Raw genomic sequence first — 67,817 nt, 5'->3', positions numbered from 1 at the left:
TTACTTGGCACAAACTCTAGTATATACACATGTACATACAAACATACTAAAGAAAAAAGATCTAATGCGAAAACGAACGTAACGCAATTAATATTGCTTAGCAGCAAAACCACTTGTTATATCGGAAAGATTGTGAAGAATATGAATGAAAAAGTTAATATGGAGGACCGCACGCGCGTGCGGCCGAGAAAAAAAAGATGGATGTCCGTGAATAATGTTCGGTCGCGAACTGTAGTAATGGACAGCACTAAATATTGCACCAAGGGAAAATAAATTACACCACTTTTTCAGGGGCACAAAAAGAACTCTTCGTTTTCTCTTTGAGAGCGGTGAGTAGAAAAAAGTTTAATATGTTAGGAACGGACACTGATTATGTAGGCTGAGTGGATGTGGGCGTGTGTCTCTGATGGCTTGTTTAGTTTTATGTACGTATTTACTATCTGTTTTTATGTCCTTTGAGGATAAATTTAGATCAAAATGCCATTAACACAATGCTTTGTTTATGTAGTTCGAGAAATGGGAAACGAAAGATTTTATCATTAATTTGGCCTTAAGTAAGAACTAACAGATTGAGGATATTTGTTTTTCGTTATCTATTTTTATACAACAAAGCAATAGTAGCCATGTGTCTGAACATCATGAATTCGATATATCAATAAAATTTATTTCTCGTTTAATTTATAGCACACTGAATGCGGAAATCAAGCTATACTTACTGAATAGAAGCTTCGTCAAATCTAACTAAGCACTCAAAGAAAAACGAACGAGCAACAAATTCACGGATTGTGTAGTCAAACTAATTTCGTGTTAATGAGGTTACGGACAGCAGCATGCGAGTGAGAAGTTTAAATTGGCGCACGACCATTGCCGCTTTGGTTTTTGTCGGAGGAATCAGCGGCCCCTTCAGCGTTAAATGGATTTATTACCGTGCACCGTTTCAGGTGTTCGTAATTACTCTTATTGTACAAGCAGATTGTTTATTGTTTGCTGTTGGAAAATTGCAACATGTATTTTGCTAGTCGAAGTGTGAAATATTACGGCTGCAATTCGTTTATCGTAGTTCTCTTGGTTCTTGCTGTGATTCAAGTTGTAATTCTAACAATAAACGCAAGATATCCGTAGTTCTGTAAGATAATAAAGTTTGGTTAATCCGTACTTACGGCTTACAATGCTGGAGTCTATGTTGCCCTATTTGCTCGTTTCTATGTTGAATGCTAGTACTGATTTGAATCAATCTATCAAAGAAAACCTTTTTCCTCGAAAATAAAAACTATATTTTTGCAACCTTAAAGGAAATAGACATAAATATGTAGGTATAACCAAGACTTTGTCTCTATATTTTTTGCTCTAGCATCTTTGGAAACAACAAGTAACTTTTACTTATACCAATTTTCACTTAAAAAACCCGAACAACTCGACCCTAAAGGATAAACCTAAACTCAAAATTGTAGCGCTCCAAGGAAATACTTGGTGCCTCTAAGTCGATATTTTATATCAGTGAAAGCACTTCTGGGACGCACCAGGAAGTACTTTTCCTTCAAAGTCCCCGCCTTTTAATTAACAACAAACTCGATTCCATAAAATATTCACACAGCCGCGATGAACCAATCTCGTTCCTTTTACGAGGAGATTTAATTGAACAAAGACGTTGATGTGTGCGTTCACATGTATCTATCCCGAGAGGTCGAACACATAAGGTCGGTTCATATGATGACGAACCGGCTATTTTCCCGGAAACCGATGTCGGATTTGTACTACAACAAGCATTTTTCCGAAGAATGTCCCATTCTATAACCGAAACAGATTTTATGGTATGTTTTGATGGACGTTCTGAAGTTGCAATGTATTTCGAACACTCTTGTTTTTGCCGGAAAGTTAGACTGTTCTAGTGGACAATTCGTCAGAAAATTCTGGGAATGTGTAATGAATCTATTTATTGTGAGACTGCAGAATAGAGCAAAGTATCAGATCAGCCGACCGGTAAGGTAAAAAGCCGTCGTCAGTGTAAACTCACCGCACCAGAGGAAAATCCTCTTGTACCGGTTGTTCCAATTTAAATATCCTAATCCGCGTTGTAGTGGCGTTGCGGGCAGTAATCAGTCGGCAGTAAGCGGCGTCCGGAGGGATTTAGTTTCAATCACGCCGTTGGCCGAGAGCTTGTGATTAATGCATACTAAACAGGACACACACAGACGATTTCCAGATAATTTACTTTCCAATATAATCGTCTCGTACGGTTTCGATTTAAAGTTTTTCAATTTCGCGCGAGAGATGTGGTATGTATTTTCAATCATACCTAAACTTTGAGCTTGATATCTTATAACTAAGTTTTACTAACATAACTGATATTAAATATTTACCAGTAGTATATTAAAGTATAGTATAGACTGCAGACTTTAATGTTAGTATCTAGGATACAATATAGACCTACTTCTTACTATAGCAAAGAGGGTTAACGAGTCGAAGTGTTCGGAGTACTATTCCCTGAGGCCTCTTTTGTAATTATTAACTGTATTCAGGTGCTGAAAACTGTTCAAGGTACCTCAGCCATTCGTCCACGGAATACTTTAATCCTACAAGGCGGCAAATTGCTAGGTACCTTGGCTACCTAATGATATAAAATAACTGGTTACATGGATGGTGTTATAAGGAACTAATTACATAATTATACACCTCGATGGCATACTTTTTTAAGTACATAATTAACCCTTTGAACCTTTTATAAAAGGATTCACTCAGAGGTGATAAGCATTCATAAAGTTTCACATCATGCCGTCAGATCAGTCGACAACGTTATTCAATATCCATTACAAAGTGTGGAATGTTTTCGGTATATGGGGAGGAAGAAAACCTTCAAAATGTTACAAGTTTTACTCCGTATTATATCTCTTAGTTACATTTTTCTTTTACAACGCGCTGTTGACTCTAAACTTAATTTACACGCCGCGAAAAATTGAATTAATCCTCCGAGAAGTGATATTTTATTTTACAGAAATAACGGTTGCAGCAAAAGTTTTTACTATTCTTTTGTTGCGTAGTAAGATTATTGAAGCGTTGAATTTGATTGACTGTGATGAGTTTGTCGGTGACTTTGGAAACAAAGACGGTATACTTAACAAAGTTCACAAAAATTATACATTCGGCTGGAGATTTTACGCTTTATCGTCGAACATTGCATATTCAAGTCAAGTATTTGTTCCAATACTTTTGGATCTGATACGTAAGACTGAGTCGGAGCTCCCGATATGCAAATATTATTTCTTAAGCGATGAAGATCGACGATCCTATTACATTTATTGGTTCATTTACCAATCTTTCGGCATGTATGGCCACATGATGTATAACGTGACTATTGACTCATTTATTGCTGGTTTGTTGTTAATATCCATAGCTCAAATGAGACTCCTCAATACTAAGTTGAGTAATTTCAAATTGTCGGTGGAAGAAACTAAACTCTCAAAGGACCTGCAGGATAAAATTTCTATAACAAGGCTTAATAACTTTCTAAAGCACTACGACGTTATTTTAAAGTAAGTATTTTACAAGTGTTTGTACGCGTAAATTATTTGGTCTTACTTTTTATTTTGTTCTAGGTACAATAAAGTTATACAAGAAATCTTGAGTGTTACAACATTTTTTCAATTTAGTGTGGCATCTATTATAATATGCGTGGTGATGTGTGGACTTCTCTTGGTAAGTATACACAAATAGTAATGTCCTCAAATCTATTATATAATTTTACGTATTTTGCGGGCGTACTTTATGTTCTGATTTTAGCCGTAATTTTAATACACAGGATAATGTTTCCTTCACCTTTACACCCAAGAACTGTACTTTCTAACATTACTTTATTGTCGAGTGATCTAAATCTCTTTTTTAAGCCATCATCCACAGAAACGTTTATATTCTTGGTGATGTATCTGTTCACTATGACGATGCAGATCTTTGTGCCTGGGCTTTTAGGAACTCATTTGACTTATGAGGTAAAATTGAATATCTAATAAATTGTGGTTTTATTTCCTTCTACAATAAAAATAATATAAAAATGTTATCGTTTTCCATTTGCAGAGTCAAGAATTGGTCTTTGCAGCTTACAATAGTGAATGGATCCCAAGATCTGAATCATTCAAGAGGAGTTTGAGACTTTTCATGGAACGAGCTAAGACTCCCATCATGATAACTGGACTCAACATGTTCCCTCTTTCGCTTCTCACATTTACATCGGTAAAAACAACCTCTTAAAAATGCGTTAACTTATAGCGATATTCACTATAATGCTATTTTTCTTTGTGTAGATTATGAAGACCGCATACTCATTTTTCACGTTGATAAGGAACTTTCAAGAGCAATGAAGCGGAGAAAAACTATCGCACAAATTAAGTCAATGAAATTATTTAGTAGTGTTTAAGGTTTTATCTATATAAATACATATATACAAGGCAGTTTGTAGTAGGTATAGTCTTTTCGCAAAAATATATTGTTGTAACGGAGTGTAATTAGTTTTATTTCTAAGTGCTGTCTGCACTTTAACAGTTTGTTTATGTCTTGATGACTTAATTAAAAGCAAATTACAGTTAAAAAGGGTCTTTTATTGTGAAATTGTTTACGTTATGAAATCGCATGCTGACGAATGCATTTCAAAAAACTGCTGGAGTTTAAAGTCAAATAGCAACTAAACTTGTTTTTCAACCCGTAGTTTTCAAACATCCAGTTAAAACAATGCCGCGTAAATATTTGAAATCTGAACACAATGTCATACAATTAAACCGAACCAAATGTTTTTGTTTTACTTTACAAACACAAGTGGGCAAATAAAGCGTTGTTGATGACAAGTGACTGACTGGCGGGCAATTAGCGAGGTTGGGCTGGCCAAGAAAACAAAAGGGCCTCTTAGTTTCACTTAATTAAAAAAGAGGAAGCCGGTGTGCGGCAGAGAAAAATTGCTGCAAAATAACGTAGTCCCCGAGTCTTGCGTTTGTGTTTACGCCAGAACGTGTGCAGACATTTTTTGTCTGAGAAAAAATACAATTAGGTAGGTGAGTTTATTTTGTCACAGAAGAATACTGTCACTAAGGTATAAAGAGAATTAGGTACGGTACTTTGAATAACGAGTATTACTTACGTAAGGTGGATAAAACTTATTTCGGATTAAAAGTAGGTGTTTTTGGGCTGCAGTGGTGCGAGGCTACATTGTTAGTTATTTTGTTCACAAAAATAACTCCCAGAAACCTAAATTAATAACTGGATAAATAAAAAATAGCTTCATTACGAGATCACCAATTAAAAAGTTACCTACTGTGTGTCATAACGAGTTACACTAAAGTTTTAAATCATTGTCATATCCGCCAATTTAAAATAACGAACTAATTAAATCATTACAAATATATAAACTTTTAACTAGTAAAAACATACGCCGTCTACACGACTGCATTATAAACACCAGTTTTAATATTAAAATTTTAGCGACATCACAGAACAATATTCCTGGCGCGAGCTGCGGAAATTTAGTTTATAACAAGCAATGTAAACAAGTATTACGAGCGTTTGAGTAGGGGGAATCGTTAAAATAATTTTATTTTTTTTCCTTAAAAAAAATTCTCGTCGGCTCGAAGTTTTGCGCGGCGTGTGAAAAACTAAATTGCTCGTTGGCAGTCGACGAGGCAACGCGCATGAATTTCTACCAAGTTTAGTTACTATAATTTTCCGGAGTCCATGAGCGAGGCTCGGCACAATGAGCCGACGCCCGCAGCCATCATTAAGGTGTGTGTACCGTTCGCACCACGTCTTTCATCCCTATTTCCACTTGGCAAACTTTTCCGTGTGAGTGTTGGCGCCTGAATTCTGATACTGCTCATGGTATACGACAATTGCGTTTTGCTTCAGAAAATGCTATAAAATATAACAAGATTCTGCATTGTTTTCCATGCAAAAAGAATCACAAAGCACGTATTAGAATAGTTGATAAAAAAACAATTTGAACTGAAACAAAACCTCCGACACCTAAACCTTACATATTTAGTTGGTGACAAAGGCAACTATCGTCCAACTTGACAATATGTAACTTAAACTTGTAGTTTCTAGTAGCCTAGTGGAGGTATACACCGAAAAGCTTGTTATTTAACTTACTAATTGTATTGATTCAGTCGATGTTCTCAAGAGTTTGTCCTAAAGTTCCGAGTAAAAAGTTCCTAACAGGCATCGGCGTGTTGATTACATAATAAATGATTTATGGGCGGACTATTTATTTGTTGCTTGATGTGTTACTTATAATTTTGATTTAATGATTTTGTTATTTACTCTTATTTTGTATTGAAAGCAATACATCACTAAAGCAAAATATTTCCGAAGTAAGTTGAAAATGTTTAGAATTTTGCTAAACGAACGTTGTTGTGTATTCATAAGAGAACTTTAAAAAACGTTGTTGAATCATTTTAAAACTTACAATGACCGAATTATTACCATGTCCGGGTTGTTTCAAACTGCACTCTTAAAATAATTAAAGACAGAATCCGTAAACTAGCTAAAGTAAAAGATAAGTAGATTTGCTGTCACTGAAATGAAAAGATTTATCAGTTCTTTAGCTAGACGAGACAAAACAATAACAAAGCGGATATCAATGAAGAGTATCTTACCCTGTTTGTTCTGGGTAAGCTAATTTTTGAGGGTAAATTTACTGTTGTGTAATTAAAGAGAGGCCGCGAAGGATCTGCCTTCGAGTATATTTGCAGAAAGACCGCGTTGTTCCCTTTTATTGTTATTGCACAACGAGCAAATGAATCTTTGGAGCGATGCGAAACGAAGAAATGAAACTTAGCCTCATTTGCTTGAAAGCCAATGGACCTTTTATATTGACCATTTAGGTGTAGGTAGTCATTATCATGATGTTCGTTTTTTATAACATTATGAACTACTTTATAGGAAACTTGCTATATCCAATTCCCGATGATATTAAAATTTAGGTATGACTTAAGTGTAAGTATGTAAGGAAACCATAAAGATATAAAGTGTTTGTATATTTTTTAAAGCGTGAATAATCTTCTTTTGACACGAGTAACTCGTTTTATAGATAGTAAAATGAATTGTGCTACAGTGCCGGTCTGACTATCCCATAAAACGCGATTAATTCAAATGAACGTCGCCGGTGGCGGAATTGATACTCATCAAGCCGGGGAGCCTATCAAAAGTTATAATATCAGTATGCATTAAATGAGCCGTGTGCGGTATCCGAGCCTTCCAAGAATTAAACGCTGAAGATTTTCGTGCCAACGGCGTCCCCCGCCGAACAACCCCTGCAATTAAAACGCACCCGAAGGGTTGCACCGCTTTCCAAATTGCAAACACGTCCATTGTTTTAATCTACTCCTCTCCCAGAATCCTGGATATAATACTGAAATAAGGACTTCTAGTTTACTATGACCCCCCTCTGCTTCGACACTTACGTACAATTAGCTCTCACCAGAGAGATCTCTGTCAGCTGGTTGGTTTCACTGGTGCGGAATTCACCGACGTATACTTGATTGAAATATTAATTTCAAGCTCTCCCACTGACAATAACTGTAGAATAAAGTATTGCCTACGGTCTTAGCAACGATCTCGAGCAAGTATTACTAGTAAAACATTATTTAAGTGTACACGAACCTTAACAACGTAATATTACTAATAATGTTACGAACATTTTCCGTTGAATAAAGGTGTGTAATTACTTCATACATGATAGAATAGAAAAGGTTTTTATGAAACGGGTAATAAGCGTTAAATACATAATGATAGGTCTTTGCAATATCTAAGTATTTTTCATTTAGGAAAAGTTAACTTTTTGCATCGACTTCAAAGGAATTCGCATTGTAATCTATATTTTCTGTAAAATCATGCCGTCTGATCAGTCAAAAAGTCTTTTCGAGTACAATATGAAAGTTTGGAAAATTTTCGGAATATGGAGTGGCGACACCCCATGGAAGCGCTATAAATATTATTCTATGTCGTATCTTTTTGTAACATTTATCATTTACAACCTGCTATTGACGTTAAATTTGATATATACGCCTCGAACAATCGAATTAATCCTGCGCGAAGTAATATTTTCTTTTACGGAGATAACTGTTGCAACCAAAATTTTGACGATTTTGTTACTGCGTGGGAAAATTTTCGAAGCATTTGATATTATTGATAGCGACGAATTTGTAGGTGACTATTACAGCAAAGATGGTTTTTTGAGCAAAGTCCACAAGAACTTTAAGTTAGGATGGAAATCGTACGCTGTTATGTCAAACGTCGCATATTCCAGTCAAGTATTCGTTCCGATATTCTTGAATCTGATAAGAGGCACTGAGTCGGAGCTCCCTGTATGCAAATATTACTTTTTGAGCGATGAAAACCGCCGGTCCTATTACTTTTTCTGGTTTATATACCAGTCTTTCGGCATGTATGGCCACATGATGTATAACGTCTTCATAGATTCGTTCATAGCGGGACTGTTAATTGTGTCGATAGCTCAGATGAGAATCCTTAACGTCAATCTGAAAACGTTTTCTATGTCTGAACAAGAAAAAGAACTTCCGAAAGAGTTGCAAGATCAAATTGCAATTGCAAAGCTTAATAGTTATTTGAGACACTACGACAGCATATTGAAGTAAGTATAGTTAAGAAGTTAGTATATTTAAATATTTTCCTACAATATAAAAAAACTACAGTCGATAATAATTAAATACGGCTTTTTGTTTTAGATATAACAAAATAATTCAAGAAATTTTAAGTGTTACCATATTTTTTCAATTCAGCGTAACAACTATTATAATATGTGTAGTTATGTGTGGACTACTTATGGTAAGACATATTTATAATTTGATAAAACATAAATAATATGAATATTTTTTTATTTATGATTTTAATTCTAATAATTAGGTTTAAGATTGATGTACGTTTTATTAATAAATGAATGACATTTCAGCCGTCATCAACAGAAACGCTAGTGTTTATGGTGATGTATTTTTTCGCAATGACTATGCAAATATTTATGCCAGGATTTTTAGGAACACATTTGACTTATGAGGTATCTACATAACTATTTGATATAACTAAGCATTTTCTTTGATGGCCACTAGCAATGCGATATTATTAGCGGTCAAACCAGTATCTCAGTTGTAATTTTAATCACTCAAACACTAAAATCACTAATCATTCAGCTGAAACACCATAAAGTCGCTACTCATCTATGGAAAGAGTACTTTAAAGGTAACATTATAAGAATAAAATTGCTTCCAAAAACTTACATATTCTTCTCGATAAACATATTGGTAGGGAGTTGTCACTGCCTATAATAATGCTGACACGCTGTGCGGGTTTCAAAATATAAAAGTGCTGACACGCAGTGCGATGCTAATTATGTATATAAAATAATATTAACCTGTACAGTTGACTGTACAATATTGTCCCATCTAGGAATGTTCTACATAAATAGTAAAATTCACGAATAGTAAGTTCCTATTTTAGTCACAGTAATTTGTTTGACTCTCCGTCCTACCCCACGGGCATAGTTTTATTTCCAGCTGAACAGAGTAACCCAATTAAATTATATCATTCATTACTTTAGACGTATAACCAGCCACTCTAACAAAACGGTCCACATTTAGATTTACACTAACTGACTCGCGCATTTCGCTTGCATTACATAAGAGAATGGGTCAGAATTTTCCCCGTTTTTGTAGCATTTTTCACTAGTACTCTGCTCCTATTGGTCGTAGCCTGATGATAGCCTATAGCCTTCCTCGATAAATGACTGAAATATTTTTTCAAATCGGACCAGTAGTTCTGAGATTAGCGCGTTCAAACAAACACACAAACAAGCAAACAAACTCTTTAGGTTTATAATTTATGAATAAATGAATAAATTTACATTTCAGAGTGAAGAATTAGTATTAGCAGCATATAGTACTGAGTGGATATCAAGATCAGAACCTTTTAAACAAAGCTTGAAGATTTTTATGGAAAGAACTAAGACTCCTATAATGATAACTGGACTGAATATGTTTCCTCTTTCACTACTCACGTTTACTTCAGTAAGTTTTGGTTTTTATTTTTCTGAACTTAAAACTTTTTTTACTGAACTTAAAAACTAGTAGCGTAAAGATTTAAGAATTTATGTAGATTTACATAACATTCTTTTTCGTTTTCCAGATAATGAAGAGCGCATACTCTTTCTTCACGCTTATAAGAAACTTTCAAGAGGAATAAGTATGATTATCACACGTAACTTTTACGATTTTCAAGCCATTTATCACCACCAATAAACTTCTCACGCCTTTCAATAAAATATTTGCTTGTTAAATAAACTGATATTTTATTTATTTTGCAGTGTCCAAAAATCGGTCACAATCAATTAAGAAACCTATTTACTACATAAATAAGAGTTATATTTGAACAACAATTTTCAAATGATGTAATTAAGTATCCGTAAGATTAATTTCGCACATACATCGAACGTCTGCAATCAAGAAGTCGTTACTAATACGCGATCGACGAGTAAGATTTCACGTATCGCTAATAGGTGGCGCCACCTGCGACTAAGAGCAATTAGCAAGGAAACTTCAAATTGTCGTCGATTAAAATAACTAATATGATTGTAATTCTAGTCACGTTAACCTATAAAGATGAATATAGGATTTAGATAAATGGCAGTACGCTTAACTTGTACGCATAGACAAATTTGAACATGTTATACAGTCAACTTGGATAACTTTAAATCATTTCGGTAACATTGAACGTGGGAATTTGAACTAGATTCGACTATTTTTTCATATGAAACCAACACAATTGATAAAAGTTTGAAAAACTAAAATGAATCTTGACTCAAATGATTCGAAGTTACCCAAGTTGACTGTAAGTAAACCTTAGCAAACAAAACTATTTGTAGTATATTTTTACAGTTAAAATAAATTCCTACACCGGCTTAAAGTGAAAATTATGACAAGCTTTATCTGTGTGTATGCAAAAATATTCCATCCGTAAACAAAGATAAATTGCAACAATGCAAAGTGACGTCAGTTGGCTAAAACCTTTGGTAAAACAAAAAACTGAAAATAAAACCATTTTGTCAAGTTGATAGATTTTTTATATAATCTCCAAAAAATCCTGTCAATAAATAAATGAATTTAACCCATTAATGTCCCACTGCTGAGCAAGGGTCTCCTCCCGTAATAAGGATAGGGTTAGGTCTTGAATCCACCACCCTGGCCAATATATTGCAGGCTGTCAATAATAAAAAAAAAATCTTTATTATTATTATTTAATATTTCAATTAAAACTTTTACTTACTTCCTCTTCATGATTTTGGTGACCATTGGAGCCAATTAATTTATTATAGCTACATAAAATAATTTGCGCTTTAATTGGACCATGGCTTTAATTCTCTTTTTTGTTAATAAAACGCTTTACGGGTCATAATAAGTATTAATTTTAACGACAGTTTGAGAAGTTGAATAAAAGTATAATTTCATATTTCATTGCTCGCAATTTCATGATGGACAAGTCAAAAGTGAGGATTTAATTTAAATTAACTTGAGTTAATTAAAATTTAATAAACGTGGACATAAAGAAAAGATGGGGAGAATTTATGAAACAATATTATTACGTGGCTTAATTTCACTTAAATTATTATACAGAAATGTTTTGACACTGTGAATAGTTAGTCCAGATAATAATATAATAATATGCTGTCTTGTGATTTCCACACGAGTGAAGAAAGTAGGCAATGGAAAGTAGTAACTTATAGAATTGGTTACACTTCCAATATTATAGTTTTCTTCTATTACATAAATAAGGCTAAGGAATCTTGGCTTATAGTAAAATCTTTGGTTTGCCTTAGGCTAATCCAGTTACTTGTAAAGTACACGAAAATCATAAATGATGAACGTTAATAATATTTAATAAAAAAAAACAAAAACAAAAATATAAAAACACCGGCGTTATTTTTTTGCATTCCTTTATGTTGAATATCATTTACTATCCAAAAGCTGTTGGCAAGTGCGCCATACAGGGAACAATACAGACTGACAACAATGTGTAAAGTTTGTGTATTAACATAGTTATCATGCAGTTGGCACGTCGTCACGAGCTGCAGCGCTAATGGCTCGGCTCATTACACCCCTTCAACCATACACTGAGAAAAACTAACAGTTCCTGTTAAATCGTTTAATACTTCCGAGTTTTTGGTGGATTTATTTTTTATTTTAATATAATTATGCCATTGTGAGGAAACCTTGCATGTCTAAAATTTGTCCCCTTGCCAGTGGGACAGTAATGGGGTAACAAAAAATAATAATAATAATTATGCATAACGTTTGTATGTCTACTAAATTGAAAAGTAAGGTATGACTTTGTTTCATTTACAACATGAGCGATCTTATAATCACTGATAAAAAAAACAAAAGTAATAATATCAGTTACATTAATAAGAAACTAAGTTGTAGTATTATTCCAACTTTCTGCCACTTAAATCTTAATTCATGAGTACCTAAAATTTCAATTCGTTCACTGCGATTCTTCACCTCATAATCAAAACCCACTCGTAATATTTTTAATAGTAGGGTTATTTTGAAACCAATTTATAATTATTAACACTCCCGTATTCACCATTCTTGCTCGGCACTTCAAAACACTGCACGTCAAAAGATTCGTATCATCAAAGTAAACTTGCTTGCAAAAATGTTCGGCCACGTTTTAACACACTATGTATATTGTGTCGGCTAGACAAGGGCACTACAGTTAGTGCTAATGAGCTTGGTCATTACAGAGCGTGCGTGCCCCGGAAACAAGTTTTCTGCAAGGAAACTTAAACACCTTCAGGAGTAAACGCCTTGTGGAATAAACAGGAACATGCTGCAAGGAGCTCGACGAAAAATTATGAACGTGTGACGCTTGTTTACCGACATTTTGTACATATTTTAAGGAAAATTAAGTCTGCTGCAGCTTTGGAAAGTTTCTTGTATAAAATTTTGTCTTATCCTTTCTAAAAAAATATTTTTAATTAAAATAAAACCGTGGTAGAGTTTGTATATACAGGTAACTGCCATTCGACGATTCTATGATGACAATGAACAGGACCGCAATTTGCTATCTAAGTTTTCTCTAAAAGTTTGATGGAAGTTGATTGCATCATATTTAAAAAAAAGCAGTCGATAGCATTGTTACATATCTAGCGTAACTAAACTTGCTAACTCCTAAAATACAAATTAATTCAGTACTTTATAAATAGCAAGCCATTTTATTTGTATACTTCAAGTTTGCTGATATCAGCAAAATAAGATGTTGAATAGGAAAACAAACCACCAATAAGAGTTCGTAATTTATCGATGCTAATGATATCAAAACACAACGGCAGCAACATTTGAATCACTTTGTATAATTACACAATGTCAAACTTCGTTAGTGCACACACAACATAATTGAATTCGGTGAATTTGTGAATTCCAAACCAAACATTTGAATTAAACAGTATTTATTTGGCTGAATAAAGCGCAAACAGTAAAAGTATAAATATAACAAACTGAAAATTCTGTTTTTAAATTCTCCAATTGCCATCGCTGAAGCATTAACAAAATATACAATAGTTTTTAGGTCACCAGTCAATTCTTTTTAATTACGTTACTGGCATAAAATAAAGCCGGAACAAAAATAGTGTACCCAATTAAGCCGGAAAATCACAAGTCGAATGGCGGCTTTCAAGTATAATTTAAACATTACAGAGAGATTCCCTGTCGGGCCACAGATTAATCACTCACTGTTTAAAAATTCAAATTATCCGTTCTACGTGGCTACTTTCGAAATTCAGTCGGAAAACGAGAATTAATATTTAAAATTTAGACGATTAAACTTGGTTGAATGTATTAATGGATCTTCAACGATTTATAGCTAAAGGTATTTCAGACAAATTTTGCTTTTAGGAGATTGATTAGTAAATGATTCAATGCAGCTTTTAATGTATGTTTTGGGTTAAAAATATTAATAGTTGCGTTTAAAATGTAACATTTTTGTTCGTATGCCGTCAGTCACGAATGTCACTATGTTTAACCTATAATCGACCAATTTATAGGTTGCAATGGCATGTTTGATACTAGACTTCGTTTTTCTACTCTAATATCAAAGGTTTCAATGAAGTATGTGTAAACATCTGTGTCCTCTTTTAGGGGATTACAAGATTTATCCAAGTATATGAATATAACTCAAGCTTTTTCCTCACAGAGCAATATATTAGGGGTTTATTATATTTGGTCGGAAGTTGTTATAGTATTAGGAAGGCAAGAGGAAAGCGGACGTTTTATTTACCCACATTGAAAATCTTATTTCAATGTATAGAGGGACAGTTAAAAATAGCTAGTTTATTTGGATACGAGATGATTGAGGGGTAAATAAATATAGTTTAGTTTGCATTGATATGCAAAAACGATGATTTTCTTAAATAATGTATTTGGTTAGGGTGATATTAATAGTTTACAGAAAAATCAAAAGTCCACTTACGATAAGTCTATGCTTATTTTGAAATATCAAAATAACTCTTTCTTATCGTTTCCTTTACTTATCATGAATAAGCAGAACTCAAAGATTTAAAAAATTGCCGTAGCCATAGAATATTGCCCTAAAATTACATATGTTTATTTCCTCAGAAATACATAGACCCCAACAAACGCTAGTTTAATATAAAAGGTCGCTACAGTCTTCACCCGTCACTCACATCAGGCGCTGCATAAAACGCAATTGCAAACGTACTTCACACTTCAGCCGTTCTCAAGTGAAACAATAGAGGCTTATAGAGAGTAAAGCCTTCGGGAGAGATGCACGCGTAACGAACGCCCCGAGGCGTACTATATCTCTTGAATAAAAATAACACCAAGCACAATCAGTTGATGTTACCTGTAAACGTCTGCTTCGAGGCAATGCGTTGGCTTATTTAGAATTTTCTAGAAAAATGTGGGAACTAACTGGCATATAGTAGTACAATGTGTTCAATCTCATATCAGTGAGTATAAAAATAAATGTAAGTTTGGTTTGGCTCTTTAGCGAGCTTTCGAGAGAGGTGCCCCGTTAAATAAGTAGTCAAATATGCCCAGAGTAGGCAAATGTCTGTATAAAAATTTGATTATGAATATCATATTTAAAAGTTTGTGTATAGAAAATACACGACGAAAAGAATATGTCAGTAATGAAATATTATTTTTAGATCAACCGCCCATACAATAACTAACTATATTAATCTAAATACTTCTACCAAAATATTTAATCAACTTAGCGAAAAGGGTACAAAAACTGAGCATCACTGAAATATTCGAGTTGGTAACAAATGTTCGTTGTGAAAGTTACCTGTTGAGGCCGAAGTCTGTCACACGTGAAAACATAACACTGGAACTTTTAGCTCCGCTAACAGGACAACAGTTTTCACCAACAACTTTCTATTATGACGGAAAATTATTAATGACATCATAACAAAATAATTTCGAATTTTCCATGAGTTTTTCGTATTCAATGGTTTTAATTTTTCGGTTAGAAGAATGAATGCTTTTACATTTATGCAATTAGGTTCAGGTTGAGGTTGGCTTTATGCTCAAGGAAACGTTGTTTTCGAAAACACAATATTACAAAAACCAAGCCTTTCAAAAAATACCCAAAAAAGTTAATATTTACTTCAAAAATATTCTTGCACTGAAAATTTAAAGGTAGCCTGACAATTGTAGGTAAACATCGTCGATAAAACAGAAGAGAACTAGGGAGTGCCGTATTCAATTTAGGAATAAATATTTACATGTGAGGCGGGTGGCCGGAGGCGATTGATTGCGAAGAGACGGATGCTTAGACTGTCAGGGAGCGAAATCAAGAACAATACAAAATACTGAAGTAAAAAAAATCTCTTGTTTAAAATTTTAATGTGGTTTTTTGACATGTTTGGGGTGACAGCCAGCCCAAGGTTGTTGACGCTGCATACATATTTTTGCTCTTGATTGTATATTCTTACAATAATTCATTAATTGCACTTATAATAGTATAAGCGCAATTTATATGCATTGGTATCACGCAACTAAGTAAAAAAATATATGATCAATCTTGGCTAGAATTGCCCTCTATTGCGTAGATGTAATGTTAATGTTTTTTAAGCGGGTCACATATTTCGCTCGCCCTATGAAAAATTACAATAGTATGTAAAAAAATATTTAAGACATCTACTACACGTAATAAGTACGGTTTCGTAAATAACAAAATACAACTTAAAGTACGAAATTTTACTAATACTCTATCGTAGTAGCTGCTAACGCCTACGAAGCTACGCGAGATCGTAGCAATCGCCTATTAGATACGTAGCGCTACGTTCCTAAACCGGAACCATAAATGTTCCTACTACAAATTTTAATATAAAGCGGTACCACAGATTTAATTAAAACATTCATGATGCACACGAAATATGCAATAATAACCCCTAATAGGCTAAATTAAATATGTAAAAGTACATGAATTCATTCCCCACATTAAATATCCCTTCGTAGCATAATTTCGAAATCCTTTTTGCCGTACCTACAATAATTTCCATAATCGTATTATTAACGCTAAAAGCTTCTTTTATTCTTTCTACATTCAAGTTCAGCAAAAAGTTTTATGAAACTTCGCTAAATCGATAAACCCTTTACCCAGTAAGTACTAAAACAACAAAGGGTAACCTTTTTAAATTATTTTTTAGAATTTCTTCCAACTCTGTTAATTAGAACGGATTTCTGGATCCGTTCGGATGGACGAACGTCACCTTCGCTAATTGCATCTCATTTAAAAAAGTACGGAACCCGCAATTAACCCACATCCTTTCCCAACGGCCCCTGTTTAAATAAAGTAAGTACTAGGCACTTATTGTCTTTAGCTTTGAAAAATGCCTGAGAATATTTTACATTCACTTTGAAGAATAGCTGGCTTATCAATTGTCTGTTACACCTTGTAATTAGAAAAAAAATGCATTTTTTCTACAAAAGAGTGCTAATAAGAAGCCATGTTTGTACGAAGAGCAAAAAAGATTGGAGTCGTTTTTTTCTATTAAGATAGCAAATGTTAAAATTATGTTATGTTCAAAATAGTCAGTGACGTAATTTTTCTTCGTGAGGAACTATTAAGTATTTTAATACTTGTTGTTTTCACTTAAAATAAGTAGATCCATGACCAAAAATAAATACACCAATATCTATGGTAGTTTTAATGAATTGAAAAAGAAATTCTCAAATGAATTCAGCGGTACTTTTCTATGCAAAGAAAAATTACCAAAGACTGAATAATATGTATTTAAAATAAAAGTATTCATACAACACTCCATTCCATTCAACTGTTTTGCAAGTTTGTAAGCCCGAGTCCTTTCAAATGTTGCACCTATCAGATTCACAGAACAGACACGTAGAAACACTCTCATATTTTCCTTTTTACCCGCTTGAAATAAAACAATCTACCTAATGGAATTGCATCAAGGAGATTGTTTCAAAATAAACATGAAGATTTGGTATTATCTTGGCATTTGGCCCGGTCACAATCCAAACCGTTACTACAACTATTACTCCAAATTGTTTCTAACGTTCTTTGTGTTTATCTACGATGGTTTAAGCACTATAAATTTTTACTTCTTGCCGAGGAAGCTGGACATTTTTATTGAAGAACTTCTATTGTATTTTACAGAACTCTCTGTGTTGTCTAAAATTCTGACTTTCTTATTTATGCACGATAAAATCATTGAGTTATTTAAAATGTTGGAGAGTGATATATTTCAGCCTGATGATGAAGAAGGTATAGCCATAGTCAAAGAAGCGAAAAATTTCAACGTAAAATACTGGAAGATTGTTGCAACGGCTTCGTATACCTCGAATATTTCCCACGTATCATCTCCTTTACTATTTCACTTTATTACTTCAGCTGAACTGTTTCTACCAGTAAGCAGCTATCTGTTCCTCTCTGATGAGTTCAGAGATGCCTATATTTATCCCCTATTCATCTATCAAGGTTTAGGAATTCATTTCATAATGCTCTACAATGTGTATGTTGACACGTTTATACTAGGTTTGATGAATTACGTCATAGCACAGTTAGATATCCTTGATGTTAAATTGAGAAGAGTTACTGATGTATCTGAAGCAGGTGAAACGTCCAAAGGAAGCTTTGATAATAGTGCAGAAGCAATAAGGAAAATAAATCAGTGTATTGTACATTATGGAGAAGTAGACAAGTAAGTTATTTTCAGCAGTATTGTTCTGATGAAAAGGAATTTTCCAATATTTAGATTTAATCCAAATCTTCTTCATAATAATAAATTTTACCCATTACTGTCCCACTGCTCGGCAAGGGTCTCCTCCCGTAATGAGGGAGGGTTTTAGGCTTTTAGTCCACCACGCTGGCCAAGTGCGGCTTGGGGACTTTCCATGCCCTCAATAAATGTATTAGACCAATTTTAGGCATGCAAGGTTTCCTCACGATGTTTTCCTTCACCGTCAAGTCTTCATAATACTGTATTACTTTTACCCTTACCACTTTTAACACATATCCTGTAATGAGGGAGGTTAGATCTTAAGTTAAGTACGCTGTTTAATTACGGTTAGATTTTATTGCATGGTTACGTTATTATTATTTATGTATCAACAGGTTCTGCAATCTTATCCAAGATGTCTTCAGTTTGTGTCTTTTCGCTCAGTTTGGCTTCGCATCTTGTGTCATTTGTGTTTGCCTTTTCAGATACACTTTGGTAAGTAGAAACAGTTACTTTGCTTACCCCGGGTTTCTGAGGTACAGTTAGCGGTAGTTTATCTATTCAATAGTGTCAAAACTCATATAAAAAAACGCTTTAGAATAGATAAACTACCGCTAAATGTACTCAGAAACCGCGGGTTAAACATTCTTTATTTAAGATTTCTATTAACAGTGTCGTAATGTGTACCTTTTTTTACTTTAGGGTGCTCCTGTCCAGTATTATGTATTTCTTTCAACTTACATATTTGTAATGGTTATTCAAATATTAATCCCGTGCTGGTATGGAACCAAAATTATGGATAAGGTATGCTCTATATATTTTTTACCTTAAGCTAGCCTTGAATTTTCATTCAAAACAAAGTATTTGTTTTAGTGAAGTCAATGTATTTTGAAATTGGTGTATCTTATTCTCATTCTTGTAAAGTTTATTGTCTTGAATAAAGTCAGTCGCAGTCTACTTTAACATCATAAAATATACCAATTCCCCTACTTGATATATTTCTTATTTAGTACTACAGAGATAAATATTTTAATTCACTTTCAGAGTACTCTCCTATCTTTCGCAACTTACAACTGTGACTGGACCTCGAGATCACGTCAGTTTAAAAGCAATTTGCGTCTCTTTGTTGAAAGAGCTAACAAGCCACTGTCCATAACTGGCGGGAAAATGTTCTGCCTTTCACTTATCACTTTTACTTCTGTAAGTACTCACTTGTTTTACTAGACTGAGAATTAAAACATTCTCTTAAAAGATTTAGAATACATTTTTTGTTTTATTTTCAGATTATGAACTCAGCTTACTCGTTTTTCACACTTCTGCAACATATGCAAACTCGAGAATAAATAATTCAATACGTTATCTAACAAGAATTGCACCTTTTCAATAGTTTTATTATATTTACATGTAATCATAAATGCTTTATACCAAAGCTTTAACACTTTATGCACATGACGTAGAAAAACAAAATTCTAACTATAATTAAAACTCCAAATGAGTCTCAATAGTAATTCTTATACACTCTATGGCGACTGTTTTAAAATGTTTTATTAAAAGTAATAGTTAATCATCAAGCTTAAAAAATCAATGCACTTACTTTTAATCCATTGGAGTACATTCTTAACTCGATTGACGTCTCAGACGAATTTCGCATTGAAATAATTTATGATTAATTACCCTTTTAAGAGCAAGTTTATCAAATTAATAAACGCAATATGTTGTTTTATTAACATAAACCTTTTATTTAAACTCCATTAAATATATTCACAGCACGTTTTTATTTAGAATTGAATAAAAAGGTCGAAGTTTATTAATGATAGTCATAAATATGAATTTTGAATAAACGTCGAGTCTTGACAGGTTATAAGTTGAAATAAATTAGTAGGATTTTCAGTAGGCTTATTAAAAATTCAGAATAGTAATTCCATTTAAAATGAATTGCACTTTTATAAACTGATAAATCTTATTGTTCATGAAAGTAAATTAAAACAGCCCGATAGATATTTTTTAAGATGATTAATAACATTTATGATGAATGCAAATGATATTGACTTAAACACAGACAAACCACACTTTTGGTAGTTGGCACATAATTAGTTTATATCAATCTCAAACTTTCAATACCGCATAACATCTGCAATCAATTAGGACCGAGTAAGTCATTTTCAGCATAATTAACTTCACGAAAACCAGCAGCTTGTTAATGAATTATTTCCTGGATCATTTCGTGGCTGGACGAGCCACACCTTCACTAATTGCATCTCATTTAAAATCCTACCTGCAATTAACCTACATTCATTTGAACATTCATATATTCCAAACGTATGTAAATATTTAAATACGTCTTTGAAACGTACCCGCGAATTAATTCCTAGAGGTTGTTAATTTACTTTGAACTGAATTTACTGTGGAATTAGAAAATTTAAGACTAGCAGAACATACGTTGCATTTTAATCACCTTCCTTATTAATTATCTCAACTTTAGTGGACGAATGTATTCGACTAATTACAAGGTATCCGTTTGACACGATGGCGACAAAGCATATAAAACTGCGCAGTTTAATACAATTCAGAGACGTCATCAGAACATTCAAGCATACCGTGTCGCGTTGATCATAAAATTTGGAACATATTTTAACAATGGAATTTCATCAAATAGATTGTTTCAAAATACATTTCACAATTCTTAAATTCTTAGGTGTTTGGCCGAGTAAAAATCCCAGTAAATTTTACGTTTATTATTCCTTGTTATTCGTCACTGTTTTTGTTTATATCAATATTTCGTTATACACGATAAATTTCTTTTTTTTGCCTCAACAATTGGATATTTTTGCCGAAGAAACGATATTTTATTTTATGGATTTGGCAGTTGTGTCTAAAGTGCTGACATTTATTTTTATGCGTGATAAAATAAGGCAGATGTTAGATATGTTGGAGAGCGAAATATTTCAAGCTAATACTGAGGAAGAAATGAAAATTATTGAAATTGGCAAGCAAGATACGTTACTATATTGGAAGATCACCGCTGGGTCATCAGTGATCGCTAATGGAATGAATGTTCTTACTCCGCTCGTGATGCATATAATACTTCGAGTTGATTTGGAATTTCCTGTATGCAGATACTCTTTTATACCAGAGGAGTATAAGCCTATGGTAGTATATCCAGCATATGTGTATCAAGGCATAAGTATCACGTCTCACATGTTGTATAATGTTCAATTCGATTGCTACCTTTTGGGTGTTATGTTTCTGGCTATTGCGCAGTTGGACATTTTAGATAAAAGGTTGCGAAGAGTCACTGACGTCTGCAAGAGTGTTGATGAAATACGTGGCCCGATTGAAAAAGCAGAGAATGATTTGAAAGGGGTTTTGGAAATAAATAAATGTATTAAACACTATGATGCGATTTGCAAGTAAGTTAATTAACTTGTTACTTTATATTGTCTACTTGAAAAGTGGTGTGAATACTAATAAAAGGATATTACTTTCAGTTTCTGCAAATTAATTCAAGACGCTTTTAGTGAAACGTTATTCATACAATTTGCTTTAGGTTCCTGCAAAACATGTGTTTGTTTGTTCAGATTCACTTTGGTAAGGCAATGGTTATAAATATGTAGTTGTACCTTACTTTTATCAACATTAAACTAACGGATATTGTGCTGTTTCAGCCTGCAACGTATCATTTTCTGACATTCTTGTTTCTTTATATGATTATAATGATTCTTCAAATAATGGTTCCTTGCTGGTTTGGATCTAAACTTATTGAAAAGGCAAGTAAAAACATTCCATATATTTGAACTTCACATTTAAACAAATACAAGAAAAATATTTTCTTAAAAATATTTTTTGTTTGTTACAGAGTAGTCAAATATCTTTTTCGGTGTACGATTGCGATTGGACAGTAAGATGTCGTAGGTTTAATAGCAACTTGCGACTATTAGTCGAACGAGCTAAGAGACCGCTCACAATCACCGGCGGGCAAATGTTCCTTCTTTCACTAAAAACTTTTACTACTGTAAGTATTAAAACGATGTCTTTTAGTCTGAAACTCTGCGCAAAACTATTTCATAGGATGTTTTTGTCGTGTCAAAATAATTACAATTTCGGAAAACAATCGCTTTACGCATTCTGAGTGTATAACAATTTTATTTGAAATTTGTTTGTATGTAAACAAAACTTGTTTCGGCATTTGTGTTTTTACCATATGTATGATTGTATGATTATTAATATTTGAAAGTAACATTAATTCTCAACAATTGTTTCGTTTCAGATTATGAACTCTGCTTATTCTTTTTTCACTTTGCTTCGTCACATGAGGTCTCGTTAAAAATGGAACAATTATCTTAGATTATGCTTCTCTATCTTTGCTTTTTCCTTCAAATAGAAGTTAGTTTAATAAAATGCACGAAATAGGAAATAGGTCATGAATACTCTTTTATTTATTCACAACGCTGTTATAGACAAAGAGAAATAAAAACAAAACACAATAAATCATCGTTTTTTGTTTAAACACTAAGAACTTCGATATAGCTTTTATTTTAAGCCAACAAGGAACAAAATAAATACAGAGAGCACATGAATAAATAGTCGCATCTCGTCGGAGAAGTGCGATTTTTTCCTCGGTGTCTGCGAGGAACAAACGTCACACACAAGGCACGGGGACAATGGTCCCGTTCAGCAGTTCATCTGTTAGCCGGTGGCGGTAATAAGGCGTGTTTTTGCCCCAACACACAACGAAAAAGGAAACAATGATTTTGCTCGTGACTAGATAAATAAGATGTCCGGACGTGACGAGGGTACCATTACAGTTTTTATGGATTCTTTCAGAGGCCACCAACCCAGCTCTACCTGGCCCTCTTTGTTTAGCCCTCCGAGCACGTTAATGTGCGCCACGACAATAATACCATTCGCGAATGAGGTCAGTGGTTCTCTTGCAATCGTAATCAGCAATTGGTGATGCTCGTACTGCACTGAATAAATATGTAATTATGAACGCGTTGTCGATGTATCCATTTGTTTCCATCGATGAAAAATGGATAAAAATTGCGCCCGCACACGTCCTTCCGCCGCCGCGCCGCCTGCAAACGATGATTTAGTGGCGATCCCTGGATTTATAGAGCGGCCCGCCCCGCCCAGCGACTTCAATGAATAATAAATTGAAGATCTTTTTCGATATTATTGATACTTCGGGTATCTCCGTGTGATGTATGTTCGGGTGAGAATTGAAACCCTTTTATTAAAACATATATTACAGGACACGTCCCGACGGTGACACTGAATAATACGCTCCTTGTTGCGACTATTCTTTGCCGAGCTCTCTCTTATTTCGGATTTTATTACTCTAGGATTATTTATCGCATTGTCTGTTTACTTTTGTAAGAGATTCGTCGGATCATAAATCCTTGACTTTATTATTACTATGTATTTTCTTTGAGTGCACGCCAAATGGTACATTATATAAAGTTAAAAAAAAAACTTTTCACTGTCATTGACGTCAAATTATTAAAGACGTTGACGTCGATTTCTTTAATATCTATGACATTTCAATATAATACTCCAAAACAGTACATCTCAAATGCACTTTGAACGACAAGATCTCTTTAAAAGGTTCGTGCTCATCCTTTGAAACTGTAGCGGGTAATCAAGACTGTACGTTAACTTGGTGGCTTTCAAAATTCTGACAACAGCTATCGTCGCTAGTTGTCAGCCGAACAAGTGGAGGAGTTGGATGTTTGAATTTGCCGAGCTAATTCCGAAGGGCGTACGTACCAGTTTGTCTTGCAGAGTCGCGTTGTCGGCGCGCGCTCTACGAGATGTACCCACGACAGCGGCAACGCAAACATATGGTAGTGGGGTTAAAACTTGCCCCGCATGTAAAATTAGTTAAATAACTCCCCGGGAATCTTCACTCTCTATATGGAAACACGTCTTTGCTCTAAACCCGAGCAAATTAGACTAGCGAACTTGCACACATTAAGCTCGCTTTCTAAATTAATCTACGTACTGTGGCTAATTAAGAAAAAACATTGTTCGTGAACTCGAATTTATGCTTGTTTGTGATACAAATTACGTAAGCTTTGTTATTATTTAGTATATTGTGTGCCAGAATTATGAAACAATATAGTTATATGTATGGTTTTGTGAAGACGTTCTGTACATTTTCCGCTCAATTGAGCTTGGCCATTAATGTTAGCTCTTTTATATGGTTAAGTGCGTACGTAATATGGATCAATGTATTTTACTGAAGTCACAAGTAAGCTTTCAGACGATTTATGTGTATCCATTCATTGAACGGATTGCTTTGTTTTCGAATGAAGTAATAATAGAAGAAGAACGTCGTAAAAAATGCATTATTTGTGGTATTTCGGTAAAGGCAATGGAATAAAAACAATTCGCATTTGTACTCAGATCCAATCTTATTAGGGTTTATGTAGAATCATCTACGTAAGTGCTATTTGCAGTGGCAGTGAGTTATCTCTGTTCTTAAATTCAAAGGTCATGGCTGTGCATTTGCTAAATTACCAGGTTTAAGAGTGTATTCACGTAATCTTCTGTAGTGTTTTATAAAACGTAAGTCGGGGAATACAAAACTTTTCAGAAAACTTACACATTATATTTTAAATTTTTCTTATAATGTAATGGAAATATCATGACATTATACACCATTACATTCCTTATTATCTGATAAAGTAGCTGTAGGTATATTAATCAATTCTAGTCAATCACTAATTCTCCTATTGTTCAATAATTTAGAACGAAAACATATTTTTAGCTTTTGAAAGTCGTAGGTTTTGTAGAATAGGCTTGTATTAACACAGTATAAAGTACTACTGTTAAGTCTTATACAAACAGGCATTTAAGCGATTGAGCGACGAGAGTTTCAATGTACAAGCGACTAATTTTGGACGCTCAAAGCGTTTAAACTGGTTCCAGTATGTTTGTGTCATTTGTGTGACTTGGGCGCACAAACAAGGTTAGATAGTTTCTTTAAAGCTTAGCCCCTTTAGGGTTTAGACGTCTTTATTAGATAAAACTGTTCTAGAATGTTCCATTAAGATTGTTGTCACAAACAATAGCAATGTTTCAAGATGTAGCTTCATACTTTAGTTGCCTTTTTGCGTTGAATTTTATGTACACACCATTCGTCCACCATATTCTAATTCAACAGTTCGATAAAAATAATCTTTGGAGGGCTATTAACAACTTATATGTTTCTGCCAGTTATATTAGTTTCAGGAAATTCCTATTATGTACTCTGAAAACCGTCTGAAAAAAATATAGTATCCCGTTGTCTCTGATAAATCTGGAAATAAATCAACGGTGATGTTTTTTTCAATCTTCAGAACGCTGATTTAAAAAAACAAATGCTAAAAAAAAACATGAGCGAGTGCGAGCCTAATCTGTCGTAAAGGCCTCATTGTTCCACATTCGCAGCGAAGGATTTTTCCACAATCACGACTAGCATTGCAGTGAGTAGGTGCGGTAGGCTTAACTCAGTCGTTGAGTCTGTCGTCATGTGCAAACACTGATTAGTAGCGAGTGGCGTGCGGTCGGACGCTGCAAGCTGCAAGCCACTCCGTTATCCTGGGAACATGGAAACTGTATGTTGTGAAAAGTACTTGGAAGATTTACGAACTTTATCTCACAGTAGGTTATTTTATTTTTGATTTACAAAAAATAATAAAGCACATTTTTTCCACAGCTAAAAGACTTCATTCATTTCCAATCTCCTTCATTGCCTGCTTTCCATGTTTATTTTTTGCCGAAGACATACAAATCGCGCAGGTGTTCTTTTATATTCAGTGTTTTATAATTACCACGCTTGACTAAGAATACTCACTTACACCTTACTTAACTCAACGTAATTGTAATGCTGTAGCATAATGCCGAAGAAATATATTTGTTATGGCTTTAGGTAGAATAACATAAATCTTACATAATACATGTACATAGAGAAAGAACAATACATATAGTTCTTGGTCACATTCGGTACAAAAAAAGAAAACAGACACAACTAAAGAGATAAGTAATCTAATCAATTTTGAAAAGCAATTATTTTCCCTTCCAGCGGCTGTATCATCTGGGTCACATTTATCGGGTCCAGTGATCGCGGAGCTGGCTAACTGAAGGGAATGAGTTTTCTATTTATCTAAAGAGTCAACTAAGCTCAGTCGGTTAGTTAGTTGCGGCAATGGGCGCTGGATGCTTACTGACCGTTTGTATTGCTATCAAGATTGGATGGACTATTTGTGACAGATTAGACTGGGTTTAGGATGAGCTGACCACCAATATACATTAAACATTATTTAGCTACAAGAAACACCAGTCTAGACTTTTTTAGTACAAGCGTTTAAGGAACATTTGTCCGCGTACAAGTAAGTACAAACTTTTACCGTACTATACGATACAAGCAGATATTTATGACTACGATCGAGTTAATAATGCTCATGTGTTTTCACCGAAGTAATTATATTAACACAAAATAAACATTTTTAAATCGTAGTTTCGCTTAATGTGTTTAAGTCATTAAAATTAAAGTTTATGAACACCTTCTAAAACAATAATAATTAATTATATTTTAAGTTTTAAGGCATAAAAGATAAGCTTCATATAACATTAATAAAACTTCGAATAATTTCCTGAAGATAATTCTCGGTTCATATAATGTTTGATGAACCACTTACCATAAAGTTTTCTATCCATAAATGTGCACTAAACAGGCAGTGTCTATTCCCGTTTAGGTGTTATTCTAATCATTCTTCTTTGATAAGATGAGAGTAACAACAGATAAATAATAAACGACAGTAACATTAAAACGTACACAGCTCAACATAATGTCGATAGAACATACAATTTAACATAAATAAACCCATAAAACATTCTTATTCACATCTGTAAGTGCGCTGTAAAAGTGGAAATAAACTTGCGAACGTACATCTAAAACCAAATAACAGCTGAAGATATATTCTCGAACAAACAGTAATATAAAAGTCGCGACGTTCAACATATTCCCGCAAAGCCATTGAACAAGTCCATTTATTCAATGTTTTAAAGACGCGTGGTCTGTTCTGTAGAAGAAAAGCTTTGCGTTGATCCGTTCAACTAAAAGTTTTCAACAACAGTTCAAACACTTTGTGGTTCGACATACAAGGTTCCCCTTTCAGTGCGCCAGTCTTTGTGCGATGCATTAGATCGATTGTTCTGTTCTCAATTGCTATAATGTGTTCGCATCTTAAGGATTGCTCTAATTTTGTGTTAGTTGTGTTATAATCTTTGTTGTGTTGAATAATAATGTTCCGATGAGTAATAAAGTTAATTGACAGTTTTCAATCAAAAGGGAGCGCATGGTAATGTTGATTGTGAAAAAGTCCTCCATAAGGTTTTTCGTCTCTATGTATTTTCTATGTACTTAATGTTTTTTTGCTTGACTATTAGAATTTCTAGTGAAACTGATATTTGTAGGGATTTGTTAGTACGTGAAGCAATGAATAAAATAAAATGTTACTTAAGTTTAAGTAAAATTTCCAAACGCATTATTTACATCTTCCTGCAGTTGTTGTTGATCGGCAATATTTCTTTCGAAGAAAAGTATTGTATCCAAGAATCTCGATATAATGTAAACAGCAAACCCAAATCCTGATACGAGCAAAATAGCGGCAGGTAAGCCGTGCATGTTTATCGATCAATATCCCATTTAGATACCCTCCCTACAAACTGCCATACATTTTAGGTCAAGGACATAACTAAAATAAAATAAAAATCAACAACGTCTCAACCACAAACATTACAAACAGCCAAACATTATCAAAGCGATTAGCAAACATCTAAAATGCCAATAACAATAAACAAATTATGTCTTTGCATAATTTAGTCTCGAAAATTAACTTTAATTATTCCATAAATTCAGACGGACACCCCTCACATTATTAGCATTCACAACGCAACTACAGCTGAAATAAAAGGGTCGAAATTCCAAATATTTCAGGTCAACTTAATTTGTACGAAAATTGCAAGTTTAATTTCTTCCTGTTAAGAGTCCATTTCGTCTGTCCCGGTTCGGCTTTGTCCTCACAATTAATTTAGTATGAGGAAATCTCCATTCCGTGACAGTGTTACAACATTTACTTTTCTTGCAGTCGTGACTTTAATTTATATTTCAAAAGGACTAGCCGTTCTAATGAAATTGTTTTAAAGGCCAGCTTATGATTTATTTATTAACATGGAATCAGCTGAATTATGTCGTTATGGCCGACTTAATTATGATTAAACAATCATGATGTTAGCGCGCCTTTATTTTTACGTTGTTTGTGGACGTTAAAATGTTTCGTTGCTTAAAATTTTGTGCAAAATATCAAAATGACCGCGGCTTTTTAACTTTTTTTGTTTTTTGGACGAGCTTTGACGTTACTGGACTTTATTTTCAGTCATCATTAATAAACATGAATTTGTTTCCGGTTAGATAAATCCGGTACATATAAATAATTGTTTCCTATTTTTAGAAAATTCACAAAATATTAAACGGTAAATAGAAAATAACGACTGTATTTTTTAGTAAATTGAGGTGTTTTGTTTCACAGAGATTTAGCTCCCACTTCACACCCACCAATATGGAAAACCTTCCACTATTTTATTTGGTTAAATTTCAATTTAGCTTCACTAAAAATACCGCAAATATCCACCCAATCCCGCCGATAAAGTATACATATACATATATAGTCAATCCATTACACTAAAAAATACCCAACATTCAGTTCTAAGCAAAACCCGAGCTTAATTTTCCGCTGCAATGTAAACAAAAACCTAAAAGCACTCAATTATTTTAATAGCGGATCATTTTTCCACACTCCCCTAGTTCATGTTTAAAGGAATAGCCACTACTGCGTTTTTATCGATAAAAAACCTACCCTCGGGTGGGCTGACCTGTAGAGGCGCTTTTTCAGAGGATAAATACGACTGGCATCCCCCGAGGGGGTGATTCATCACGGTACTGAGTGGCTAAGTCCTGAACTATTTGCTCTCAAGACGGCAGCAAGATATGATGTAGAGGTTATGATTTTATATTTGTGTTTTTGTTGTGTTATTATAATGTCGCGTTGGCAGAACCTTTTTTTGTAAGTTGTGTCGTAAAATATTCACGTTCAAGGAGCAGTTATGCTCCGGTTTAGTATTTGTAGTTATAATGTCACAAACGAGATTGTTATAGATTTCTCTGAATAAATATTTTCCCGTAATACATCAATATTGAAAGTTATAATGAATATTGATTCCCATAAACCTCATTAAATTCTTTTTCATCAAACTTCGGTTCATTATTTCTTCTATTATCGGAACAGAGAATTCATTTCTGATAAGATTAGATTATATTATTTGCCCGTCAATGAAATGAATTTCGATTTACAGTTCATTAAATCAAAGAACTTGAATCTCTTTCTGCATAAATGGATATTCTTAGAATTACTTTGCGTTTCTTCCTCGTACAACGATATGATTATTGCTTCCAGAAAAAAAATGGAAATATCTTCAGGTATTATATCATAATGCTGTATTCTTGAAATTCTGTGTTTGATTCTTATTCAGAATCGTGGAAAGATACAGCAATAAGAGATATCATTTATAAGAAACTAGCTGACCCGCGCAACTTCGCTCGCGTCACTTAAAAGTGGATGGGTCATAATTTTCCCCGTTTTTGAAACATTTTTTACTGGTACTCTGCTCCTATTGGTCGTAGCGTGATGATATATAGCCTATAGCCTTCCTCGATAAATGGGCTTTCTAACACTGAAAGAATTTTTCTAATTGGACCAGTATTTTCTGAGATTAGCGTGTTCAAACAAACAAACAAACAAACTCTTCAGCTTTATAATATTAGTAAAGATTAGTATAGATACATACAAACAATTATTTTGTTCTAAAATATATTCTCACGGACGTAAATGACCTCACAAGAATGACAACACATTATTTTCTTAGGAAGCGATGTTTGATGTTACATATTTCACCCACAGTAGAATGAATAATCATACTATACAAATGTCAAAATGGACAACAAAGTAATAATTTAATAACAAGCCGATCAATAAATCTATTTACCAAACACCTGACATAAACGCGTAACACGTCCAGTTTAGCATTAGATTAAACAAGCTGACCCGCGCAACTTCGCTTGCGTCACATAAGAGAATGGGTCCAAATTTTCTCTGTTTTTGTAACATTTTTTATTGCTACTCTGCTCCTAATGGTCGTACCGTGATGATATATAGCCTATAGCCTTCCTCGATAACTGGTCTATCTAACACTGAAAGAATTTTTCAAATCAGACCAGTAGTTCCTGAGATTAGCGCGTTCAAACAAACAAACAAACAAACAAACTCTTCAGCTTTATAATATTAGTATTAGTATTAGTATAGATAGTATAGATAAATGCACACAGATTGTAAATGAGTAAACACTAATAAATCCAATTTGAACAAGTTTATAACACGAACTGAACGAATATTAACGGCTTTGTCACGGTAATGAAATGTGGAATTATTTAGCTTGTTCTGTTTATCGACTAATGAAAAATGGTTGCAACGTTATGAGGATTAAATTGCGATATTTCTGATTAAATTTAGGATTTTGATAGCGCATGTACATACCAAATAGTTGTGATCAAATGATTTATTGGCATTTCTTTACATAATTTATTTTTAAAGGAGACGGTAAGTTATCAAAATACGAAGCTTTTTATTTTTAAAACAAGTTTCCCTAAACGGCCTTCGGAACTTAATAAGTTGAATATTATAATTTGTGGTTAGTAGCAGTTTTAGCATTGAACAAGTATTTAAAAGTAAAGTCATCGATATTTATGCTTTTATCCCTTGAAGGATATTCTGTAGTTCGAATATTAGCGTAGTATTACAAACACAGGCTTATTAGCCAGCCAATATTTGGCCTTTATAAAGTTAAACAAAACTTCCTATATTTTATTTCGCCAATTAACTAAAGCAAGCACGACTAACAAATTACTTTTTTAAGCGCTGTTTCACAGGTGGAAGAGCGTGCCGAATAGTTTGAAAGGTACAAGAAAATATCGTGCAACTAAACGCAACGACAACACGAACGAAGTGTTAGCTCTAATGAAACGCGATTGTTTCCAAGCGCACCTGATCTCTGCCGTATTTTTCTTTCTATAACAAAAGGGGACATCCCTGAGATATGAAAATGTTATTCTTTTTTAAAGTATTGTGTGTTTTGTGCTCGGTCTGTAACGAGGGTGGCATTTTTTTATGTTGATTTTGATTTTTGTGTGTCGGACTTATTGTTTTTAGATCGGCAAGATTAGGTTTTTATTATTTCTATAAATTTTTAATCAGGAAAAACTATGTTGCTGTTGTGAAGACATCAATTTTATGCACGTTTTTTTTAGTCTTAGCACTAGTCATGCATTAAAGCTTTGGCATAATATCCAGTTTTCATACACAAAATCGCTCTCTATTCTTACCTGTTATGACATAACACACACTAATACTAGCGCTTGTCTACATGGTTACAACGCTATATTATAGTATTCAAACGTCTATTATACATTCCGTCAATAAGTATCAACTAATCAGGTCCGACCAATGGCTATATAAATAATGAAATAATTTACATAGCAGTAATCACAACACGTTTCATTTAGTATTCTATATTCTATACAGTGAAACTAATTTGTTGAGCAAACAATTTCAGTTTTAGTTAGCGATTTATTTGAAGCGCACATAGTTTAATTAGATTGGCTCGGTCCGAACAAAACTGAATACGATTTGTGTATTTATTCACGCACGTGGTGAAATCTGCTGGAATTGGATGTGTTATATAAAAATAATTGATGTTGTTTTCTATTTCTATTACGTGGTCATGTCTGACCACTGATTTAGTGTGGGAATGTTTAGTAAGTAAAATGAATTATAAGTTCTCCCTCGCTACTTTCGGCATACTAAGTTTGTTTGACACGTACCTCTTTATGTTTGAGGTTTAATCTATACTAATCTATACTAATATTATAAAGCTGAAGAGTTTGTTTGTTTGTTTGCTTGTTTGAACGCGCTAATCTCAGAAACTACTGGTCCGATTTGAAATATTCTTTCAGTGTTAGATAGTTCATTTATTGAGGAAGGTTATAGGCTATATATCATCACGCTACGAATAGTAGGAGCAGAGTACCAGTAAAAAATGTTACAAAAACGGGGAAAAAATTTAACCATTCTCTCTTATGTGACGCAAGTGAAGTTGCGCGGGTCAGCTAGTATTTTCATATAGCACGTCGTGTAAAAACCACAAATAATAATGTTAGTTCAATTTGTCAACATAATTATTATTGTCATCGTCTATTTCTGTCACGCCATTCTCCTCAGATTACATTGAGTCGTCGACCCTTCTTGTCACTTCTATCTAAAATATCTCCGAAATACTAAAGACTGTAAGTTTAGTTAGGTACAAATATAATGATTTAACTAATCAGGTAGTTACGATTTCCACAAACTACAATTGTTATGATCGACCGTTGATACAAGGTATTTGATCGACTTCTCATCTTACATTGTATTGAGAAATCTTGACCCACTGCTCGCTCATTTATCATTCATTGAAATTGGTCAATAATGGACAAGTTAATATTAATATTGAAGCAAATTGATTGTGGTTATAATATAACAGATACTATCTGTTTAATAATGAATGTTGAATATCGATGTTATTGTTATGTCTTAGTGCGGTTTATGAACATTCAAGTACCTAATAGCCAATGGTACTAAGACCACGTTAAAGTGTCTTTATGCTAGGGTCGATGTTTCTAAAATTGGACTCACAAATTGTATTAATAACGCAATTATACGACGAAACATAACTATTATCATTTAAAACAAGAAATGGACACTACTAGTAGTTTCCAAACTGCTTTAATGAATAAACGGCTAATAGTCTTAAGCGAATAGCAACTCGAGCTAAGATCTAAATGCGTCATCGTTCTCTCTAGGCGTGTGACCGCATCCGCTCCACACTATCTAAGGAAGGAAGACGTTCAGACCGAGTCGTTAGCTGCACCCCATTCGGTAATGAGCTCGTAAAGACCTCCATATCCAACTATGTACAGTATGTACCACGCTACTTGGAAATTATCATGAAATTAATTATGCGGCCGAGGTTGGAACCGTTTACTAAATATTGTGTGTTATGCAAGGGTCCTAAGATTATGAAGAGGGCGGTTATCGACCCCTGCTTTTGCATAGATGGGGTACTATTTAATGGGAATAAGGCACCTTTGCCCTTATTTGTAAACGGATATTAATATTATGTAATTATAGAAGATATTACTAACAGAAATCTAGGTAAAAGAATAATTATTGTTTATTTTTGGGCAAGCGTATTTAAAGATATGGCTAAAAATCGGATGGTATATCGGAAAATAATAGTTCAGCCATGAAAAGTTATTATTTGCGAGTGCAACTTTTTTATAATACAGCACCAAAAATATAAAATTTACACAAGTTCGAGCGGAAAAATACGAGTCCATGAATTTTACATTGTAATTTTTTTGCATTGAATTGGGTCACAGGAAATATTTAGTTATTGCTGCATTCTGCAATTTTTGTTGTGTCAAATGAAATATTTATTATGTTGAATGAAAAAACGGGATTGGTTTTCAGTCAGGCGATGCTCGGCCAAGCGGTTATATTCTTTTCCCCCTACAATAAATTGTACATAAAGGCAACGCACGCGGGTCACGCATAACATCTCATAGATTTATACCCCACACTTCTGTCCAAATTTAGATTTAGTGTTATGTTTACCTATAATTCAAGCCACCACTTAGGGTTTTTACGGAATTGAGAAACATTGGACTAGGGTCAGTAATTATTAATATTTCATACGATGCACTGCGGTAAATTGAAAATTATAAAGTGCAGTGGTGCGGGTGCTGCAGACATTATAGATAAGCCATCTGGTTTATTCATAAGCGTAACTGAAGTGGCCATCTACTTTATGTAATATTTTACCTTTCCCCTACAGTACTATATCAGTATTCATTGCGCCCGAACATTTGAAAGAGGCATACAATGAAACTGCGCCTGCCAAACTGAGTGGACGATTCATCCAAAAACGCTGCGGATTCATATCACGGTATAATATCCTGCTATTACCGAGCTTTGCAGACTGAGGGGTTTAATACAACCGGGGGTCCGCCTGTAGTTATTCGTCGCTCAAACCGTCCGCTCACATATGAGTTTTACGTCATTTGGGCAAATTTTTCAAAGCGGAACAATTTTTCCACGAAACGAACCGGCCCGCCGGTTTAAATAACACTCGTTAACTTTTCCCCACAGTAACGGGCTACGCGATTATTTTCGAGAATGCGATTTTTTAACGGGTTGATTAAAACGAGCGTTTTTTTTTCTCTGAAGCGCAAGTAATTTTTCACGTTAATGCACGGCTGAACGAAATAGGCACTTATTATGTAAACTTTGTTTACGTCGAGTTGAAAACTCAAAGTAATTAAGTTAAAAATATTGACGTAACAATCAAATGTACGCTGTGATGTTTTCAGTTTTAAAAGTGTTTCGAATATAACTTGTAATAAAATTATAATAAATTTTGTTGTTAAAATCTTGCTTACAATTTTTTATTAACGAAGTGATATTTTGCTCTGTTTTTTTGTAAATAATTATTTCAGTCGACAACTGTCATAGGTAATTATATTTTTAAAATTACCGCATGCTGTGAGATAATAAACACAAACAATTTATAACAAATCCTTTCTTGAATCCCGACAAAACCACTAAAACTTTTTATTACTGGCACGGAACTTTGTTATCCCCGGCCAATTAAACGATAGCTAAAACGTTCGAAATTAGTATTCAGCAGCTCATCCTATCCCAGGATACAGTGCCCTCGAGAGGCCGGGTATCACCACGATGCTATGTGAAAAATTTAATTCATTGCCATCGAATTTATATGCATACCGCGATTGCACTCTATTAAGAATGCACCGTTTGCCGCCGCCCAGGGTTAAAATAAAATGGCCAGCTTCATTTCATTCATCATACGCCGAGGGTTAGATAAAAATAAATCCCTTTTCCCTCGTTAGATTACTGACGGTTAACGTGAGCCTCGTTTAACTTGTTTACCATGATTTGTGTTATGATATTAAATGTTTTAGATGATTAATAGGGCTTATTTCTAATCATGGCCCTTTCGTGGGAAGGGATTCAAACATATATGTTTGGATTTGTAAACATGTTTTACAAATCATTGAAAACAATTACTTAGCAACAGAAAGTCTACATTAGATAGCGTTCCAGTAACTCACAAAAATACATTTGCAAGTCCAAAAATATTTTACCATAAGCTATCAGTAAAACAATACATCTTGAAAGGCAATCGCCTAATTTCAACCAAATGAAGCACTTAAGTACTAGCTTTACACCAGAGAAGTTGTTTTATCCGATCTCTTACAAAGTAAACGTCGGGTCTCCATGAAATATGCATTAAATATTTACACAGCCCCGGGCAGCCATTCCCTTGAAGTTGACTGAACCGAACAGATTTGCAATTCACCGAACATCCTTTAGGAAAAAAGAGCCACCGAACAAAGGTCGGGAAGTCGAATCGAAATGAACCACTAAATATCACCCCACTAAGTGTTCGGTCGCCGAGAAATAGCTCATTGTAAAATCTTTTGTTTTTCACAATTGTTTTCTGTTATACTACCTTCTATTCCAAGTAAAGTAGGCTGACTTGTTTTGAAGGCTTTTGTTGCAGCTTTATGTAGAACAGTATCTTTTACCAAGTCCTGACCAAAATAAAATTGTACAAATTGCGCTTGCAGTTTTTGACGAACTAAGTAGAACATTTCTTCACATTTTCGAACAACCTGACCTGCAATCTTTCAAATACTATATTTAATAATTATATCTACAGAGCTATCGATAACAATGTAATTTATAAAAATTTATAACCACTCTGTCTTGTCTCATACTGCAATTTATGTCAATTTTTAATTCAAATTACCATAATCCTTTGTTTAAAATAGTGATTAACCTTTATTACTAGCACATCTTATAACTTTAAATTATTAAATAATAATTATGTCCATGGGCTCTATATCTTACTGAGAAAAATGTGTGATACGAAATGAACTACTAAATATCACCCCAAGTTACGTTAACGGTCTGACTGCTTGCAATTAATAAGTTTATTCTATACTTGTGTATGAGCTAAGCATCTATATGCATCGACGAACAAGTAAAATCAAATCAACCGCAATGCTTAGACAACTTATTTCAAAAAAGATAAAAATAGCTCATCAATTACTGAATTGATTTATTGATTGATTGGTGATTAATATTCAAAAGTAGACAGTCTACCTTAGGTAGGTGCAGATATAAAACGGAAAAAGATATGGTGAATTAATAATTAATTGTTAGTTTAGTAGATAGTATTTGTACCTAAAACTCAAAAGTACATATTACGTAACATTAGTGAGTTCACTAAACTGTAGTGATCCATCATCATAAAATGCCGACACTACCCGTGGGTATAACGTACCTATTTTGATGGGCTATAACTTTTGATTTTTCATATTAGATCGAGAACGGCAAACGACGTCGAATCGACGATTGTTGGGGACATTAAAGAATCTCGTAGACTGTTACGTCCCCGCAGGCATTCTAATAGAGTTCTACCGGGATATCGAAGTAGAATATAACTGAATGGAACTACTGTCTTTTTAAAACTAGATATGGTAGGGAGATGGAAAGAAAACATAGGTATGCAACGTTTCAATTGATGCTAGTCCATATTTTGCTTTGATATAGACTCTATTGTTCGTAGTGACCTATATTTTAGCTGAATTTCAAATTTAGTTTTCCTAGAAAATTTTATTCAGAATTCAAATGTCCATCGAGTGTAAAATAACTGCCAATTAATATTTTTATTGGTCATTTCTGTCGCATAAAAAGCGATTAGCGATAATGAATGTTATACTGACTCAAAGAATGCAATATAAACCTAATAATACAAACTAATTATTAATTATATTGTAATAGCCATCAGCATTCAGAGAACAATCCCCATTCATCTCTTTCATACACACGAAAAATTCTAAACAATATAATTAAACTCACTACAAAATAGCTAAAACAATCGACCCAATTACTCGAAACCAATTCATCTTGCCGCATCCAGTGGCCCTCGATCCATTTAAGAAACGCTTCCGTTATTAAACGCATCAATTCGAAGCGTCGCAGAGATAAGACGTGCACTCACGACCCAGCGACAGTTATTACCCTCTAATGTAACGCGAGTTTGGCACATCCATTCAATTACCGCTTAACTGTTTGCTACTAGAAATAAGGAATTTTGGTGGTGTTATACCTATAGTGAGGATGCAGCTAAGATTTCCTCGTTCCTGAAATAGTATATTTGGTAAAATTTCTAAAATCGAGTACGTATGTTATGCTTTCAAAAAGACAATATAGCAAAACAGAAAAATCATACATACTTACATCATGTGTTAATAGAATCAGTATTGTTTTACGATATTGTCTACGGTATCTATTTAGAATTAATTGAATTAAATTATTGTTTTTCATGAAAAGCGCTTTAGAGAACATAATCTATCAAAATAATCTTTTAGGTTTTATTACTGATATTAATATAATATTCTGAAGACTGAGAAATCTTTACAGTTACTTAAGCAGTTAATGAAATTATTAACAAACTTAATAAAATAATAAATTTTTGCCAATTACCTAGGGTCAACTAGTAGGTGGGCACTTATGAGTTGATTAACATGTTCTTTGGCCCATTATAGTTATCGAATAAAATCGTCTGACTAATATGAATGCCATAATATCGTGTAAGTTATCGGGTGATCGTCAAACACTGTAAATATTGTTTGACATAACCATTTTTAATATTTAACCTTTACGAGGTTTTACAGTCATCATGACGGTAATGGTTTAAAGGCTTTTATGGTTATAGTCGCGTGTAAAATGTGCTAGCAATAGTGAAAAGCATTAGAATTAGTAATACGGTTGTTAAAATTTTCCAGTTTAGTGTTTTCACATAAAAAGCTCTCATAAAAAGATTTTGAACGCTATTCAACATATTATTATATATATATTTATACGCGATTTTCTGGAATCAATCCTATTGAGTTTGAAATTTAAAACCTACTGTACGAATTGTTCCTTCGGCGCCCGCTAGAGGCGCTCATCAGTTTTTTATTAAAAAATTTCCTATAGCTAACTAGTAGTCGGTAGTCGACAGTAGTAGACCCCCTGATAGCATTATATTGAAAAAATAAATTAACTTAACTCATTATTTGTCACGCTGTTGCACCTAAAGTGCAGAGTTGATTAGAATAAAATGTAGCGGGGTAATAGGTCCAGAAGAAGGCTACGTCTTCGAACGGAGCAGCAAATACTTGGATATTATACATTTAATATTGTAGCTTATAATATATTTATTACTGTTACTATTAGAGTGGTTGTGAAAATAACAACTATCACGCTATTGCGCATAAAGTGCAACGTAAATTGGACTTATTGGGGTTATACCCAGGAGAAGGCTACGTTCTACGGATCGAATTCGATAGCAGCCACGGCCAAATACTTGATTATAATACATTTAATATTGTAGCTCATAATTCTTATTATGTAACAACAAGGAAATTAAACGATGAGGCCTTTGTACAAACAAATTAATACTCCAAAGTTGAGTGACCTTTGTAGAGGTAAGACAGCTGTTACATAATTAATGTGTAGACATTTTCACGTGAATTTCAACGTGTTACTTATAATTAAAGTAAGTGTTTACTGTTGGCTTGGCTTGAGATGTTTGAATTCGACGAAATTTACTTTTCGTATGAGTGAAATTATTTGTACTTGTTCTTGACATGTGTTAAATATGAAATGTTCTTGGTGGTAATGCTTTACTTTGTGTGGTTACAAGAAGGGCATAGATTTATTTTGATGTTTTTTATTTTCTCTTTCTATGATATTCTCAGAAGTATTGATATATAAATATTTGCATAAGAATAATCACCACTTTTTACGGCAGAGAGACTGAGCTGCGAGACTTGGGGTTTTTACAGAATGTTTTTGGTGGCATACCTACTCTTATTTTTGGATATTATTACAACTAACAAATCTGTCCTAAGCATTTAATAAGTTAGTAACAATCTCCCTTCTAATTATCTCATTTTACACATTTACTCATAATAGAAAGACCTAAACACAATTACACAAGTAAAACAACAATAAGTCCTAAAATCGACAGCATAATCTCCAACATCAATTACGTAACGACAGAAGGCATTGGAAACCAATCATTCGGTCAAAAGATAATTAACTCCATTCACATACATCTGCGAATAACGTGATTACAACCTACAAATAGATAAGGAGGTTCAAAAAGAATAGAGGATTAAAAGCTATTGGCCGACTGCCCATCCAATTTACTTTGTTGACGTCTCCCGGGGCCTGGCTAAGATAATCTTAACAGAGCAAAAGCGTTGGTGCTAAGTTCGGCCCCCGAAACAATGTTATCCGACATCCAACAAAGAAAACAATTACAACTTTTTTACAGATAATTTATCACATTACTTTTGTGTCTAAAATACTATGTGTTTGTACTCCTCTTTTGTATTCTTGTTTTTTTGTTTCCGGTAAGAAAAATGGACGGTGATTTTTTACTGCGTCCGTAAAATGAAAATATTTGTTGTGAATTACTTTCAAAGTTCAGCAGTATCAAGAGAAAATAATACAACAATTCACTATATTCGCCAAAATCCTTGAATATTTTTTCTTTTAATCTAATAAACTACACAAACAACTTTATCGATAAAAATAAATATTTTTATTCCAAAAAATATTAGTATTCACCATCCAAAATTACAGTCTATAAACCCTTTTAAATCTACGTTGCCCGTTTAAGGCTCAATTTAACACCCTTTTCAGGTCCAATCATGCAAAAAACGAAACCTAACCCCTCACTCGTAATGATCCCTCGAAAACCGAGCGTGAAACGTATCGCCTAACGACCAACGGCTATTTCGACGTTGGTAATGTCTGTTCTCGTAGGGCCGGCTATCTGCACCAACTGTTTATCACTTATATAGTGTGTTAGAACGTTAGATTTTATATGTATTTAGTTTGATATCAGGAACTTAAGATTGTGTGAGGAGTGTAAAGATAAATAGTGGTGAATGGATTGTTTTTCTTTTCGAAAATATGTTATGGAGTAGTATATTCGAGACGCGCGGAAACATGCCTAGGAGTCTAAGTTCCGATTTATTTTATTTTGATAGCTGATACTGGCTTTTATGTACTACTTTGTTTGAGGTCAAGTAAAACGTGTTTAACTGACAATGAGAGGAAAGTAAATAGAAAGTGATGAAGTAGACTAATAAATACGTAGATTTGTGATATTTTTTGACAGACGGACTCACACTGTAAAGTACTAGTACTCGTACAATAAAATTTACTTCCACTGGCCTACAGCTTAAAACTAATATCATCATTTTTGACCTACCGTAACAAATACTTTTACGTATTCATCTAATAATTTAATTAAAGGCAATTAAGTATAACGTAGATCTGTGATTCCCACACTTTGTTCTTAGCGCAAACGCATTCAGAGTTCCAACAAATTACAAGCGATAGAACTTGGCAATATCTCATTATATTTAATAGATAACGATTATATCTAATGGTCAAAGTGTTTGCGGCCAATAAATCGCTCCTTCAATGCAAAAGGGCCACAACTCAAAAAAAAATGAAAATCGTTTTATTGCAAAAATGACACCTGAACCGACTATATTTTATAGTAAAAAAAAAACCCCATCATTTTTGCTTATTTTATGGCTGCACTGACTTACTGCCCTTTTTGCATTAGCTCACTTTGACAGGTAATGTCAGTGCAAAACAGCCACTTTGTGAGTTGCGCCCGGAGATTCAACGCAAATGCTCGTCAGTTGCGTGAAAAAGTGCCACAATCCAAAATACGTCTGTGTTGGGTGCAAAATTTCAAGTTCATGTGATTATATTTCACAATACAAAACTGCCATATTTTGGAAAACGTCCTTTTTGCATTGTAATTATAGTATTTGTTACCATATTTTGTAATACAAAAATGCCATATTTCTGAAAACGACCGTTTTGCATTCAAACACTAGTATTTGTTATTATATTTTGTAATATAACAGTAGCATATTTTGAAAAACGTCCTTTTTGCAATAAATTATTGTGGAATAAATAATTATTTTTAGCATGCTACAATGGGAAGGCCATAAATATGACTGTTTGGCATGATAATAATTTAAGTTTTCGTTAAAATTTTCGAAATAAAATTTAACATTTTGATGCAGGGAAAGGCAAGGGGGGACCCTTCCCTTTCAAATCGCCCTTTTAGCGGCAAGATCCGACTAGTCCTTTTCAAATGCGTCTAGGTCATCCCGCCATCTCCGTTTAGATCTCCCGCGTCTGCGATGACTATCCTCTGGCATCCAGTTGGTAGATATGCGGGCCCACCTTTCCGGATGCATGCGGATAATGTGGCGGGCCCAGTTCCATTTCAATCTGGCGGTCTTCCTCCCTAAATCGGCTATGCGAGTTTGGGAGCGCAGTATAGAATTTTGGACGTGATCTGTTCTTCTTACATCTGATATACTACGCTCCATTTCTCTCTGGCAAACCTTCGGTTTCTACTTTTGGTTTTCCGTAAGGGACCATGTTTGGGCACCGTAGGTTAGGACGGGTAGTATAAACATTTCGACGAGCTTCCGCTTTAGTGACAGTGGAAGGTTACCTTTCATTAGCTCTTTCATGGACCAGGAGCTCTTCCAGGCACTTGTGACACGTTTGTCCAACTCTTTGTCCCGTCGGTTGTTAAAAGAGGTTATCTGGCTCAAGTAAGTGTATTCGTCGACATAGTGTATGACGTGTCAGCCTACCTCGACCCTACATTTTGTGTTGTTGGTCATAACCTGGGTTTTTGTACGGTTCTTACTTAGTCCAATCTGAAGGCTTGCCGTGCTCAGATCTTTGAGCATTGATTCGAGTTCCAATGCAAAGGAAGAGAAGAGGACAATGTCGTCTGCAAAACGAAGGTTTGTTAACTGTTTGCCACTTACAACAATGCCTTTCGATTGCCGCCAGGCTCCTGAAAATTTTTCGAGGGTGCTGGTAAGTAATTTTGAAGATAGCGGGTCTCCCTGTTTCACGCTTCTTTGGATTTAGAGAGATTGTTGTATATTGCTTTGATGAGTTTGATGTATGTAGCTTCGATTCTTCATAGTATCTTTAAGAAGGTCTTGGTTATGGAGTGATGATTCTATGGCGGAATGACTGATGCTGCCAAAAGCTTTGGAATAATCCACGAATGCTAAATATAAAGGTTTATTAAACTCATAAAACTTTTCTATTATCTTATTTCTTTAATACTCCTGCTGCACTCAGTCTACTCGTCACGTTACCCATTGATTGATGATGATGATTGATGTTTAATTTGACTAAATAATGAAAGTTACGCACAAAGTTGATCTCTATTGTATTACTTACTTAATAATAAGTAAAGATTTTTTAATTAAGATTGTTTAATACAATGTTTTTCTGGTGTCTATTCACTTATGGTTTTATTTACTAATAAGATTTAACTTTTTGATACGGTTTTTTACCAAAAAATGTACAATAAACCATTTTTATTTGCAAAACTGTGTTTAATTTTTGACATATTTTTCATGATATTGGTTCAAATTTTGAATGCAAAACGGACTTATATGCGTTTTTTTCTTAATAGGTAACAGCTATTACAAAGTTTATATTGTAGATATATAGAGCTAAAAAATACGCATCTAATGATATATTAACATCTTATATTTAATTAATAAATATATAAAATATTATAAAAAAACAGTTTCAAAAATTTGTTTTGGCTGTCCTGTAAAATTTATAGTTTTCGATTTGTGGCCCTTTTGTATTCAAGGAGCGAAATATCGGTCCTCGATTCAATAGAGGCTGTGCAACGGTTGGTATCCTGATATTGATGTTCGAGATATCGCCATATCCTGTAGATATCCGCTCGGTGAGTAATGCGTTTGCTTTAACGACTCAATCTATAGATGCGATGATGTTTTATAGGAGATTTGACTGATGGACTCCATGTGGTGTGCTGTTTTGATATTTAGAGATGAAATTAGACTAATGTGCTTTTTCTTCTACAGAGGCCAGAGGATGATTTCCATAATTCCAGAAAATCAAATCAGTAGCACGATTCTCTACCACTATTGACTAACGTGAACCGACTACCTATTCAGAAATTTTGTAGGAAAATCTGATCAGCGCCCCTAGCGGTAGTCGAATGAACTACTTTTGAAGTAAATTTTAAATGTCAAACTATCTAAAATAGCGTAACAGCATTCCTTTTGTTGTTGGGACTAGTTTTGTTACTACATTTATAAAATTATCTGGAAAATTCTCATCACTGATTGTAGAACATATTAAATCCTTATAGAGTGTAAAGTTTGTTTACCAACATTTAACCTTACCAAGATGATTTTAATACGCAGCCAGTATTTACTAAAACCCGTGAAAGGCGGGTAATGAGTTTCAGAAAATCCATTTACAGTACACTTTGATTTCAGGTCAAGCTATAAAAGAAAGCCTACGCCTAAATTATTGAATCGGCTTCCACATGGTACCATTTATTTGAAGTACACTATATTTTTGGCGGTCCAGAATAGAGTAGTACGTAGTACAAAGCAGGTACAAGTAAATAGTCATTTTGTGAATAAAAGAAAGGTTTTATCAACAGTCTACGTTTGCTTTCCAGGGTTCACAGAAAATGGTATTGACACAAAGCTTTTAAGCAGTGAAAGGTCAAAACATAGTGTTAAATATTTTCTATTTTGTATACCGTCCGATGGCGTCATCAAAACCCTTGGAATTAGGAACGTGCAAGTCTATTTCGGTACGATTTGTTAGATTATTTCACTTGGATCTCGTATATCAGAATAGCTCTCACCGGCCGGTAAACGATCTGTGGGTTAAGCAACCCTTGGCGCGATCATTCCATAGGTGGGTGACCGCATAGTGGTATTTCAGCTGGGCGTTTCCGTGCTTCGGAGGGCACGTAAATAGTCGGTCCCGGCTTTTGTCTACTAAGATAACAGTCGCTAAGCCATGTCTAAGGCCTCTCGGGCGGCTTGAACAACTTTGTCACAAGGTTGACCATTAACAACAACATTTTATAGCCCTTTGACAAAATGGTAGATTTTTACTTTTAAATTAGTAGAATTTCAAAACCAAGATTGCAGTATTCATCATCTACTGTGATAATAATAATAATTCAAGTTTGATTAGATCAAAGTAATCTTCATTTTCCAATCAGACTAAAATTAGATTTTCTATTTTTATAAAATGAGTGTTGGTCTAGCGTACCAGTCAATAAGTTAGTAATGCTGAGCTTAGTTTTAAACCCAATTTCACGAGACACAAGGCGTAATATTTAATAACTGGAATTCTGAAGACTCATAATTTATTCTAGATTACTAAGAAGCCTGATTTATCAAAGACAATATACTAAAATAAATCATAGTCGAGATCCATCAATCATTGAAATTCAAAAGTCAAGCTAGTTTTATTAATTTAGTCTGCGATGAATCTGCGTAAGTGACATAATTATTTCTTGAAATAACTTTAAATAATTATTCTATAATTTATGTGTATTCAATGTTTGGTAATAAGTTGTATCGTATAATGTTAAGGAAAACATTTTTTACTCATTAAGATTTCCTAGGAGTTTGAAGACTCCTTTTACTTGAATCAGTTATTATTATTACACGAACAGAGTAGCAATATGTAGAGTTCTAAATGTCAGATATCTAATATAATGCACCGAGTATATCACATATATTATTTAACTCCTTTGATACTTATAATTTCGCAGATCAAAAACATTATTACCAAAACTTATATAAGTCTAGTCATAGAGTTTAATAAATATTCAGAATATTATTAATACCAAATGAATATGAAAGCACTTTTAATTAAGACTCAATGTTCACTTGAAGAGCTAGAATGGATATCTTTGAAGGCGTATCTCATGTCTATTAATTTTCCAACGTAAATGTGATTAATGTTAGACTTATTTGGAACAGATTGGTAAATAACACAGTGTAAATTAACGACAGTGAGTTGGTTTAACACTGGAGTCGCACATTGTACCTCATTTACTGGTTTGAGATTATAGTAGTAACCAGGAGCGTGACTTTTAAATCTCCTAGGCTTACCGTATTTAGAAGCTAGTTATGGATTTTAAATTGTATGGTAATCAATGATAAATGCTTGACGTTTTGGCGCAAGCGGCTACACTAGCCGTAGCCGCAAGCTGACTGGCAGTAAATATCCCCTGAGAAACATTTAGGCCATGGCATAAAGTCTTATTGAAACCAGTCACCTAGACTAAATAGGAATCACTTTGCTGATGACTACAGCTCTGCAGTAGCTATTACTTTCACGTAGTCCAGGTTTAACAGGTTACCTAAATTTACGCTCGCTTTAATAATGACTACGGTTGTATGTTCACTGAGTCCATGCCCTTTCTAATCTAACTCTCTCTTAATACACTGTGGAGTCTTGTCCCATGTCGCGGGTGACAATTAATTTATCACGTCATCTAATAATAACGTTGCTGTCTTGTCGATGCGCAGATGTTGCAGACGTGCTGACCAGTGCCATGAACATTTTTGTACCATTAATTTTGGAGCTATGCAATTGACAGACATACATATAACTATTGTACGGCAATAGTTACATGTATTGTTTAGTTCGTGCACAAAAAGAAATTGTGTTTCTTTGTGTGAGAATTTATTTTAGGTATTCGCAATTTCGACTAGAACTTGATTCAAAACTTAGACTTGATTTTGTTATTTTGTGCTGCCACTATTGAAATATGTACATTCAACTTTCTTTCTTAAATTAACCAACAGCGACCATTTTTGGTTTTGTAACTAAATCCACCAAATTACATGGTAATTTTGATAAGGCACAAGTCCGTAAATTCACTTTTTATTTCATCCGAACATAAAAATAAGTACGAAAGCAGATATGGATATATTATTTTATTTATTTACCATTTTGTAGCAGCAAGTCAAGTATACCGCAGTATATCGTCTAGGTACATCATTCAAGGCACAGACGGAGGCTACCGAAACGGCTGAACATACTTCGAATTCAGTATTAGTTGGAAACCAATCACGGTTCGGCGAAATCTCTCCAATTAACTAATCACATATCGTTAAAGCAAACTTTGTATCGAGTCTACTCCTTTAGCCTGATATTATGTCTGTACGTTGAAAGGATTTCTAGATGTTGAATAAGAGTAACATAGCAAATCCTAACTTTCTTTAGTAATCTATACGAAAATTTTAAATGTTTGGAGGGAATATTTGTTAGGTACTCAATCACTCCAAACCCGTTGAACGGATTCTGATGAAATTAGGCACACAGGAATATATAGTGTCTTTCCAGATTTTAAAAAAAACTTGCGTGTTACAAAAGGTCTTAAATAATAGTTCATTCCGAAAGTGTATGAATAAATAGCTTCGTGGTATCTAGCACTCAGTTTATATTAAGTTGAACTGGCTCTAAAATTATATTATCTTGATAATCTTTGCTTGTAATAAATAGAGACTGTACCAAATTAGTTTGAAACTCAATATACAGAAATTGTGCTATAAAGGGAATAATTATTAGAACTAGGAAATCTATACCAGCTGTATTTGTTACTTAAGTTCACAGTTTCGCTCCCAATTCTGATGCCTGACTGAGTCTCCCGCTTTTCAATTAGAAATTTTCCTTCTAAGCACAATTAGGAATAAACTAAACAATTTATGTGTTTCGGCCTTAGAAAATAGCCGTTTGCCGACGGCATATGTTGCACCCGACCCTTAGTTTGTCCCAGTTTTTCGAACAAACTTCACAAATATGCGTGCAAAGGGTACACCTGCATCAGCGTAATAGCACATTAGGGAGACAGGGTTACTGGGTACATTTGAACAGTGGGCAAAGTGAGTGGACCTCGCGATGAAAGGGTTAAGTAATAACCAACATGTTTTCAATTACTGTTTTGTTTTAATTTATTTCGTGTTAGTTTGAAGTCATTTTCATGTATTTTGCAAAGTAGCCACTTACTTTTGCTTCGAGGATATTATAATTAGGCGTGACTGTATACTAGGAGATGATAGGCGTTTTTGAGTTTTAATGAAATTAAATCTACGAGTATACATATTTTTAGGATAACCAGAAGTGGAAGCAAATAAAAGAAAATACTTATCACATAGAACAGTTTTACTATAAGTCACAATTACTCACAATCTTTAGCAAATTAACAAGCTCTTTACACATACAAACTGAATCACTTCAAAAATCAATTACAGACAAATAAATAATGAGAAAAATACAGCGTGACCATTCAAACGGGCAGAGGTACCCCTTAGCTAGTGAATCCTATGGAAAAGAGAGCTCAGAATGAGCTCGCAGCCCTTTTATGGACTCGGTCACGTGACCAACGTCACATTTCTTTTACTTCCTCTAATACATATGGCATTTCTTTTTCTTCCTCTAACACGGCCTCTCCTGACAGGAGGACGTTCTCGGACTCCTCTTAGATTCCGCAGGGGCACCGCAGGGGCACCGCAGGGGCACCGCAGGGGCACCGCAGGGGCTCCGCAGGGGCTCCGCAAGGGCTCCGCAGGGGCTCCGCAGGGGCTCCGCAGCTACGGAGGTGCTAGACATAGGCCTAGTCAATCTCTCGTACGTGGCAGCTAGCCCAGACGTTGATTTCAGGTCACCTTGACATCATCTGAGAACATAACACCAGTTGTAAAACAATGAAGACAAAATCTATTTTGTTTTAGACATATAGTTATACACAATAAAGTCGTACACAAAGTCGTACACAAAGTCGTACACAAAGTCGTACACAAAGCCGTACACAAAGCCGTACACAAAGTCAAACACAAAGCCACACACAAAGCCACACAAAGCCACACAAAGCCAAACACAAAGCCAAACACAAAGTCATATACAAAGTCATAAAGTCATACATAATAAAGTCAATAAAGTCACACACAATAAAGTCTATAAAGTCAAAACAAACCACAGAGAGGAAGCCCTGCGTTCGCTATCTCCGGTGTGAGAAATAGAGGCCACTCGCATATTTCTCACCAACACCAACTACTGGTTACCACCTCAGGTCATCACACCGAGGGAAGATATAGACAGAGGCACGTTCGCTTCACACAACAACAGCAGACGTAGACAGCAGCCAAACGCCAACATGTCATCCGGGAAACCGCTTCGGCCAGCCACTCGCAACCACCAATGCGAGGAAAGCACTTCTCATCAGGTCATCTAGAACGCCGCATCGGCCATCCACAGTTGCGCTCACCGGTCAGTAAACGATCTGTAGATTAAACAAACCTTGGCGCAGTCATTCTATAGATGATGAAATCCTACTCGTAGCACAGTAGGTATCAAACTAAGCTGTAGCCATAATTATTTACCATCATTACCAGAATACCTCATACCTTACCATACCTTACATTACCTCCGTTACCAGAAAATAATACACAAGCAGGAAAATGGCATTGACTCTTTACCAGATAAAACATGACTTTTATCATCTGTGGTGTTGACCAAAAAGTATAGCGTCGATCAGTCGCTCAATCAGGCTAACATCGTGTACAGTGACGACACTCACACAACTTCCGAACGAAGACAAAGCATAACCGCAATTAGCCACTCCACCTCGGTTTGCACTGACCGCCTGAGCCACACAGGCAGCACGGTCCAGAAGGACCGCAGGGGGCGCACGGCCCACACGGTGCCGCAAGGACAGCCGCCACACGGACACCCATCTTTCTTACGCTGGACTGCCACGGTACGTGGTTCTCTGGATCACTCACAGCCGACGACCACAGACGGCAACGCACACAGACAGGGCTCTTTCAACGGTACGCGTTGGTCTGTGTAAATCTTCATTCCAAAATGAAAGTACATATCGTCGTAGCAACTGCGGCTGTAATAACAATTACTAAATTATTATGCGTTCCAACAAAAGTAAAACGAAACCTTGTTTGATCACAGTAGATAACATTCCCTGTTCTGTGATCCTTCCAGTGGGATCATGGAGAAGGATTCGGAAAATCTTATCATAATATGAGACACACTCGGATCCCGTCGCACCACACCTTTGAAGTTACTGCCTCGCGACGAATACCGGCGCACAGCCACAGACGATCTGCGCTACCACGGACAAGACCCTTCCGATGGAGTTTCGTGCGCGAGCTGGTCCGCGTCCGTCCGTGATGGATATGAACGCGATGGACTAGTTATCCTACTGAGTTCTTTTTTAAAAGACAACTCCCGCATTAAGAATTACTCTTGTGTCACGGGGACTTTTGCAAACATTCAAACAACGGTCACAAAGTATAACTGGACTCAAAACCACTAATCGTGCATAGCACAAATAATTGTTCTGCGTGGGGATTGAACTCACAATCTCTCGTCACAATGATAGCGGCGTGGCGACCATAGCCACTGCGCCACAGAGACAGTTAAAACTGCTACTATACACATACAGTTGTTGACACTCTCTTATTTGCTGATGATGCAGCGTTTGTCTCTTCCACACCAGAAAAACTACAGAACATTGTGGACAAATTTTCAAAAACATGCCAAATTTTCCCTATGTCTATCAACGCAAAAAAAAAAACTGTCGTGATGGCACAAGGCGTTACCACAAAACCTACCATCTATTTAAACGGCACGCCTCTAGAGGTTGTAGATACATTCTGTTACCTAGGTTCCGTAGTATCAGGCAATGTCCCTCTCGATGATGAGATTAACATCCCTATAGGCAAGGCTTCTACGAGCAACAAACATCTGACAAATCGCACAAAAATGCTTGTTTACCAAGCTTGCGTCTTAGGCATACTCTTGTACGGAGCTGAGACGTGGACATCATATGCTAAGCAGGAACCAAAGCTCAATAACTTTCACATGCGCTGTCTTCGCAAAATCTTGGGCATTAAATGGGAGGATAAGGTTACAAACGGCAAGGTACTTGCTATCGCTAAGCTACCTAGTGTCATGGCTTTACTAAAACAAAGACACCTTCGTTGGCTAGGACACGTGCATCGGATGGACGTTTCTCGTTTGCCTAGAAAAATATCGCTCGGTGAAATAGCTGACGCTAAAAGACCTGTCGGCCGTCATATTACCCATATTACGTTATAAGGACAGCGCCAAGCGCGACATGGCATCATTTGGCATTGATCACTTGACCTGGGAGAGCCAAGCTGAGGAACATAATGCATGGAAAAGGACACTAGCTGACGGCGTCACTACTCACGACAGCACCTGGCTCAACAAGATAGCACATAAACGGACACCACGACATTTTTAAGTCACGAACGAAGATGTTCCCTCATTACTAATTCATTCCTCTATCTGACGCCACCTGAATCATCTGCAATAGATGAACACAGGCCAATGATGACACATACTGCCCTATTTTTTAAACACTAATAACTCAATCCATAGTCAACGTTCATCATGGACCGTGGACAGCTAGCTCAAGTCTTTTGTCAACAAAGCCTCATGACGAACCGAGTTGATCTCCATCGCACAGGAGGCTCGTCCGCCCCTCGTCCCACGACAGGCCGGGTATGGAGCCCGTCGCATCATGTGATATTGCTGTAGGGTTCTTTACTTTCGTCGCAGTAGCTAAGGATCAACATGTCTGCCCACTCATCTCGACGATAATTACAATGTTTACGATCACGTTCAGTAACGTTCAACGACAACGTTCTACCTGCCTGTTGGAATGATGCATCTCCGGTGTAATGACATATGAATCGTTACCTAACTCTGATACAAATTTCGAAAACACTGAGCTCTGAAACATTCTACCACAGTCTCTTACTATTAATTCTGGTGTACCGAATAAAGAAACAACATTTGTAAAGAGTCGCTTTAACTCATTAGTGCCTTGACCAAACACAGGACACAGCGAATAATATTTTTTAAGAACCGGCTATATACAAGTCAGAATCGCGCAAGAAGGGTTCCGTACCACCATCCTACTAATATTATAAACGCGAAAGTTTGTGAGAATGCGTGTATGTATGCATGTACGTATGAACGTATGTATGCATGTTTGTTACTCTTTCACACAAATACTACTGATCTAATTACGAGATACTGCCTGGAGACAAATACGACAAGCGCAGGCTTTGCAATAGGGTCCCGTTTTACCCTTTGGGTATAGAACCCTAAAAAGCATCTATTACAATCAGAACATATCGATAACCATTTGATTGAGGTAGAGGACCTAATACATCTGCATGAACTATGTATGTCTAAGAGACATAAGGTTTCTACCAAGAGTGTATTGGTTGTTATGGAGCACTCGGTACCTTTCTATGCGTTTAACAAATAAGACAATGATTTGTGTATTTCTGCACAAATGATCTTAAGCAAGGGAATCAAAAGTGATTTCTAACAATCTCTAAAGTCCATATTCATCGTGGAAGACTCTAAGAAGACTAAACATTAACTGGATTACGACTAAAATAGTCTGCGCGTGACATTCACGTCCTTTACCCTTACGGTACTCCAGGGTTAAGTTAAAATCATGTAAATACATCCACTATCCGGCAACACGTAGCAATAGATTTATTTTTCTGTTGCGTGAACTTAAGTGCATTACGGTCAGTAACCACTTTGAAGAGAATACAGCCTAAATAATGTCTGTAGTGCTGCAAGATCTTAACAGCTGCTAGAGTCTCGAGCTCACACGAATGGTATCAAGACACCGCTCCCTAATTTCGCTTACTAAAATAGCCAACCACTCGCTTGAGTCCGTTTTCATGAACCTGAAGAAGCACCGCACCACACCCAACCGTGCTTGCGTCATGCACACGCGCTGCCGCAGCCGCGGTGATTGCAGCGATGGAGTTGCATGTGACACATTGGCAGCCGTCGGCTCGCAAGGCGTACGCTGTTGTTCCCCAACCATCATAGACATCGACAAACGATCTAGAACATGTTAAATTTGTTGAATTAGTAAGTGGATTAGAGAAACATATGGTCTGCCATTGAATTATGACAGCCGCAACACGTATCGCGACTTCTAGAACAGAACTTGCCATTTCTAGAGCGTAAATCACGCCAATGACAACGCAACTCGGGTCTTCCAGGGCGGCTCCTGCTTTCACAACCGCTATTGGGCATATTTACAACATTTTTCTTTATACACCAAGCAAGCGAAAGTTTAGGACACAATTACAATTAGCTTCAATAGCGATGTTGTGCACAAGAATAAGTTTGGAACACTCACCAGATCTCACGGAGGTACACGATACTTACATGTAAATCAATAACTCACGTAATCCGTATTTATAACAATAAAATACGCTTTTGTAAAATCTCATAACCGAAAATGTCAAAAGAAATGTCAAACTGCCGTATTCAATGGTCAGAGCGGAATAGAAGGCGTATGGTGTATCCCACTTCTGATTTTAGGATAACCAGAAGTGGAAGCAAATAAAAGAAAATACTTATCACATAGAACAGTTTTACTATAAGTCACAATTACTCACAATCTTTAGCAAATTAACAAGCTCTTTACACATACAAACTGAATCACTTCAAAAATCAATTACAGACAAATAAATAATGAGAAAAATACAGCGTGACCATTCAAACGGGCAGAGGTACCCCTTAGCTAGTGAATCCTATGGAAAAGAGAGCTCAGAATGAGCTCGCAGCCCTTTTATGGACTCGGTCACGTGACCAACGTCACATTTCTTTTACTTCCTCTAATACATATGGCATTTCTTTTTCTTCCTCTAACAATATAATATTAACATAAGAGATATAAATTTACCGACAACTTTGACCACAGACGAAAACCTAAAGACTTTGCTAAAATACAGGCGTTAGAAAGATTAGAGTAATACTAGTCTCTCTAAAAGGTTTTACAACATACAGAAGTGCTGGAGTATTGAATTTACATTTTAAGTTAGCTCGGATATACTCTAAGTTATGTTAACAGCACTTAAATCCAGCTACTTGAAATTATTATAGAAGATTCTGTGGAATATTGGAAACTTTCGTTCACGCTTTTGTAGTTTGCTACAACGATTATTGCCTTTGTTTAATATTTTAAATGTATGACTTAGTATTAATGCTTAGGCTATGTGTTGAAGAGAAGAGACACGTTAGCAGTAATGGAATGGAAACAATATTGAACTCACATTGAAAATAGGTTAAGCAAGCCGATGTAGACACAACAGATGCTGTCTAAATGACACGAAAAACTTATTCAAATATATTTTCAACTTTACAAAATATTGAACAAATACAATTTATTGACCTACACCCCTATTTATATTCCACAATAGCAAAAGCTTAACCAAATCGTAATAGATGCGTTGTTTAATATTTACAAATGCAGACACCAGGTGTGAGCGACGGCGTCCCTTCTAATTTGTTAGCTCTAGTCTAACTGATCCCTTATCACGTGACGTCATCTGTTTTCAATTACAACACAGCTATAGGTATTTGGGTGGGAAACGTCACAGTGGACCGTCAGTGAGAGAGTGACGTTTCATCTCAAATTAAATTAAACTTAATATCAGGATTTTTACATGGGAATTACAATAATTTTCCACTTAAAAAAGCAGGCCTTTTATTAACACACTTAACCGAGTCATTTTCAATGTCCCCATGTATCGCCAATTAAAAATCGATTAACTCCTTAAGTAGATAGCCCACCAGACAAATATATAAACTGACCAAACCAAAGTTTTCTATTATTTATTTGGGTATGTATTTATTAAATACTTTAACACGTGACTTTCTAAATCATATTTCAAAATAGTCTTAAGACATGTGCTGCCTTACACTTTATTCTTTTAGAATTAAGTCATTTATTATCAAGTACGTCAACATTCTAACACTGATTACGAAGACTACTTAAATTACAATTTTATTGTATCCTTATTCATGCAAAAGCTTTCATGTTTGTTTAAAATTAAAGCCCGCTCAGTTCACTGTTTACTCTATGGTAACAGTAACTAATATAAAGTGACCTAGGATGGCAATTAATTATAAGGTGGCAGAAGGGTGAAAGTTTCGCAACTATCTGTCCTAGACTCTGTCCCAATAGGTTTCAGTTAGTCAGTTTGATCAAGGTACTGGATATTGTCTCTTAAATATAATTAAATTGGTCTAGTTAACCGTCACTATTTACTATTGAAATGACTTTAGAAGCAGTCTTTTTGACAGACTTGGAAGAGTAATTAGTAAGAAAATAATTTTACGATTTATTAAACGGATCTTTGAATGAAAATGTAAATTGGCCTCCATTACGACGATATCTAAAAGAGATCGTCCCGAAACCAAAAACAGACTATTAGACTAATTTGATTAAGAAAATGCACAACCTAAAAATGAAGATTGTTTTCTTAATTCTCGTGATACCCAAGATTATTATCTTCGTCGGAAAACTAAAGAAAATCACTATTTTAATTTTGCATGTATTAATTCAGCATTAACATTCACTCAAATATTTAACTAATTATTAACCATAAACCACCATTATTCAACTAAAACTCAACAAAAATCCTCGAGTAAATTTTTTCAGTTATAAATGTTCGGAACGGGGCCAAACAGATCGTTACACGAAGTCGTTTTGCGGGAACAAGACTCATTTAACGCACGCGTTGCACTATCCGATATTACGAAGAGCTATATAGATACATTTTATAGCCAAACGATGATGGCCCAGGGGGTGCATCTATCAGTGCGTCTCAATCCTTATTTATTGAGGATAATGATGTTATATGAACTGTGGTTTGCTAACTGTTGATAGGAAATGGGTTTCTTGATGTAATGGAAGATGTGTGTAAATGATTACACACGCCTTTAAATGCACGTTTAAATATCTACGTGTAAAAACGCTATGAAAATGCCCTTTTTAGTCTATTGGGCATTAATCGTGAAAATAAGATTAATCAGATAGCTTTTCTTGTTAGTATCATGTTCTTTTGTCGCAGTAAGTTAGTTTTCAACCATCAAATAATTTCATCGTAAAATTGTATTATCTTTTTCTGATTTTTATTCCTTCTTGCGTCCTTTTTAGCTAAATTTCAAATTTACACAAGTTATATAACTCGTATACTTGTAAGGTTTTTAACGTGATACTTTCAAAACTGCGATGTATAACTAATTTAATATAACCACAAGAGGTTTCCTAAAGAGGTACACAGCTTACACTTGTATAAACAAAACACAATAACAAGCTTGAACAACTAAACAAACTGTCAATATTTCCCATTACCGTTCTTAAATACGTATCTACAACACATCTACGTATGTTAGCGGGTCCTGCGTCCGGAGCAGTCACTCCGAACAACTATTAATTAGGAGCCTCGGGTCATCATCCCGGTGGAAGACAGCTGTCTACCCAATTGTACCCTCCCTTACGTGTTGCAAATGACGGGTGATTTTTTTTGGACGTCTGAAAAGTTGGACGTCCAGTGCGGGCTTGGATATGGATGGGTTTTAAATTAGGGTTACTATTTGTATTTAAAATGTAATTACTTATTTATATTATAGACGAAATTAATATTTTTTATATTCATATTAGTTCTAAAACTTAACTGCTAAAGTTCCATATTATTATTGTAAGATATTGTTAAAGACTATTTGATTAATAATTTTAAGTGGCATTGTTGTTCAATACTTCGAGATTTAGATAATTTATTTCTAGGGCTCGAGCTAATACGAAACGAATGTAAGTACTTTACACTGGATTCAATATACATTATACATATTTATAGACATATCTTCTTTACTATGTTTAATTTTTTTCTACATTAAATCAATGAAACATAAAATTCAAGTGAGTTACCAAATAAAGGTGATACCGGGCAATGTTTGACGACTCGAAACAATGTCTCCTGATCCCTTCCCCTATCACCTTTGACGCTCAGAAATTCGCAAAAACATGTAGACGATATCAGGCGTACGTGTTATGATGTCTGGGGGTCTATCATCGAAATATATAGCCGGCAGATACGAGCTGCGATGTAGGTAACGTGCCAGGGTAGCTATTCTGATGTTTCGTTTACTATTATCAGCGGAGCTATAGTAAATATAATCTACTAGCTGACCCGCGAAACTTCGCTTGCGTCACAGACATAAGATAGAATGGGTCAAAATATTCCCCGTTTTTGTAACATTTTTTATTGCTACTCTGCTCCTATTGGTCGTAGCGTGATGATATATAGCCTATAGCCTTCCTCGATAAATGGACTATCTAACACTGAATTTTTCAAATCGGACCAGTAGTTCCTGAGATTAGCGCGTTCAAACAAACAAACAAACAAACAAACTGTTCAGCTTTATAGATATTATATTAGTATAGATTTATATTAGTATAGATATTTATACTAGCTGACCCAGCAAACTTTGTTTTGTCATATACATTTTTTAAAAATGTTAAGGGTGGACAGCCCTTATCGCTAAGGGGTATGAAAAATCGTTGTTCGCCGATTTTTAGACCCACTCAATATGCTGAGAATCGGTCGAGCCGTTTCGGAGGAGTACGGTAACTAACATTGTGACATGAAAATTTTATATGTATATAAGATTAAATTGCTTGTATATTGTAGTTAAATGTAAACGAGTATATTTTAAAATTAATTTTATCACACGTTTAGAAGTTTGATTTAATAAACAAAATGAGATGAATGACACTTAAAATTATTCTAGCTCACGTTTGACCTGTAGCACGATCGTGAACTTATGATACTATGTCGTCAAAAACCTGTTGACTGTTAGACTGAGAACTTAATAAAAGAAGTTTGTTATTCTTTTTATCATCATCATTGGCCTGTAAATGATTAAGGTGGCGTCAGATAGAATTGTTGCACTTTCGTTCGTGGCTCAAAAAACCTATGCAGGAGTGGCAACCGCGACCACATTTACGACAGATAAAAGTACCGGAGGAAGATGTGGTGGTATGTACAGAATTTCTTTGTATACAGAAACTGATAATACCTACTAGGCCAGGCTACTAACATTCTGCTATGACAACGCACCGCTAACATCTACAATGCGACGCTTGTCTGTGAATCTTGAATTTGTGTGTGACGTAGTTTTCGATGCGTCGACGCAGCGCAATGTTGTGGCTTCGACCTGAGTCGCTTTGTCTGTGAATCTTGAATTGCTGTATGACTTCGTATTTGCAATGAGTTGATGCAACGCAGTGTTGTCGCTTCAACCTTAGGGTGGACGATAATAAAGTCATGAGATATTATATGGGTTCTCTTCTCGTCAAAATATGGTTTCAAATTATTTACGTCTAGGCAAAGAGCTCTTAGAAACCTTAAAACTTAATACCAAATGAAAATGTGCTTGACATTTTCTTAACAATCATAAGTTTTTTTGTTTCCTTCACATTACCACCGGTAACTAACCTTAGTCAAAGCCATTATAATGTATGACCATAATTATGTTTGAAAACATGCATTCAGTAGGTCAACGGCCTACCTCTTCCGTGCTTTCTAGAAAATGTATTTATAACTTTTCATGCAAAAGCCACTTCCTATGGTATTATAATTGTTACAAGTAGTTAAGTAATTAAACGAGCCGCGTGTGGTTCCCTGATTAAGTCACCACGCCAATATTATAGTACCAGGTGTTTTAAGTTTGGTTCCCACGTTATAGCAATCTGTAATAATTTTTTGTGATCCGCAGATTGGTGCATTGCCTCTGTCGGTAGGGACTTGCTATCTACAAAAAATAGCGTAATTTTACCATTCAGACCTTCATTTAAAATTCAAGAGATACCTACAAACCTTGGGTAAAAATAAAAACATTTCTCACAGTACTTAACGGTGTCGTTTTTCAATTGTCTTCTACTTTAGACATCTCAATATACTGACATGGTTAACATTTATGTTAGAAATATCACCAATACAAAAGATATCGTACAAAAATCGAAAGCACAACTTTAACATTTATCGAGTGCTAACAGAATACAAGCCGACGCGTCGTCAGCTCTCTCTAGATTCGCGAGAATTGCTTGTTTAACATATTTTTTCGTTTCTGTCTCGTTTACGTTTAGCGTAACGACTTCGCACGCGTTATGTATTTGAATTGGAAGTTGGCCCATTGTGATTGCTCTTTTTATAACAATGTCTTGTACTCAATGCAGATTTTGTGAGAACACTCGTTGCTTTCAAGTTTACGTGAATTTGTTTTTATTTGCATGGTGAAAACAATGGGAGATTTAGCGAATGATTTTAGAATTGTTTCAACTGACGTGCGGTTTAAGCAACAAGCGACTAGATTGTATTCAAGTACATGTTTATCGTGTCAATAGCTTAAAATCAAAAATCTTTTAGTTAAACTACGCTCTAGCTTTAAGGTGCATAGTCTATGAAACAACTACGGTGCCTTAGTTTGTCACCAAACCCCTGATTTCAACAGTGTGTTGATAGGTTATAGCAAAGAAGTATAAACAAGTCTGTAAGAAGGTTCAAAGGTCGTTAAGTTCAAACTGAACAAATCATAAGTATGAAGTTGATTATAATTTGTTACATTGTTATTCATGGCATATTAATTATATTCCATAGTTACTATTAGGTACTTTGTAAGTACGGTATAATTATGTGGATTACGTTCGTCGACTAGTAGGAAACTATGTTATATACTATAAGTACCAAACTACGTAAATCATATTCAAAGCGATTATTCATGGCGGTGATCGCATAAATTATGCTAAACTTAAGCAACCAAAATTCACGACGTTCAATGCCTAAGCTAATGGATTACGCTACGTGTCTACTTTTATCTAATCACGTTGCGGCTCCTAAACTACGTTAGAACAAATTAGCTAATCTAGTTCTTACGTCAAAAGCTTCCACGCTGTCTATCCCCCTGGCTAACTGCCTAATACAATTTCAAACAATACCATTTCGTGGCTCGCTTCCTTCGTCTAGCAGCTACTTTTGCTCTCTTATTTATTACTTGCACACTGAACGTGCTCAACGCGAATTTGTTTTCATAATATTTCTCGCAGGCACCGCTTCAGCGTTATGTGTTACTTCCGCACACAATACTCAACTCTAACTTGTAGACGTAAGCTGCAAAATTGACTGTTAAACTCCCGGAGTATGTACATTTGTCTCTTTATTTACTTTATTGCGACGTTTTATAATATTCTACGTTTTGCGCGATAAGGCGCAAGACGCTCAACCGTTACAAAGTGCTCCTTGTTTGAAATCACAAAGAGTTTTGCGTGAAAAGTTTCATTAAAGTCGTTTTACACGTATAATTTAGCGTAACACGAACGGTTTTATGATATTTGAAACATTCGAGTTTAACGATTGCATAATTCATTTGTGTAATAAGTTTCTAGTACTTTACGGTTCCTCGGCGGTTTGTTATGTTTGGTCCGTCTGTCTGTCGTGCGGTTTCCCGCAAAGACTAGACTCATTCTCTCTCAGTGTACAGTTTGAGTGAAGGGATGAGCAACTTCATCAAATTGGTGTGTTTTCCAACCTACATTGTAAGCGTTCATTAGTTAAGTAACACCTCACTTAATTTTTAACCGTCAAATGTTTGTTAAGAATTAGCTATTAGTGTCTTATAGGTACTGCTTTATCTCTTAACCTGTTGGGTTAATCGAGATAAAAATGCTCGTTATCTATAAGAGCTTATAATTTTACAGTTGGCCATCATCGTCATCATCATCACCATATAAGCGTTAGACGAAATGAGAATCTAATAGTTATATTCCGTCATCAAAGTCGTCGAACTATAAGTTCAAGGATTGTTTTGTAAACAGACCTTAAACTTGCACCTGGCGTTATCTCCGATTTCTTTACTAAACTTTCCTTTTCAATGAATGTTCGAGAATCTTTCGCGTTTGTTATTGTTTTCGATTGCTCAAGTTCACTTTTAGAGAGCAATAATGGCATCAACTTTGAGAGTCAAGTTATCTTTTTATCGGCAGAGTTTCCAATCAATATTATTGATCAGATACGTAAGATTTTGGTCGCGATTTACTTGCAACCAAGTTAATGAAAAGAAAAATCTTTTAACCACTATTTGCTTAGTTTTTATAAACACTACCTTTTGCAAATATGTAGAGGTGTTTAAGATTCTTGATATAACTGCGGGTCGGTTCTTTATTGATAAGTTGGAAACAATTCGAAAACATTCATATTCTTTTACTTTATGATGAAACTTTTTCTCTAAGGTAGTACCCAGGCTCGTGCATAGTCAAATGAACAAATACGTATTACCCAAATATTATTTTAGTATACATTTAGGTGGTGAACCTATCACATAGTCTAACAGCAAATATCAAAATTATTTATGACAGAGTATTTAACGTGACACGAAGCTTGAATAGGCGAGCAATATTAACAGTCAATTTAGTGGCAGCCGTGATTCCGCTCTACAATAGAACCATCCACCCAAAGGCTTATAGTCGTCGATTATGATAGGTTTATTACCAACAATATTGGTACGTTCTAAATATTTGTACAATGTATGATTTATAGATAATGCCGTTTGATGACGAAACTATTGGGTTTGCAGCAAACTGAAAAAAAAAATGAATCCGGATCCTTTTACTGTCCTTTTACAGTTCACGTTAGATTTTTAAGTTTTCAGTCATGAACGGTATACATATTTTCCTTGATGTTAGAAAACGCGTTTGTTCGTAGTTGTAGTACATAAAAAAAGGTTCCAATCTTTTAACCTGTTTCGTTAAAAAATTGAGGCTAAGCAATCTAAGGCTAAGTAATTAAACAGTATTTTTAATCCAATTTACGCTGTTATTAATGTGTCAACATAACAATCAGCTATTAGTTTAAGTCATAAAATATCGAAGGCAATCTACCGACTCAAGTGTGCGTGACAACGATTTATTTTTTCATTTGCACTATATTACTCACAACACAATCTCAATCTTGTGTAAACAAGAGAAAATAATTAAATGGCCGGCAGCGTTGCTTACTTCCTATAAATCCTACTGAAAATATGAACGGTGTCGCAGTATTTCAAAAGGCTATTACTTATTAAAGAATTATGCACACAGTGCGGGAGCTTTGGGTGGCTTAAGACCTCGCTTATGAAAAGAATTTAATAATAATGTCGCATTTTTATTCCCGTGATATCGTTAAGTTTGCTTCAGTGGGAGCGTTATTTATGCTTTTGTACACTGTAGCTACATAGTTGTAATAAATGTTCCAATCTTTTAAGAAATGTCAAGTCAGCCGAACCACGAACGTTGAGGAAATGTTTGCTCATTTAAGGGATCCAGTTTCGATGTACCGAAGGCGAACGTGCGCCAAGACAGGCCAAGACAACGTCGATGCGAAACTAAAACAACACGAGCTCAAACAAGGAGCGGCCTTGCCAAAGATCCTTGTCAACTGGATTAATTCTGTTAAACAAACCCCGCCAAGTAAATGCTTGCAGGTTGAGGTAGATAAGGGCTCCGGAAATTGCCTTAGAGTAGGAACCGAGTGGCCATTGCCAGTGGCACAGGGCAAGTGGGTGATGGATGGCCTGCTCGCATGACCAAGTAATTGTTACTTGAGGTCCGCTGACCGCCCCCCGTAGGCTCGCGTGCCAACACTCGGCTTTCTTTAAAACATAATCTGTGGACTTTTTTATTGTACCGGCTTTAAGTGAGACTTAGGGTGACGGGTTGCGCCGGAATGAAAAGAGGTGGAGACGTTTTCATAGCCCGTGATTATCCAAATAAATCGTTATTCGTTTTGTACATCGCTTTGTCCCCATCTAGCATGATGGTATAAGTTCCAATTGAGTGGTTATTAATCGTTTAGAGTAATTACGTCAAACTTTATTAGAACAGATTACGAGGACAATGCAGAGTTACCATTACGTTCACTGTAAATATTAATAAAATTACCTTCTATCAAAGCATTCATATGTACGTATATTAGGACTATATGCTTTTGTTAGAAATGTAGGTCACAAACCATTTTAGTTTCCGATTCTGCACGTCAGACATGAACTGGTTGTTGATTATCATAAACAATCCTATTTTGCAGCGCTGCTATGACGGTGCATCCATTTTGACCAGTGTTGTTGCTATGGCAACAATATCTGCTCACGGTTCTCAACATGAAATAGATACATTAGTTTGTGCTGGCAACAACGTTTGGGACAAGTAAGTTTTCTTATTTTGAGAGAAGCTGAGAACATAGATTATCAAATTATCATCAGCAACAAACGGTAAGTGTTTTATACTTTTTACTGGAATATCAATAGGTGGCCAGTCGTTATCAGGGATAATATGATTATGTTACGTTTGAAAACGTGTTTCTCCTCCATGTTTGAGTAGAATAGCATTTTATCGAGTAAAAGGAAAGAGTAGATAAACATAAACAGTCAATAGTAGAAACACGCGAGTAGCACAAATAGGCCGTCGATGCAGCGATTGTCAGTGCAGTTTGTTTTTGATTTCACTCGACAAAGCGCACCGCGCTGGATGCGACGAGTCTGTCGCAACATTTGTGACACATCGCTGCTTCCCTGTCGAGCTAATAAACTTCATGATAACGTTGCTTTATTTATGAATATTCATGAAAGTACATTAAAAAAACTATTTTTGTATGTATTATTTGATTTTAAAGTGAAAATCGCTATTGCTGGACTAAAAATCGTCGCGTATGTTTGATTTAAATATGATAAACAGTGCTGCTTTTATTTCCTCAATGACATGAAGTGACGAGACCTTTCATAGAGTTCTATAAAGCATTAAGTTATAGGAAAATACTATGGAAAAACGTAATGCAACAATGATTTGTAGCCCTTTTATTCGTTCCAATGAAAACATTCCAAGAAACATCTTTTAAGGTTTCTTACCGCTGCCGCTATCGAGATTAGTTGATCACAAAATCGTTTGAGTTGTCTGATGGCATTTGAGGGTTATGGTTACAATCCAGCTTATAAGACAAAGAGATTCTCTAGGAACCATGTGGTGCCAGTAAGCGGGTTCCCAGCTATAGAGAATCTACACCGAAAACTGTTACCTTTCTGGTTTTTAACAGACTGGTTACGTAACTGGCTATGAGAGCCTCAAATCACGGCCTAAAAGAACTAATGAAAAGTTATAAAAGGGTTACTGCGATCAGTGCAAAAGTTTTTAATTGTGTTATAGAGTTTATCGGGTTATTGATTTCTTTGATAATTTCGGGTGCCGAGTTCTTTTCCTAGAAACGTTCATAACAGGCTTTATTATAAAAGTTTAACTTAAAAGTTGATAACCTAGTTAAACTTTAGCTGTTTTGAAAATGTTAATATATTTAATATCAATTAGTTTTCGCCATTATTATATTTTAATGAAAAATAAAGTGTGTTCAAAAAGTATTTAATTGACAAACAAAAGAAAATGAGGTAAATGGCAACAGCAATTTCGTAGTCCAGGACTTTTATGATTTACAAAAAATTTAAAATAAAATATTCTTCTTGCTACAGTATAAAGTAGTTATTACCAGTAGAAAATCTCAGGAAAAAACTTTGTAAAAATAAGTTATTTTATGTAAAATTAAAACGTATTTATTCGTATCCACACAATACTAACTGAAGGCTTCAACTGCACGCGATTACCTCTCGTCCACCAGCGCTCATAGACGGATGCTTAACACCAACTGTAACCGATGTTTACACGATTATTGCACATCGGTGCGCTTTGCCAACCATTTTAATGCTTTTTGCAATTGTTTGAGGAGTTAATACTCTGTAATGATTTGAACTCTGATTAAATACGAATGTAAATTGAGTTTTGAACAGATATGTTTTTGGAACAATGTACGCTATGGTAAATTGACCTGCAAAGACACAGAAAAAAAATTCTTGGTTGTTTTATAACTTTATAAAGAATGATTAAAATAAAGTATTTTGTGAGTGCCACTTTTTTATGCTTGGTGATACAAGTTTGGTTTTTATTTTAAGCATGTCATCATAATTTATTCTTTAGAGTAAAGTGAGTAGGTGTCACACATACTTTAGTTCAATAATCAGAAAATTGTTTCGAATATCTGTAATACACTAACACTCTTTTTTAATTATATGTGTTAAAAAAGAAATAGTTATCACGCTACACAATCTATTTAAGTACCTATTAAATGTACCTACGTTAAATTAAAGTATTATTTCAACCACAACAAACTGCCTCCAACTATGTCCCACTATAAGTAATGAATACCAAAGAAGGAAATAAATACATATGCTAATACTCATGTTCTTCGTCCATAACAGCATCCATAAAGCTTCGATACAAGTAAACAAAACTGAGATATGTTGGCAGATTATTACTGGCGTCACGTATGTTTTATTCATAGTTGTCTGTCCGCATTACGACGGCCATATATCAGGGAATGACTTCCCCTTTTATCAACAATGTGTAATCCAGTTCCCACATCACTAGTTTAGTTATATCTTGACCGAGTATTTAGGGCATTGTATTATTATGAGGGTTCGTTTCATTTGTATAATAAATTAATGCATATTATGTTTACTAATATTAGTCAATAGATAACGTATAGGTCTAAAAGTAAATATTTTATTTAATATAAATATTTTTCACTTAGATTTATAACGTCAAGCAATGGCGAGTTTAGTTATTCTATGGTAAAGAAAACAGCTGTCCTTGATAATTTGAGTTTGACCTAACAGTGGTGAGAATACATCAAATTGACTTATATTCGTACATTCCAAATGATTAATCCCGAAATGAGTAATAAATCACTTTAAAAAGTCAATAGTGTGTTTTCTCGGGTACGAGTTATCGACTACTTGCGTGAGAGGCGTGTGCTAAAATCACTCGGCTAACACATTTGACAAAATACAAAACTAATATAGCTGAAGCTAACCTGCACCTACTTGAATTGTATTTATTCAAGTTAGCAACAAACACGTAGGATAAATAACAGTTTCTACACATAACAAAATAAAGGAAAATTATCCCAAGAACAACCACACAAAGAACTAGTTCACATATCCACATAGCAGTTCAGATTAAGCGGTATTAGATTAAGACCTCAGAATGCGGGAACATTACTTTTTTTGTAAAAAAAACAATAATGCAGCCATCGTTTTCATAGCTAATGCAAACTTGGCGTGATAACGAAGCTTTTGTGGCAAAGCTGTGCACTTTGTTGTAGATTAAAATATGGTGGTATAATATGGTAATATGTGTATTATGACAATATAGTCGGTGAAGCGGAAATAATGTTTGTGAGTTTTGCAAAGCGATGGTGGAACAAGAATTGTGACCCGTATGAAGATTTTTGGTGTTGTTTTGTGCTTACTTATCTTGTTGTGCAAAATTTTAATATTGTGCTTAAATAGTGGCGGTAATTGCTTAAAAAACCGTTCTGTATTTCGGGTATCACCTTTCTGTAAATCGGGTATTCTAGATTTTGAAGGTACCTTCTGTAAGAAGACCGTCTAGAATACTGCTGGTATACTACCGTATCACTTCGTTTCCATCGAAAAGTCACTTAAAACCTTATAAGTATTCAATTTCTGCACATTGTTTTCTATAGAAATTCGTAAAGCATTTCGTATATTCAGAGAATTTTTAAACTGCTTTACTTCGAAACCAAGCTTTACTGTTTCCGATATTCAATTTGCTCCATAAAAAATCTTGACCAGAAAGCAATAACTTGACGTAAATAGGAAAAAAGGTACAAATTAAAGCCGGATCGGCTACCGCGGCAACGGCACAAAGCGATAAAGAAACCCCTATACGATGTAGACTATCGTGCGATGGTACTGTACGTATTAATCACGAGTTTGCAGACCAAGTGATAAATTAAACCAAAGCCTTATATTTAGGGCTGCGTACCAGATTTTCCTCACGCTCATATTTTTTTCTTCTGATTAAGTTTATTGTGGGTACAGTTTCCCCGATGGACTATGTGATTTGTTGTACGGGAAACACCGAATTGTTGTTCCTACTGTTCTCAGGTCACTAGGTAATTTTGGGTAGTGGCCCAATATTGGTATAGGTTTTTCCTTGGTGAACAATTGATTTATGTTTTTAATTCCGAGTTGTGCACTAGTCCTGTAATTTATACCTTCTTTGTTTGTTTAAACCTAATTGTTGCCGTCATACAATAGGAATCATAAATAACTCTCGAGGATCTACGGTTTGGAATACGAGATTTTGATTTGATTTAATGGCTTCAATTTCTTTGATTTAATTGATATAATGGCAATAACCGAGTAAGTTGTAGCAAAATTTTAAAATCTTTTTAGTAAGTCCTTTCGGCACATATTGGTCGTGATAGATTAACGGCTTTTGAAATCGTAAAGATTTTTTATATTCGTTAAATAGCCGTAAGACTTAAAATAACTTTTCATACACATTATATACTATTAGTTCAATATAACTATCAGTCAGTAAAAATAGCATATCGTCTGAGTATTCTAGTAACAAAATTACATTTCAGTTATAGTCAGACCTGCACTAAACAAATGTTTCAGAATAATTTGTAAAATATAGCAGAATATTCAGTACGTGGTCGGTTGGTATGCGGCAGTACAGTGCGGAATGCTTTCCATGCGGTGTCCGCTCAAACATTGAGAATGTACGACATTTCAGTTTGCGGTGAAACGTCTCCATATTACCTTGCTTCTTCCTCAAATACTGCCTTTATTACGAAATTATTATTCCTATGAGTACAATGCCTCAGGCGAGTGCTTCGAAATATATGAACTTGCTTACTACTTACTTCAAGTTCATAAATACAATAATATAAAAATTTGATGATTTATGAATGCATAACCACACTTTTTACCCCATGAAGCGCCTAGATTTAAAACAGTAAAATTTTGGATATCCTGAATAGCCAAAAATGATATTTTAAATTTAAAATGGTAACAAAATCATTTATTAATAGATTAATTATAGCAAGCAGGCTGGTTTGGGAATTGAGAACGATGGAAATATATTTTTACAATACTACAGAAAATCATAAAATGGTAATCAAAAATGGTATACTACAGAAAATCCTAAAAAAAAATCTATAATCATTTCAACATCCAGTAAACACTTCTAAGTTATATGCAAATTGAATTATAGAGCTATGAAATACATAAAAAAGTGTTTCACCAGCCCTATTTATATCGCGAACGTGTGATCTAAACGCCGTGTTTTCGGTACGCCCGCTTACTAGCAACGCTTTATCATTAATCACGATGATTCTGACTTCTATTTATTTTATTTGTGCTATAAATAAAACATATTATTATATGATTTATTTTGTTACATTATATTTAATTTATGGCGATACTTATACTTAGTTTTGAAGTGCCTATGATTGTCTTTTTTGGCAATAAACAATACAATAAAGTGTGGTAAATATTGTGGTCTATATTAACATGCTTGCATTAGTTTTAAAGATTACTTGTTGTGT

General features: G+C 34.9%; 4 protein-coding genes across 5 annotated transcripts; all 4 read left to right on the top strand.

Annotated features, from left to right (window-relative positions):
- Window positions 1–2,769: 2,769 nt before the first annotated feature.
- LOC142972767 (odorant receptor 2a-like) lies at window positions 2,770–4,352 on the top strand. Its single transcript, XM_076114085.1, has 5 exons — window positions 2,770–3,530; window positions 3,594–3,693; window positions 3,882–3,983; window positions 4,069–4,224; window positions 4,296–4,352. Exons 1-5 carry the CDS (start codon window positions 2,770–2,772, stop codon window positions 4,350–4,352), a joined length of 1,176 nt encoding a protein of 391 aa, XP_075970200.1.
- A 3,516-nt stretch (window positions 4,353–7,868) lies between these two features.
- On the top strand, window positions 7,869–10,277 carry LOC142972612 (odorant receptor 2a-like). Of its 2 annotated transcripts, XM_076113916.1 has the most exons (5): window positions 7,869–8,629; window positions 8,724–8,823; window positions 8,948–9,049; window positions 9,900–10,055; window positions 10,174–10,277. In XM_076113916.1, the coding sequence occupies exons 1-5, from the start codon at window positions 7,869–7,871 to the stop codon at window positions 10,228–10,230; spliced, it is 1,176 nt and encodes a 391-aa protein (XP_075970031.1). In that variant the 3' UTR covers window positions 10,231–10,277. The 2 variants fall into 2 exon arrangements, with proteins under 2 accessions (XP_075970031.1, XP_075970093.1); XM_076113978.1 differs by lacking the exon at window positions 8,948–9,049.
- A 7,179-nt stretch (window positions 10,278–17,456) lies between these two features.
- Window positions 17,457–19,593, top strand: LOC142972539 (odorant receptor 30a-like). The gene is made up of 5 exons (XM_076113787.1): window positions 17,457–18,232; window positions 18,646–18,745; window positions 18,953–19,054; window positions 19,295–19,450; window positions 19,534–19,593. The coding sequence occupies exons 1-5, from the start codon at window positions 17,469–17,471 to the stop codon at window positions 19,591–19,593; spliced, it is 1,182 nt and encodes a 393-aa protein (XP_075969902.1). The 5' UTR covers window positions 17,457–17,468.
- A 1,294-nt stretch (window positions 19,594–20,887) lies between these two features.
- Window positions 20,888–22,652, top strand: LOC142972467 (odorant receptor 46a-like). Its single transcript, XM_076113668.1, has 5 exons — window positions 20,888–21,660; window positions 21,739–21,838; window positions 21,916–22,017; window positions 22,107–22,262; window positions 22,518–22,652. Exons 1-5 carry the CDS (start codon window positions 20,888–20,890, stop codon window positions 22,572–22,574), a joined length of 1,188 nt encoding a protein of 395 aa, XP_075969783.1. The 3' UTR covers window positions 22,575–22,652.
- The last annotated feature ends 45,165 nt before the right edge of the window (window positions 22,653–67,817 follow it).

This window comes from Anticarsia gemmatalis, chromosome 1, assembly GCF_050436995.1.
Source record: "Anticarsia gemmatalis isolate Benzon Research Colony breed Stoneville strain chromosome 1, ilAntGemm2 primary, whole genome shotgun sequence".
In the NCBI taxonomy this organism is placed as follows: Eukaryota; Metazoa; Arthropoda; class Insecta; order Lepidoptera; family Erebidae; genus Anticarsia; species Anticarsia gemmatalis.
The sequence above is the reverse complement of the archived record's forward strand: the minus strand, read 5'-3'. Positions and strand labels throughout refer to the sequence as shown.

What these genes read in the sequence shown, in the direction of transcription:
- LOC142972767 (XM_076114085.1), top strand. Translation starts at nt 2,770, where the DNA reads ATGCCGTCAGATCAGTCGACAACGTTATTCAATATCCATTACAAAGTG. An exon ending in TGATGTGTGGACTTCTCTTG is followed by an intron (nt 3,694 to 3,881) that starts GTAAGTATACAC and finishes CTCTTTTTTAAG; the next exon opens with CCATCATCCACAGAAACGTT. An exon ending in GAACTCATTTGACTTATGAG is followed by an intron (nt 3,984 to 4,068) that starts GTAAAATTGAAT and finishes TTCCATTTGCAG; the next exon opens with AGTCAAGAATTGGTCTTTGC.
- LOC142972612 (XM_076113916.1), top strand. Translation starts at nt 7,869, where the DNA reads ATGCCGTCTGATCAGTCAAAAAGTCTTTTCGAGTACAATATGAAAGTT. An exon ending in TTATGTGTGGACTACTTATG is followed by an intron (nt 8,824 to 8,947) that starts GTAAGACATATT and finishes ATGACATTTCAG; the next exon opens with CCGTCATCAACAGAAACGCT. An exon ending in GAACACATTTGACTTATGAG is followed by an intron (nt 9,050 to 9,899) that starts GTATCTACATAA and finishes TTTACATTTCAG; the next exon opens with AGTGAAGAATTAGTATTAGC.
- LOC142972539 (XM_076113787.1), top strand. Translation starts at nt 17,469, where the DNA reads ATGGAATTGCATCAAGGAGATTGTTTCAAAATAAACATGAAGATTTGG. An exon ending in CATTATGGAGAAGTAGACAA is followed by an intron (nt 18,233 to 18,645) that starts GTAAGTTATTTT and finishes ATGTATCAACAG; the next exon opens with GTTCTGCAATCTTATCCAAG. An exon ending in GCCTTTTCAGATACACTTTG is followed by an intron (nt 18,746 to 18,952) that starts GTAAGTAGAAAC and finishes TTTTTACTTTAG; the next exon opens with GGTGCTCCTGTCCAGTATTA.
- LOC142972467 (XM_076113668.1), top strand. Translation starts at nt 20,888, where the DNA reads ATGGAATTTCATCAAATAGATTGTTTCAAAATACATTTCACAATTCTT. An exon ending in CACTATGATGCGATTTGCAA is followed by an intron (nt 21,661 to 21,738) that starts GTAAGTTAATTA and finishes TATTACTTTCAG; the next exon opens with TTTCTGCAAATTAATTCAAG. An exon ending in GATCTAAACTTATTGAAAAG is followed by an intron (nt 22,018 to 22,106) that starts GCAAGTAAAAAC and finishes TGTTTGTTACAG; the next exon opens with AGTAGTCAAATATCTTTTTC.